This window comes from Thermobia domestica, chromosome 10, assembly GCF_964235325.1.
Source record: "Thermobia domestica chromosome 10, izTheDome1.hap1.1, whole genome shotgun sequence".
Classification (NCBI taxonomy): Eukaryota; Metazoa; Arthropoda; class Insecta; order Zygentoma; family Lepismatidae; genus Thermobia; species Thermobia domestica.
In genome coordinates this window covers 194,927,401-194,999,489 of record NC_137463.1, presented here as the reverse complement: position 1 = coordinate 194,999,489, position 72,089 = coordinate 194,927,401, and the positions used below count along the sequence as shown (strand labels likewise).

The 72,089-nt window shown below is 36.3% G+C and overlaps 1 protein-coding gene across 2 annotated transcripts; it reads right to left on the bottom strand.

Annotated features, from left to right (window-relative positions):
• Nucleotides 1–12,460: 12,460 nt before the first annotated feature.
• Nucleotides 12,461–54,824, bottom strand: LOC145662139 (uncharacterized). 2 transcript variants are annotated; one of them, XM_081727473.1, is made up of 3 exons: nt 54,612–54,824; nt 32,347–32,593; nt 12,461–12,719 (listed from the first exon to the last, which is right to left on the bottom strand). In XM_081727473.1, the coding sequence occupies exons 1-3, from the start codon at nt 54,621–54,623 to the stop codon at nt 12,643–12,645; spliced, it is 336 nt and encodes a 111-aa protein (XP_081583599.1). In that variant the 5' UTR covers nt 54,624–54,824; the 3' UTR covers nt 12,461–12,642. The 2 variants fall into 2 exon arrangements, with proteins under 2 accessions (XP_081583599.1, XP_081583598.1); XM_081727472.1 differs by having other exon boundaries at nt 12,461–12,722; nt 54,612–54,812.
• Nucleotides 54,825–72,089: the final 17,265 nt, after the last annotated feature.

Here is a 72,089-nt window from a genome sequence, read left to right as displayed (position 1 = left end):
AACCCAATTCTTGGCACATGTTAGTCAATATCCTTGCTTACTTGTTTATATTCATCATGGCTTTTGGTGGTGATAGTTCCTTTTTTATGGATGAGATACCACTTTTTAAGGAAAATGAAAATGTAGAACACGTAGAGCAAAGAAAGGTCGAATCAATATTTTTGAAAGAAATTGCTACAATGAATCCAATTGACCAAAGACAGGTCGTAGAAACGTTATCAGAAGGAGAAGCAAAATCACTACTCTATAGATTCCTTGCAAATAAAACAGCTGACCCACAGTCGTCTGTTGACCTTGATAAACAGGAGGTAGCTAACGTAGTACCTGTGAGTAATACAAGCACGGTGCCTGTTGTACCAAGTGTTCATTCACCTTTTGCTGGCTCGTTAGTTGATAAGAATGTGCAAGGTCAGCAATGTAATTTAACTTCTTCTTCGAATGCTTGTTTTTCAAAACTAGAACAGAATTCCGCAGCTTTGGTACTTCGATCTTTCTTTGATAATTTACCAAGTTGTGATGGATCTAACCCTATAGTGTTATATGAGTTTGTTAAACAAATAGATGAGTTTTATAATGTAGACCGTTTTCCCTTCCCGGCATTACTGTATTCCTTAAGAGGAAAAGTATCAGGTCCTTTAAAAAATGTATTACTGGAATTGCCTAGTCAGCTTCGTACCTGGGAGCTCACGCGAGATTATGATTTTCATAATTTATTATCGGAATGTGCTATACAATCCATAGTTGTTGAATATATGTATAAGCCCCAAGGCCAGGCAGAGAACTTGAAAGACTTTGTTAAACGTTTAGTCACAGTCGATCGCTTGCTTAAATTAAATTGTGGTGATGAGAGATTAATAAGTTTCATTACCAGTGGCGTTCTGCCTCGAATTAAAGGGAGGTTATTTTATAATCAGAAACCTAAAACTATGAGTGAATTACACCGACTGGTTAACGATTACACCTTTCATGAACTCTATTCTAAACAATTTGATTTTAAGGTGCGCTCTCAAGTAGGGTTGCCAGTTGTGAATAAAAACTTTACAAATAAACAAAAACAAAAAACTGTTGCGTGCTTTCTTTGTGGCGGTCCGCATTTAAAACGGAACTGTAGTTTAAATAAAAATTCGTCTTCATCTATGTCTTTTGTTGGAAATAATGAAAAGAAAGTGTGCTCTGTAGAAGATTGTGGGGGCGTTGCCTTGGTGAACCTGAAAGTTGGGGATTTTTCAGTCGTCTCTGCCTTAGATTGTGGGTGCACGGCTAATTTAATTAGTTTGGATCTTTTTAATAAAGTTAAGAACTTAGATGAAGTCCGTGTTAATTATAAAGACTGTTTTCGTGGAAAAACTATTAACAGAGAAGCATTAGTGTTACGTCCTTCAGTGTTGCTACCCTTGGTTATAGATGGATATAAGTTTCAGTGCAAGTTTTATGTGATGAAAAATCTTGAATATCCAATTCTTTTGGGACTCGATTGTTTTCGTCGAGAGGGATTATGTATTGACTTTGATAAAAACACGTTATATTGGACCAAGTCAAAAATAGAAGTTCCCTTAGTAAAATCTTCTCCCCCCTCCCCTCTTACTTATAACAAAAAGAAGTCTGTAGCTGGTTTTTATCCTTCCAGGGAGGGGAGTGTGAGCGAAGCTGCCGCCAAACTTTTCTTGGGAGATTTTTCGCCTCATTCCCGTAGGCCTTGGACTTGTAAGAGAAATTTTGACAACGGAAATAAACATCCTAGTAGGGAAGATTTGGATGCGACCAGGAAACCGCAAATAAGGAGCCGTAAACTTTCTAAGCCGACCAGGAGCGACACAGTGGGACTACATGGTTACAGGTACTCTTGCAGCGAAAATTTTTCTTCCAGGACATTTCATTTGCCTTCATCAAATTTAAAAAGAAAAACAAATGTTACTTCGGACTATAATTTTCAAAATAATATTTCAATGTTAGAAAATGAGCCCGTGCCTGGGCCTTCTTCGCGACCTGATACTTGTAATGTAGTAAGTGACGATAACGTCTGTGGGAAACGTGTGAATTTTGATGTCAATAATGTCGATTATAATAATGAAATAGGGGGCGATCCATTGTTATGTATGTTACAGTCAGGTGATGAGAGTAAGTGGGATATTACTGTAGAAGAGAGAAAGAAAATCATTGATGGTATAGATAAAAAGTTATTGGAACAAGACAAGAGTTTAGGGGCTTATGTAGATAGGTTATTAAGTAAATATGATAATGTGATCACTCATCGTATAGGCTGCATTAGTGATTTTGTATACCATATCCAAAGAAAATCAGATGAAGTGATACGTGAGAGACAGTACCCTTTTTCGAGAACTCAGCAGAAGGAATTATCCCATATTATTGAACAATTATTGGAAAATAATGTTATTCGTCCTTCACTCTCTGAGTTTAGATCTCCCTGTTTTCTTGTTAAGAATAGGGATTCATCTTCCAGGCTAGTAGTAAATTTCGCTCGGGTGAACAATATCATTTGTGGAGATGGGGTCCCGTGTCCGAACCTCGACGAGTGTATTAGTTCGCTTTCTGATGCAAAAATTATGTCAATATTCGATGCCCGTCGAGCTTTCTTCCAGGTCCAGCTGTCCCCTGAGAGTAGACAGCTCACCGCCTTCGCTGTACAAGACAAATTATATGAATACGGGCGTGTACCGATGGGAATCTGCATTGGGACACAGGCTTTAATGAGGGCTCTTAATGATATATTGGGAGACTTGAGGGGAAAGGGAGTTGAATTCTACGCGGACGACATTGTCGTATATGGACGTTCTATTGAGGAACACAATTCCATGCTGGAACAAGTTCTCTCTCGTTTTTCGAACAGAGGCCTCACTCTGTCCCCCGACAAATGTAAGATATTGAGGACAAAAATTGAATTTTTGGGCTTCTTGATCGAGGACGGTGAGATTAAGATGTTACCCGAAAGGCTACAGGCAATTAGGGATATTAAACCCCCTCAAAACCGACGTGGCCTTGTGAAGATTTTGAGCTTTTTAAATTTCTATTCTCGTTTCTGTAATGATTTCGCGGGCCTTATCGAAAATGCGTTCTCCACGTGAGAAATTTGTTTGGGGTCCCAGAGAGGACTCTTGTTTGGAGCAAATAAAGCGAGCTTTTGAAGAACAGATTATTTTGTCCATCCCCAATTTAAATAAAAGATTTTACTTGCATGTAGATTCGACGTTGAGATCTCAAGCCGCAATTTTGTCTCAGAAAACGGACGAGGGCTTGTTGAAACCAGTTTGGTTTTTCAGTAAGACTTTAAAACCCGCTGATTTCAATAGAACAATATATCAATTGGAATTACTTGCCATATATAATGCGGTGATGCGGTTTCGTTCATTCTTGAGTAACGAATTTACTATATTTACAGATACTAATGCTCTCGTACACATGTTACGTAATCCGAAGAGTTTAGGTCGTTATGGTAATATAGTACAGAATTTATTTGAATTTAAATTCAAAATTGTGCACATTTCGAGTGCGAAGAATTTTCAAGTGGATTTTTTGACGCGGATTTATGAAATTAATCCCACGGATGTAGATGTTGATCCTTGTTCCATTAATTCCGCGGAGAATTGTATGTTTAGTCTATGGAGTTTACCTCTGTCACATACCGATATTGTACAACATCAACGAACAGAAGCTGATACTAAAGATATCTATCGGGAGGTGGTTGAAAATGGTGGGGAATACCAAGATTATAAGATTGTGAAGGATATCTTGTATCAAAATACTAAGGCAAAATATTCACCTTATAAGGTTTTGGTTCCCCGTTTACTTGTCCCTATGTTATTAAGTTATTATCATTCGATGTTACCCAATGGGGCTCACCTTGGGATTTTGAAGAGTTACAAGAAAATTTCCAAGTATTTTACTTGGAAGAACATGTACGACGAAGTTCGAGAGTACGTGAGAGGGTGCCATGAGTGTCAACTCTCGAAGGCCCGAAATTATCTTCCTCAAGGGCAGTTGATCTCAGAATATTGTTCTGAGGTGAATGGCCATAACTACGTAGATCTGGCTGGGCCTCTCCCGTGTAGTTATGGATACCGGTACATTCTACTTTGTCTCGATAATGCGTCTCGATTCCTTCATTTAGTTCCTTTATGTAATGCAACGAGCAAGCTTGTTATCAAAGCCCTGAATGATATTTTTTGTCGTTTCGGATTTTGTCGTTCTCTTACGAGCGATAGGGGTCCGTGTTTTTCTTCCGTAGAATTCAAGAATTTCCTTTTTGGAAATGGAATAAAACATATTAGGAGCTCTCCTTACTTTCCTGGTGGAAATGCAGTTGAGAAATACGTGAGATTAGTAAAAACTAGCCTGAAATCCTATTTGAATGGAAAACAGGAGAAATGGGCATATTTTATAAACCAACTGCAGTTTTCTCTAAATACTGCTGAACATTCAGAGTTGAAATTTTCTCCATTTAGATTGTTTCTTGGGAGAGATCCTATTGATACCTTGATGGTTAAGTGGAAAATTTCCTCTGAAGATATTGATGGCTCTAATAATGCCACTATATGGGAGCAAGCTTTAGAAAACATGCACAAAGCTTGGGAAGAGAGACGAAGGATATATAATAAGCGTACTGTTCCTGTCACCTTTGCTGTCGGTGATCGTGTTTTGATCAAATCACAGCAAAAGTCATCCCTACAGGATAAGGTTACAAAATCATTAGCCTTTAATTGGTGGGGTCCTGTTACTGTGATTGCTAAACCTACGGCAAATACATTAAAATGCAAAACAAATGATAGTAAAATAGTTGTGACGCATACTACTTTAGCTAAGCTCTACAGAGAGCCCAGAAATGTGTGTGGTGGAACCATGTAAGGTAAATTGTTGTTTCTTGAATTGTATATTTATTGTTCATGTTCATCATCATTCATTCGCTACTAACCCTTTTCATCATCATTTCATCTCATGCTCATTACTATATTGTATTGTATATATGTGTTTTGGTTTAAAATGAAAAATATTCTGAAGAATTTTTTTTTTTTGGAGGGGGATGTTGTGCCGTAGTGATCTTTACATTGGTATTATAGAATAAAATGAATACAATAGGGATTTAATTTAAGATTAGAAACAGCGCTGTTTCCTTGTATACTGTTTCCTTCTATATTATTATTATTATTATTATTATTATTTTGGTAACCTATTCACCTTCCTTTTTCCTCCCTGTATTCCACTACAGTATATTTTTGCGATAGAGAGTTGGTGTTTTCTTAATTTAAATGATCTGGTATTATGGTTAGTCTTTTGTCAATGTCATGTGATTGCTATACTTAAATTTGATTGGTTGTTTATCCTTCCGATGAAGGAGCTTTGAAATTAAGTGATTGGGCCCGTCACTTGTTCTCTTCGCGAGGTATGTGTTACACCATATGTAATATTGTGTATAGTATATTTTATTTTGTGAATTTAAAATTATTCTGTTTTTTTCCGTGAGTATATATATATATATAAAAAAACATGTAGATAGAAAATTGATAAATATTCTAATTGAACCTTCAGTTCATATATTGGTATTGAATTTCTATAATATAAATATGTGTATTTCAAATATGGTTTATGCTGAATATGTCTTGTGATAAGGCAGGAGCCATCTTGGACTTTTACTTCATGCAACATGTGCCTGATAAATTTTTCAGTAATTATAAATTTCTTGTGGTTTTTGCATGAATCGAAATTGTTTAAATCTACTAGTAGTTGAAAATATTTTTCAAAATCGGACAAACTTTTACGAACTTTACAAATTCGTTGTTAGATTCAACATTACGTTTATTTAAAAAAAAAATAATAATAAAATTTGTTAGTTATCTGAATTTTTTTGTGTTGTTTATCAAGTAGAGTTATGTTCCTGCAACCTTTGAAGACTTATTATTATTTGTTGAACTTTAGCATACCATTCTCTTTCAGTAGCTTACATTTTTACGTGCGTTAAGCGGCGTTGTAAACCACATACCTGGCCCGGGAAACTCTTCTCGGAGGGGCTACTTGTTTGAGTAGAGGGAAGGGAACGTAAAACTTTCTTTCCTGATTTTCAAAGATTTAGTTTTTCTGGGAAGGGACGGTAATGGCAACATTACCCACCTTGGCTGTTACAATTGCAATTGACACGCTTCTGGCTGTGAATGTACTCATAAATGAAAAATTCACTCCCTCACTACTTGCTGCTCTAGAACTCACTACTTCGTATTTAACAATTAATTGTGTTAATAATCCCTTCTCTCTTTCACACACACACACACACATTAATAATCAGGAGAGAAGCGAAACAAATAATGTTGTGAGTGAGGTTACTGGATACGAACACAATGCGTTAAGGATGTTAGCACATGCCTCTATATTAAATGCTAGTTGTTAGAGAATACACTATGCAAATAGAAATAGATTATAATGAAGAGATAGATGGATCTGTTAGGACAAGATTATTAGGAAGATAAAGAATGATTAGAAACAAGCTTTATATTGTGATGAAAGTTAAGATTATGAGTATATGGAATAAGATTGATTTAATGAATTGAGATTATGTAGAGGCACAGATAGAGAATAAGATTAAGAATAAAGAGATCAACGATTGTGTGTATTTTAAGATTTCAATACATAACAAGAGCAAGATAAATGTAAAACTTTGTCATGAAATCAGTACGTATATACGTTATTATTCAATTTGGTCAATAGGAATGATACTTTGGATGAAACTCCTGGAATCGTTGAAAATGCAAGTATGTCGGATCAATGGTAACTCTGCGATACCTCTCACACCAAAAAAAGGCCACATATTAGTACATGGTGATTATTGTCATTCAGATTCTTCGGTGGCGACTGAATATCAAGGATTCTTCTTTCCATTTGTCAAGGAAGAAGAATAGGAGCTATTTCCAACGCTCCGCCCTTTTTTTCACATCTATCTTCGTAATTGGCAAACGAAATACACCAATTATAAACAAAGCATACCTCATATAGAACAAGATGCTACCTGTCATCCCGTATGAGCAACAATTGCAACACCTGTAGCTGGTACCAATTTCAGAAATCAAACATTAACTTATTATCTCGCTAGACAGTCTCAGTTTTCTACCCAACAAAAATGCACTCAACCTAAATCCAAAAAAATCCATGAGAGGTGATGGCTCCTGTAGAAGCCCGCTGTTGCAAAAGAGAAGTCTGTCATAATAAGGCCAATACACACACAACAATCCGGTAAAGAAAATATAACTACTAATCACATCGACGATCGATACTTAGTTCATCTTAAAATTGACTACTAACGCTGTTAGATCAAAGATAACATGGACCACAGCCTGCGACATCCTATAGCTAATTATTTAACCAGCAGTAACGCTGTACGTAGTTCTATATAAGGATACACAATTTACTACTGCGTACTGCTGCATTAATAACCGCAACATGTTTCAGGCTAGTCATTGCATGTAGACAAGAGGATGATAAAACAGTTTTTTTTTTTTTTTTTAATTTTAGTTCTTCCGCAATCTCAAGAAACTTTTATTTACCCTATGAAATACATAAAAAAATTATTTGCGAACTGCCATCTACACGCATATAATGCAAAATAAACCCACAGGTGTGAATCTACTTCAGTGTGATTTCTTTGGCGACAAAGTAAAGAAGTATTTACGTTAATTGTTGCTTCCAAAGCAGTTCGTTCCAAACCTCAGGACGTGAATAGCAAGCAAGGGGAGCGCAAGCTACTGAGAGAAATTCTGAATAAAGCTCTACATTTAAAGATCATTTTCAATTTAGCTTTAGCAGACTTAACAGATATTACGTGCTTGACATCTGAAATCGTAGATGTGTCAGACTAAAAGCACATATTACCAGCGAGTGTAAAGGATAGTGTTGGGCGTGAAGTAGGCAGGTTTTAAGAAGGAAAAGCCAAGTAAACAAGATTTGGAACTATTGTTCCAAACAATTCAGGGTTAAGCTACACAATTTTATACATATCACATAACATTAGTCGCAGTAGGGCCTAAACATTAGAAGAAGTCAACATACAGATTTTATTATCATACCAATGTAGGGACCTCATCCCGGAAGCGGGGTTCCCTGAAAAGAAATGCAATTAGTTCTTTTATATATATATAGTTTTGCATTACATGGTTATTCTCTTTAGTTTAAATGACAAGGTTGTGAGATTAGATTTTGTGTTCTCCCAGAGGAAATAGAACCCGAGACCACTGGACCAAAGGCATACGCGCTAGCCACTGAACTAGCGGAGAGGAATTGTGATGTCCTTTGTTCGATTCCAGGTCTTGTGCTATTGTAGTAAACAGCATCATGTGAGTGGGTTTTCCCCGCTTTCTCCCACATTCTAATCAGTTGTTCTTTCAGAAAAGCTGCTTCGGAGGCACTGCTGCTACTATTCTATTTATTATTATATTATAGACGTATTATTTTGGTCTCCTCCGGGGGCCACTGTCAGAACTCCAGGGGGGGCAATGCCCCCCAAAAAACATGTCTGGAAGAAACACTGATTCTAATGCCATGAACCGTAATGTTTCACTCCCATTATGCAACAGTCTCCTTTACCCTAAAAGGAATCCTGGCACTTTAATGTTTTATAGTTATTTCATTTCATTTTCAATGTTTCACTTCTTCTCCCTGCGTTACTCATATTTACCTCTTGTAAATGCGAGACTCAGATCGAATAATCTCCGATACTAAACAAAAATGTCGGGTTCAAAATAAATCTGTCAAACTACCGGACTAGAGTTCCTGAAAAAGTTATGCAAGTGAACAACATAAAAATATTTTTATATTAAGCTGCCCATATACGCCATTTTTTTGTGACTCTAATATCTACTAATCAAGAAGATAACAACTGTAATAACAGTTAAATTAGGAACTTATTTCCATCTCGTTGTTTCGTTTGTTTGTATTTTGTTGAAAAAATTGTTGAGAAGCGGTTTTTCAATATTTGGGATAACATGTTTCACGGTTGCTCTTTTTACAGTAGAAGTAAATAAACAAGGTGAATGTATTCTTTTTTGTATAGACAAAACTAACTTTACCCTACTACGAATCTTCCCATTCGCATAAACACTATACCGCAGACAGAGTTCATCCCATCGATTCAGAAACTGTAAGATGTCAATTTAGAAAGAAAGAAAAAAAATGGAGATAGAAGGGTTCTCTTTTGAAAGTCAGCTTCTCATTTATCATTTTTCCGAATACTTCAAGGCAAAATTCGTGGAAGTGATCGAGAATGCTCGTATATTTTCTTAGTCATAGTTTTGGCTTTACGTTGAGAACTTGGAAAGAAAGATGCGATCATGATGACAAGTGTTTATTATTATTATTATTATTATTATTATTATTATTATTATTATAATTATTATTATTATTATTATTATTATTATTATTATTATTATTATTATTATTATTATTATTATTTCTTTCTCCATCTCAGAAATCAAATTTCACTCTGCCTTATCCAAATTCTAGGTTCTATGGAAAACCTTTCTACAACAGAATTTGAAGTTCCCTGACTCAACAGATTAGAGTTTATCTATTCGTCACACATTTCATTTTCCCTTGTGTGTGTGTGTTAGCTATGTTCAAAATATTTATGACGTTAAAAAACAATACTGTGGAGGATCAGGGGAGCAGAGTTGTCTTCAACATTGGGAGGCGGGAAGTTTTGAGGGTTTTTCTGGGGAAACATCAATTTCTTCTCATTCTTCTTTGTAGCAATCGGACAAAAATCATCACATTTCTCACCAAAAAAACACATTTCAAATCGGATTATTGGAGGGGACAGTCCCCCAGTTCCAAGATTGGAGGGGACATGTCCCCCTCATCTCTCCAGGATTTGTGCAAGTGATCGTAATAGTTTAATTGAACTGAGCAGATCTGAAACAAACTTGGCATAATGGTGAGTAGATGCACTGTAAAAATTGATGGGGGATGCCAGGGATTTTTCCCCTTTCAAAAATGTATACACCTTCGAAAAGAAAAGTATCATCCCTGACAGGGATAATATTTTTTCCCTCTAGAACGTTTCCGAATGATCATGAAGATGAAAGAAGGGAGTTTTTTCTAGCCAAATTAAAAATGAAAAACATTTCTATTTGAGTTAAAACAGTTTATGAAGCACCTAACTTCTCAATAGTTTTCTACTAATTGGAATCATTCACTTTTGTTTCTTGAAATGTTTACTTAATCATACCGAAAAGATATTTTCTCTTGCTAGGACCAAGCTCGAAGGATGGAAAGGTCATCAAAAGTTTAGACCTACAATTTCTGGAAAAGCATCTTTACAATCCGTGTCAGTGTGAGAACATTCTCTCAAACAAGGGATAGTCAAGTTTCACCTGGAAGTAGGCACGTAGCCAGAATTTCGTAATAGAAGGGGTCCGTGACGAAATAGTATGGTTATCACACCACGGGATCAATCATTCTAGACTATTTTACTGGCAACATATATTGGTTCGTTTAGCCAGTATTTCGTAATGGAGGGGGGGGGGGAAGAGTCCGTGACGAAATACTGTGGTTATCACACAAGGGACTCGATCAATCTAAACTATTTTACTGGCAACATACCCATATTGGTTTCTTAAGACAATAAAATAAGGATATGCTAGTAAGTTTTTGATCACAAACTATGAAGAAATCTCAAGTAAAACAATATTTAAAAAGATATTGAAAAAGATATAGTCTTTCGAGATCATTTGAAGTCGGTTCTTCTTGTCTTCTTTCTTCTTCTTTTTCTTATCTTCGTTTAATGCCGTCAAGGATAGCAACGAGATCTCTTTCGGTAGTAAAGACATCCTATAAAATGGATTAGTGTTGCCGCGAAATTGAAAATTTCTTTAACAAATGTAACCGGAATCTATGTTGCCACACTCAAATTATTGGTGATTGTGGGCATTTCTTAAGTTATACCTGACAGTTTATCTGATCGAACCGGTTTATCGATCGCCATTTGTAGTTTTGTTTTTAAGGATTAGCATGAAGATAGATGGAATTCGGAATGTTCCGTTACATTAATATCCATTTTCAACTTGACCCCCCTCCCGTTTTCTCAACACAAAACTTCTCATAAGAGTAACCAAACGCTTGCTGTACCTTCATATTTTAAACGCAAATCTTTTTTTCTCGTTCCTTTTTGTTTCATCCTTACCTAATATTTTTCATTTCTGGTTCCGAAGGAGGACCCCGGACCCACCCCTTGACTATGTGCCTGCCTGGAATATGTTTGTGATACGAGGAAAATCAGTGACGTACGCGTACGTAGAATTTCGTTAAGGGATAGTTACAAACATTCAATCTCATATCCGTTTAGGGCATTTGTGTATACATATATTTATTTTTCCAAATTATCATGCTCAAATGGGGATAAAATCCCGAAAGCTCTCTTACATATACATATGAATTGAGAGAGAGAGAGAGAGAGAGAGAGAGAGAGATAGTTTGGGTACGTATATGAATGATATTTATCACCTTTGAAAACTATTGAAATTGTACATTAAGTTAATGTTAGCAAGTTATACAAGTTTGTGAAATTAAAGTGTGTAGACTTTGGTTATTAAGTTATAAGTAGAGCAACCCACATTATGCTTCAATTTTTGTTTAATTATGCTTTATTTTTTTTTCAAATTATGCTTTATTATTAATTTCAATCATTGTTTTAGATTAATCGTGTATAATGTATAATATTTAGATACTATGCATTAAATATTCTAAATATCTTGATCTATTTACTAATATTTTATGCAACCAGTTTCTTTCATATTTAATGAGCTTTCTACCTAATGCACTGTAAAGAGATGCTTTACTCGAGTCAGTTTTTTTTTTTTTTTTTTTTAATCACTTGTGTGCGCCTTAGAGGTGCATATATACAGAAAGGGAAAGTAAAAGATGCCACCAAACAGTACAGAAAGTGCTTAAGTTCAAGAGGTACACATAACAATATAGTGTGGAGTTCTTGTGTACTATTCATTGTTGGCGGAAGTTTTCTTCTTCTTCTCCTCCTTTTTTTCCTTTCTCCATGTCAAAAGATTAGACCTAAAAGTTTACAGAAATAAAAATAACCTTTTCATTGTTGCATTCTTATGTTCTCAATGATTTTGCAATGTAAATATTGGTTTTAAAAGACATTAATACAGTATGTTAAACTTGCAGTGAAACCGAATTTTCCAAGACATGCTATATACAATATATTAAATTATGCTTTATGCTTTATTTTCTAAAATTATGTTTTATTATGCTAGTAAAATTATTTTCTTCTGTACCCTTAGGCAACCACAACCATGTTCAAGGTACCAACCATATGTTTAAATTGCTATTATGCTTTTTATGCTTTTGGGTTGCTCTAGTTATAAGTAAAATAAATATAAAATAAACGTCGTCTTTTTATGACCATGCATAAATTAAACAATATATTTCAGGAATCAAAAATAAAATAAACTTGTACTTGAAGTAATCACGTTTTATTCAGCATTAATGAATTTTCGCCAGAAATGATTCAATAAATGCGTTTTTTTTTATGTAAAAGCAATGACAAAGCATTCCTTATGAGCAATTAGAAAGCAACTTCAAACTTTCAAAAGCACGGGTCGTCTTGAATATCATCCTTTGTAGTGAATGTATTTAGCCATAGTATCCATATGGACCACCATAACCTCCATAATTTCCATAACCTCCATAACCGCCACTGTATGGATAGCCTGCTAAGTAGAAAAAAAAAACAATTATTTATTACTTTATTTCCAATCATTTTAAACACAGGAACCACAGCAAATCTTCAAAACAAAAATGAAAAGAAATCTTCAAAATAGTAATAATGTGCTTCTCATAAAAAAAAATAATAATAGTTTTATAGTAATGTCGACAAAGTGTTCGGTCTAGAAAGTTAATGGTTGGTTTGGACTCTATGTCCTCCGATGAGGATAAGTGTCTTTCTGAACTTAGTCAACCTTTTAAGTGGGAAGAAGTGAAAACTTTTCTTAGAACTTATCTTTACTTAGGAACACATTGAAACCACTAATGTACTTATTTCAATCTTTTTTTCTTTATGAATTTTCACTGTACAAAATGGTCGTAAGTGTTACTGTGCACAATCTCTACCTCTTATATACACAACTAAAATAGTGAGTAGTTGCAAAGTATTGTGTTGAAATTGCAATTGTGGTGCTCTGGTGTGTACATTCCAAATACCTCAATGTTTGCATAATGTTTCTAAGAAAGCTGACACCGAGCATACCGTCGACACTATGCCAAAATCATAATTAAATTATGTACTGAGAACGCCTTTAGTTAGGTTCATATTCTGTAATCGAAAAAAGTTATTGAACCATACAAAATGTGCTTAAATGCTCTTAGAAATAAGCCTGAACAAGCATTTTATTACAAAACATGAACATCTGATTTTTCAAAATGCTGCAAAACTTTAAAACTTTTTTTTTTTTTTTTTTTGAATATGTATTTTACAGTGTGATCTCTGATATAGCACAAGCGGTACATTAAAACTGTCTCCACGTTATAAGCAAGGGAGAATTCAATGTCGTTACTTAAGCTAATAATAACTTAAATAATGGTAGGTCTATAACATGTAAGGCACTATGAGAAATATTCAATTGCAGTGTAGAAACCATTCGTCAACGCAATTAATATATATAAAGTGAAGCGACGGATTCCGTGCCCTTTGACTGTGGGTCAAAATGCGACAGAGACCTATCTATCTTCGTTCTCTTATCGTGAGAAGAATTCTTTTAGACGCAATGTTGATATATGATAAGAAACAGATTCTTTGCGATGCGCTAAGGGAACCACCATCAGAAATTCACACGCTACAAGAAACCTCTCTCTAACAACCAAAATCACCATTGTATCAAAATAAGGTTTGGCGGAATGCTCAAGGTATAGTGCGAGTGGTCTTGTTTTTTTTCTTTTTTTTTTCTGAATTGGAGAGGTGTTATTGTGCTTCAGAATATAGCAAAGCTTATGTTTGTAAAGTCATCCGTAATACCATTATCCATCTTTGTTGTGAAAAACGCAATGCATGCCCCGTATCATCTGGAGATCACGTCGTTGCAATGTAATTTAGTCCATGATTGGAGGACGAGTCTCAACCATCGATGAAATAAATGGATGAAATAACACATGCAATGGATTACTTCTTCAGTTATACGTTCGAGAAGTTCTACCACCGTGGAATCTACAGTGTAATAGCATTGAAGTAGGTTATTGATGGTAATGGGAACTACAGTATTTCCAATTTTCTAACGACATAACATTGTCTTATTGATTATACGGTCGTATTAGGGCAGAACTATTTTGAAAAAATCTTTAAGTTTTACTTTCCATGGTTATGCCGGCTAGGCTAAAGAACACAGTTATGATGAGAAATCAAAGAAATGGTGAAATGAAGAAAGTCGGAGAAAAGGGCAGAAACCCGGAGAATACCCACGCACACGGTGTTTGTCCACCACAAAGTTCCCTTGGCGCGAGTTTGGGATTCAGATCAATTTTGAGTGCCTAATACATGAAAGAAGGAAACAAAGGTGTAATGTAAATATTGAGATTGAAAAATAATTAAGTAAATATGATCAAGTGTTTAGATTAGTGATGGATGAGTTCGAACAGAGAATGAGGAAAGGCATTCATAATCATGTACTTAGACATACAAGTGAATTAATGAAGTATTTGGAGAGAAAGAAGAAGAAAGACATGTTTTGTATGCTGTGAAATAATAAAACCCATGAATAGACTGCGTGCTATACACAAGCTGTGATGAATATGTTGGGAAAAGTAAACTAAAATAGTTGAGAAAAATGGCGAATACTAAGTTTTTATCACGTATGACTTGAACAAGTTATATGCATTGCTTATTAACAAGTTTTAAAAAGTTCGGATTTAAGAAGAAAAGGAGCACAGAAGATGCTAATGACCTAAAAGAAGTAAACTGTGAAAGATTAGTGAAAACATTAAAATAAATATATTTAATTTATGTTGCTCAAAAAACAGCTGCGGTGCAACGAGATTTTGATTGAAATTCTGAAGGATTTTGAGGCGGAATGAAAGCATCGAAAACTCGTAAGAAACTTAAATACGAACAAACGAGTAAGAGAGGAAGATAATATGGGAATGTCAGTAAAAGTAGACATCCCTAGGAGGGTTACTTCTCGTTAACATTTGTCCTACCCCACTGCCCATAATGCCGGTCACGCAATCGCTGGTTCCGATGTCCAGGTCTGCAGCCCCGAAAACATCCTTACCGTTGACAGACGTGTGACATTACATCAGACTGGAGGTGGCAGTTGATGCGCAACGGTGTTTTTTTTCGTTCGACGCCCTCTGTCCGCAATTGTTAGAACCAGGAACATCAAACACGGCCCATAGATCGCCACCGGATTGTTCTCCGGAAAGAAGTTTAACTCTAGTCCGTCGGATAGTGAACGACTAAAGTATAAGTTTATAAAGAAAACATGTACGACTCATCAGAATTGAATAGAATATAACGTATCAAATTGAACAGAATTCAAATACAAGTTTTATTAGTACATGTCATGAATTATAAGTATTTAACATTTCAGATACCGTATATGATTTTGTAAGTTATTATTTCAACATGTGCTATGGACGTAGAAACAAAGTACAATCTACATGACACGGTAGTTGACACAAGTATTAGTGAACAGAAACATGGTACATAAATAAATTTGAAACATAAATATTGCTTTGGAGACAATAACGAATAAATACAGAAATACACATAAATAGGTTATACTGCGTCATGCTAATGTTAAAACAGATTTTATTTAGATTCCTATTTTCACAAGAAAACATGATTCGTATATGTATCAACTAAAGATGTTCCCATAGACGGGTGCATTATAAGATGTAATTTCAAACAGCTTGATAAGGTACAACCAATATACATTCGGTGTGCTAAACAAGAAATGATGGAGATATAAATGACATTTTCAGCATGGGAGGCAGGCATAACATTTATAGTTCTGTTTAATTACTTCCTTAATCTTCATCTTATTTAACCATAACTGTTTTATTTAAAATTATTTCATATAATCATCTTTACTCTTTCATTAGCACAAACATTAGGAACATTCATTAATGCGTAAACAGCTTCGACGACTCATTATAATTAGTTATGTAATAATTAAATCTTCTTTATATCAAATCATGTCACATACTTAATGACGTAACCTCCATGTTGATATATTTCGGTAATTTATTTATAAGTTTATTATCTCCACATCGTTTGTAGATATTAAAAGATGTTAAATATACATATACTAGCAGCGTTCACCCCGCTTCGCTGCGGTCACCCCGGCCCGCTTCGCTGCGGTCACCCCTGAACGCAATAAACTTTGTTACTTAGATAATTTTTACTTTTTCGCTTTCAAATTGCAAGCGCCTGTCATTTATGTTAACCCGCCGAGTCACGTGCTCATGCGGGTTGCATATACATACGTTTATTTTTACCTATGATGAACTATGGAGACTTGAATGGTCCATTATCTCAAGACACTGGTAATTAAAAATTAAAGTGATATGATAAAAACCATCTAGGGTCCAAATCCTAACAACCCCCCAAAAATGAAAGAAATCGGTTCAGCCGTATTAGCGTGATGAGTTCACAAAGGATTTGTACGTTCTCTTTTATATATATAGATAAAGATATATATGGCATTTCTTTACTTATCATAGCCGTGGAGAATCTTTAAGTAGGATATAAAAGTACGTATACTACAATTTCCAAACTGGTGATTTGAAAATAAATAGGCCTAAACTTGGAAAATATTGATGTTAATAGGACATAAAATTTAGAACGTTTCCATTTAATTTTAGGGGAAATTTGTATTCAGGAGGTTTCACCTCCTGAAAAAGATTTCAATAATTAGCTACACATGATTGTTTGGTTTCTTCTCTTTCCGAAATACCAAATTAAGTACATGAGCTGAAAATCAAAATATCGTTGTTAAGCTGCTTAGATTTATATTATTTTTACTTACGAAGCTCTTTAAAGAATATTTAAAGATTAGTATTTAGTTCTGGTCCCTTTTCCTTTGTAAAACGAAAAACACTAAAATACGGATTATACCGTATATTTAAACTTCATGAAATTATTACACTTTTCATTTCTTTAAAACATTTCGAGTATAAAAATTATATTATATATTTCTTTCTCTTCTTATTCAGGTGCAACGGTTATACACGAATCACCCAAATTGTCAAACAAGATTATTAACGAAAAAGCTAACTCCTTGGTATAAATTATAATAAAATTAAACAGTTAAAACATGAAAGTAAATTAAATAAACTAGAACACCAACATAAAATACTAAATGATACTGACAGAATATCACCATACAATACTAAATGATATTGACATAACAAGTGTACAGATTCACTTTAGTGGAGCAGTACACATTATTTAATAGTTTTTTTAGGTAAAATGTTTTTTAAGAGTGTCTTTATATATCACCAAGGTTATAAAGAATTTTAATTACTATTAAGGTGACTTGAATCCAGTGTTGTTGGCGGGTCCACATACCATCATACAAGATATAACCTAAAAATAGAAGTTGTTTCCCACCACATTATTTTGTCTCTAAGAAAAATGCTTTACAGGACCACGAAACCTGCTCTGGCTTAGAAAGGAAATATTTATGGGTAAAGAGGTACTAGAGTAGAACAAAGAGGCCGATAATTTGAAGTATCTGTTAAGTATTTTGACGAGAGATCCTTACAGCACCAAAGAAATTAGATCAAGAATTGCCATAGCCATGGAAGCATTCAACAAGAAAACATTACTCTTAACAAGGAGGCTTAATATTGGACTAAGGTAGAAGTTGGTCAAGAACTATGGAGTATTAGACTGTATAGTTGAGAGACTTGGACATTACGGAAGTTAGAGAAGAAACATTTAGAAAGCTTCGAAATGTGGTATTGGAGAAAGATGGAGAAGAGAAGAGGGCGCTTTTAGTCAGCATCCTTCGTAGGAAGGCCAATTTGATTGGACATATCTTGCAAAGAAATTGTCTCCTTTATACCTCCATAGAAGGGAAACGAGGAATAGGAAGAAGAACACAATTGATCGATGGTTTGAAAAATAAAAGAAAATATTGGAAGTTAAAAGAGGAAGCTGAAGACCGAGAAACGTGGAAGAAACATTTCCAAGCCCAAAATCTGAAAAGAAAAAATAACACTAAAAACCTTATTAGTTCCAGGACCTGACAATAATAATAATAATAATAATAATAATAATAATAATAATAATAATAATAATAATAATAATAATAATAATAATAATAATAATAATAATAATAATAATAATAATAAAGAGGTAGAAGAATTAATAGCACCTGCATTAGGTCTATATGGCTTTGTAGAGGAATCAAAGAAAAATGAGCAAAGTGTTGAAAAATTTGAGAGAAGAGTATGAAGAGTGTGATACAACGCAATGATGAATACTAAGAAAGTGAAAGCAATGAGAATTGGAGAGAACATATATGTCTCAACCATAGACGTAAGAGAGAAGAAAGTAGAAGAAGGAACTAGGTTTAGATATGTAGATAACCTAATTAATGAGACTAAAAATATGTAACATATAGTAAATTAAGGATTTCAAAAATTCAGAAAACAATCATTTAGGAACAAATGAAACGCATTTATTGGGTCATTCATTCAAGTCTTTCGAAAACTATTCTTCAAATGTTTCATGTTTGAGAACTCTAATGTATGAAACAAGAACATGGACACTATGGGACATTATCTCGAGAAAATTAGATGTAATTGGACAGAATGTCAATCAATATGCGTTAACAAGAGTTAATGACCAAAGAATGAAACTGTAAAAAATTACAAAAAGCAAAAGATGGTTAGAACATTAGTTGATAATTTTCTTAAAATTTGGTGATAAAATGTGAAAGCAGAATAGATTACTGTAGAACATTAAAATTACGAACAATGAGCAAAGGATGAGGGACTGAGGTAGATCCACGAAAAGTATGCCTGCAAAGGAATCGATAGGCTATTGATGCTCTTATTGGCCTGTAACAACTATTTTTTTTTTTTTTAACGTCAGGTTACCTGCCTATTCCTTCCACTCTCTGAGTGGCAAATTAGGAAACGGAGTAGAATATTGCAACGTCATAGATAAATTCAGTTGGAATCAGGGGCGGATTCAGGAAGGGGGGCGATCGCTCCCTTCCCCCAGAAGAGGAAGCTTTCTTATTTTGTATATAAATAAAACCCATCCCAGAGTTTGGAGCTCTTAAAAGTTACTCTAAGTAGCAGTACTCTAAGGAGGGGAGAGACATTTAAAAATGATCGAAAATGACCGATATTAGTATCGAATCTATAGTTTTTTCGGGGTCGCCGAGGTGAACAGTGACACTTTTGATGCCGTTTAAATTGAAATTCGGCCCCGCAGCTTGGGAGAGGGATGAATATATATATATATATATATATATATATATATATATATATATATATATATATATATATATATATATATATATATATATATATATATATATATATATACGAGGGCTATCCAGAAAGTAGATTACGTTTTGGAATAAAACATCAACAAAGTATAGGAAACAAATTTTATTATATACAGATGAAAGCCACACACAAATACTACTTTTCGACATAGTCACCATTCAAATTAAGGCATTTATCGTAGCGATGTACGAGCTTGGAAATTCCTTCGTCGAAAAATTCGGCCGCCTGCGACTTCAACCACTTCGTTACCTCTTCTTGCAGCTGTTCGTCGTCATCAAAACGCTGCATAGCCAGCCACTTCTTCATTGCTGGGAATAGGTGGAAGTCGCTCGGTGCCAGGTCGGGACTGTACGGCGGATGAGGAAACAACTCCCACTGAAAAGATTCAAGAACTTCACGCGTGACATTTGCCGTGTGGGGCCGGGCGTTGTCGTGAATCAACAAGATCTTAGAGCTCAACATTCCTCTGCGCTTGTTTTGAATTGCTCTTCTGAGGTTTTGCAGAGTTTGGCAATACCTTTGAGAGTTTATTGTAGTGCCTCTTTCCAGGAAGTCCACCAAAATCACACCTTTTCTGTCCCAAAAAACAGTCGCCATCATCTTCCTTGCCGACATTGTTTGCATGCATTTCTTGGGTTTTTGGGGAGAACCTGTGTGCCCCCACTGCATTGATTGCAATTTCGTTTCACAGTTCACGTGTTTCACCCATGTTTCGTCACCAGTAACGATGCGATCGAGTAAAGAGTCACCATCCTTATTGTAGGCGTCCAAAAAGTGCAACGCTGCAGCCATTCGCTGATTTTTGTGGTCCTCTGTCAAGATTTTTGGAATCCATTTTGCACAAAACTTGTGGTAACCAAGCTTTTCGCTGATGATTTCGTGCAACAAACTTCGCGAAATTTGTGGAAAACTCAAAGAAAGTTCCGTTATTGTGAACTTTCGATTTTCACGGACTTTAACATCGACTTTTTCGACAAGTTCGGCAGTCACTTTGCTGGGTCTCCCACTTCGATCTTCATCGTGAACATTGGTTCGGCCATTTTTAAATCTTACGACCCACTGTCGCACTCCACCTTCAGTGATAATGTTGTCCCCATACACTTCACACAGCTGCCGATAGATTTCTATCGGTTTACAGTTTTTTGCTGTCAGAAACCTTATTACTGCACGCACCTCGCAGCTCGCGGGATTTTCAATTAACGCAGACATTTCAAACCGTCACAGTATCTTAACGGAGCACAGCACGAACCTCTCACTAGCACGGCTAGATGCCGACTGTGCTGCGCAACGCTCTGACCCCAAGATGGCCGCGCTAGCCCCGCCCCTAGCGGACACAGACGAAAACGTAATCTACTTTCTGGATAGCCCTCGTATATAAGAGTGATCTAAAATGACCGATATTGCAGAATCCATAGTTTTCGGCGTCCCTGAGATGAACAGTGACACTTCCAATGCCGTGCCCTCCAACATGACGAAGGGATGCGGAGATATACAAAAATGAACGATATCAGAGATCGCTTTAGTAATAGTAAAAAGTGACTGACTAACGAAACATATTTTTTCTTAATTTAACCCAGCGGAGCGGGTAATTGATGTTAGTAATTTGTATTAATAATTTCGCACTTTATTTTAATTTATATTATCTATAAGGAAAGCAATCTTCTACAGTTTCAGTAACACAAGTTCGTATAGTAATTCGTTGGTGATTATGTTCATGTTTGAGTACAAATAGAATATTATTAGATATCCCGTCCCTATATACAACGGGTTCTGGAGCATTTTGATAATTTCCGTTGAAAACAAATATCTATCCATTACATATTACATCTATTTTGTCTGTTAACTTCGGACGTTATTGACTTAATTTGTACACATTATTGGTTAACTTACAAAAAAAGAAAAAAAAGTTGAACGGTCTCATACGCTGTTGTTTTAAAGTTGAAGTTTCAATGTTACGAATATTTTCTTTTCCCTACTTTCTCCTAGTTGCTCATTCACTGTGAAAGGTAACTCAAGATAGATATTAGCTACATTTCCGTTGGTTTGTTAATAGGATTGGGTGTTTAGTGTCCCTTTCAGTAGCACTGCTATATGAGACATGGACCTGCAGCTTATGGGATCCGAATCGCATAAGCCCACTCACACTGGGAATCGGATCCGGGTCACGCACACCGAAAACATATACGCTAACCATGATCCATGAAACAAACTGACTGCAATTTAATGTAGGAATATACATGAGTAAGTTTATACTTTTGTTGGAACTGCACTATTGCTTGTATAAGTGCATACGTGTTCTAATGCTAGTAAATCAATATAAATAGACATGATTACGTAGAGTTTCGACACTTCATAGTAAACAAATCATTTCCTCAAAGAAACCGTATTAAGATTCACAACTTTCAGAATTTACTGAGAACGGAACATGTGTGCTGGGTAAGCTCGCCAATTTTTTGCCGTTTTCAGTAGATTTTATGTACGATGTACTAACAATTAAATAGCTAGCAACTTACATAGTACAAGGATACCCTTGGATAGTCTCGGGAAATCGAAATTGCCACTAGCACGTCCCATTCTTACCTGTGGATTTCCTGATGTCCCCTTATGTTCTGGAAACGGGACTTCCTGCTGGATTCAAGTGGGACACTTCAGGGCTCTTTGGGGGATAATCCCAGGACAACTTTTGGACACCCAAATATTGTCCCGTGACAAATACATCCCACTGAAATCCAAGTAAAATTCCAGGATATTTCCATTACCCTGAAAGATCCTTACTGCAAGCCTAGATGTCCCGGTACAGACATTAAACATTTAAAACATCCAAAGAAGTTCTGTGAACATGTTCTGCTCTGTTGGCATGTGCCTACCACTTGAATTAAACCCGGTCACCCATGCTAAAAATATGAACAAGCAAGTTTTTTTTTTTCATTTTTTGTCATGTGTGACTTGTCCAACACGAAAGTTCTATTACTATAGTGAGATCCAAACCACTATCACTTACTAGGGATCAACCTAAGAACCACACTCATAGCAAGAATGAATAGTGCATAAGCCACTTAGCCACAAAGAGGAAAATTGGATTTTCTTTAATTTATTTAATAGATATAGATAAGAACTTCAATGTCTTAAATTATCGATTGAAACAAATTTGAATTTCATTTTACTTTATTAGAGAGTTCTGTTTACCAAACTACTAAATATATTTACCTCATCTGCCCCGTGTATCCATCCAGAAGACAAAAAGTGCCAAGATCAATTTGCTAAATCACCATGAATTTTTAGATAGAACGTAGAGGTCCAAAAGTTAGGAATCAAGTTCGTACATGAGAATGATCTATCCACCCAAAAGTGTAGGGGGGGGGGGGGCTGTAGAAGTTAGGGGGGCCCGATCCAATCATATTATAGTTCATCACCATATTATAGTTCATTTGCAAACCTACTGTGAAAATTTTAGGGGGCAGCAAAAATTTATGGAGGTCCTGACTCCCTAGACCACCCTTGGATATGGGCCTGACCGGAAGTGGAAAAAATCAACCATTTCCGGTTTTAACTATAGAACACTATAGAGCAAACATGATCATGTATAGTGAGGTGCGGCTCTCTGCAGTCGATTAAGCCCTCCAAGAACATATTTAATTTCCGTCCTTAACTCTGTACTGAAACCAGAAGTAATAAAAATCTATAAAACCTCCGTACTACATTGATCTACATTGTAGATCAAATACGATAAAAAGACAGCGAGAAGCATCTTTTTTTCATCAATTTAGGGTTCTAAGAATAAGTACCATCTTTTCTCTTAACGTTCTATTCAAACCGGAAGTGGTAGAAATCAACCACTTCCGGTTTTTAACGTTGAGCACTGTAGAGTAAAAACGGGAATAAATATCAAGAAATGATTTTCTGCAATTAATTAATTGTTTCAAGACCATACTTGATCTCCATTCTAATAATTGTACTACATCGGAACTGGTGAAAACCTACTACCATTTCCTGTCTAATATCAGACCGTATAAATCAAACTTTTTTATATGATGTACATTCGACACTGTTACTTGTTTCTCAATATGGATACAGGGTATTACAAAAATTTATCACAATATTTTGGGAATAAATTTCTCACATCGAAATAAGAAAATGGTTCTTATGGACCTGTGGTTGAAAGTGCAGTTTCGTAGTTATAGGATGCAGAAAACGTGAAAAAATTAACTTAAAGGTCCATAATTCCACTACTATAGGATCAGTCGTAGTCGGGACAAGACATCACTGAGCAACTAGTAAGTGAACTATCCAAATATCCATCTTTCAGAACCTTCGGTACTTGCACAATCATTTTTATAGGCTGTTTGGGAGCACTTGATCACTCTCCACCTATCTCTCTAAAAATACGTGTGCAAGTACTGGAGCATTCTTAAACATGGATATTTGGTTAGTTCACACATCGGCGTCTCTGGCGGGGGGGGGAACGAGGGGGTCGCGTCCCCCCAATATTTTGAAGTACAATATGTTCAATATTTCATTCTAATTTAATTTATTTACTAACGACAGAATAACAAATAAATAAATAATAATAATATTCATCATCATATTTATTTGGAATATATTATTCAGGCTGTGGAACGATTATAGAAATATCAGAGTTCTTGATATACCTTAGGGGATCCGTGAAGGTAAGCAGAAAGGTAACAAATGGAATCGAAGATAATAAATAGGTTGGGCTAGGTAGCACCATTTTAATCACTTTCTTCGATGTTCCCCCCAAATTTTACATGCCAGAGACGCCAGTGAGTTCACATACCAGTTCCTCAGTGATGTCTTGACATGACTATGATAGGTCCTATACTAGTGAAGCTATGAACTTTTAAAGTTCACTTCTTTCAAATTTTCGGCGCCCTGTAATTCTGAAACTATCTACTTTCGAACACAGGTCCCCATGAACTTTTTTTTTCTGATTTTGATGTGAGAAACCTGTTCCCAAAATATTGTAAAACATTTTTGGAACACCCTGTGTTAGAAATGTAAAATTGTAATGTGTTTGTCAAATTACTTTTGGCGTTTTTTTTTCTGTCTTTTCTTTAAAGTTTACTTTAAACAAAAGAAAAATTGTTTTATTGCTTAAAGCATTGTCACGTAATACAAAATACATTGTGCGTTTGTGAGCCTTCGCTAAATTCAGAAAGTGAAAAGGAAAGCGGAAATACCACATTGAGAATAATAACTTGTGCGTGCACGCAAAAAATATTTTACGTATTTGTCTCCTGTGCGTACACATATAAACGTGGGTTAGGCTTTGAAAAGAAAAAAGGAAGTGCTTTTTTTTTTTCTTTGATGTTTCTCGCGAGGAAACACCAATTAGATGAAAGTTGCGAAGGAATTTTTTCAAGAACAAAAACATTAACAGTTAAAAAAAAAAGAAAAAAGAAAGAACGTAATTGTTTTTGTCTTCACTTGTATTATGCTATTTAGGTATTATGACTTATTATCATCATCACAATCGACCTTACTCTTGTCTCCACGTGGTATAACAGACGAAGCTCTATGACTTTTTTTTTTCTTTTTTTTTTTTGTCTAAGTTCCAACGTGTGTGCGTTTGGAGTTGATGGAAGTATTATTAGCTGTGTGATCTTGAACGCAACGTTGACCTTTTCCGCTAGCAACCGACCTTCAAACAAAACTTTATTCTTCTAATAAGAAGACTTTTACTTTAACAAGTGCAATTTGAAGGTACAAATGGGCGATTCAACTTTATTGCTTGCGTTTATCTCCCAGAGTAGAGTTTAAAATCAACGTATACACTATAGGAAGAGTCTTTAAGCTTTTACGTCTAACGATTATACCGGCTAGGCAAACGGAACCGTGATGATAAATGAAGGAAATGGTGAATGAAGAAAGTGGGAGAAAACGGGAGAATCCCAAGGGAAACCCACGCACATGGTGTTTGACCACCGCAAAGTTCACTTGGTGCGAGCTGAGGTCGAACCAAGGAAACCATGCACCAGAGGTGAACTCTCTACCGCTGAGTACCCGCCACCCCCAGGAAGAGCATTCATATCTGAAAGAAATCGTTGAAGAAGTTCTTAGGAAAGCAACAATTTAATTTTTTCCCTTTCACCAAATTACTCTTACGGGAAAACATTCAACACACAACAAAACGTCACTTTTACGAATAGACTATGCAAACTCTATCTAAAATGATAAAAGTATATTTTTATTCAATACAAGAACTAAAATTATTGAATTACGTAATACAGAATTAGCTAATAGCGTAGTTGTCATTTTGACACTATGAAAAAAAAAACGTTGTTATTTTCTTGTTGTTGTATTGAGTGACTAATTATAAGATGAAAATAATGTGAAAATTAGACAAAATCGGTTGTGGTTGGAATGAAGTGGTGTGTACCAAATATACAGGGGTGTTTCAAAATAACACCGACAACGTTTGGGAGGTGATTCCTGACACCAAGATAAGACAAAAAGTATAGACCAATCTGTGTGCCCAAATGCTTCCTTTCGGAGTTATAGGCTGCCGAAAACATGAAATATTCAACTTCAAAGGTTCATAGCTCCAAAACTATGGGACCTACCGTAGTCGGGTCAAGACTTCACTTAGGAACTAATATGTGCACTATCTAAAAATACATGAAGGTACTCACGTAGCAATTTTTGCAGAGGGAGTTTAGTTACGGGCGTATAACTTGAAGTGATCAGCAACTACCTCTATAAAAATTGTTGCGGAAGTACCTAAGGATTCTGAAACTTGGATATTTGGATAGGGCACATATTAGTTCCTAAGTGAAGTCTTGACCCGACTACGGTGTGATCCATAGTATTGTAGCTATAGATCCTTAAAGCTCAGTTTTTCATGTTTTCGTCAGCGTCTAACTCCGAAAGGAAGCTTTTGTGCACCTAAGTTGGTCTATACTTTTTGTCTTATCTTGGTGTCAGGATCACCTCCCAAACGTTGTCGGTATTGTTTTAAAACACCCTGTAGATGTAGGAGGTGACTTCGTGAATGAAGAATTAAGAAAACGACTCAAAAAATGTTTTGTGCTGAGTACTGTACTTTACAGAGCAGGAACATGCACATTACCAAATAAAGCAATGAAAAAGAACTGTTTTTCTTTTGAAATGCGAGTGTGAAGAAGAGTGAAGAGAATTAGCTGGTTTGAATGGAAAAGTATTACGAAGATAGAAATAATGCGAAAGGAAAGAACAAATTTCAAAGTAACTGAAAAAAGGAAGTAAAACTGGTAGGGATATTGAGTCAGAGGAAACTGTGTCATGAAGACATGCTAGGAGATACGGTAGGTAATAGGGATGCGCACGAGACGAGTCGAGACAGAATTTTCCTGAGAAAATTCGAGTCGAGACACAGCTCTTCTAATAGAAAAAATATACATTTTTCGAGTCGAGACATCACTTTTACAGCACATTTTCGAGACGAGACAGCCTCAAATCTTGTCTTGTGCGCATCCCTAGTGGGTAAAATGGAAGAGAAAAAAATGGCTATAGTTCATCTACGGCATTACAGCTGAAAATATCTAGGGAGGATAAATACGGTACTTGAATACCGTGGAAATAATAATGACTGAATGTTGTACCTATCATGATGAATAGCAGGTGTTCTAGTGTGCTACTGTCACTCTCAAAATGTTTGGTTCAGGTCTCCGGGTTGTGGCGTGGAATCATAAGGAACAGATACACATCGACATTGAAGTTGTGGACGTATTGTATGTACAATTAGAGAGAGAGAGAGAGATTCAGGAACTATCTTAAGCTGTTGAAATTTCAAATTTGATTGCCTTCGTAATATATATAGGGTGTTTCAAAAATGTGTCATAAAAATTGGGGAACAGATTTTTCACATCAAAATAGGGGGGAAAAAGCCCATATGGACCTGTGCTCAAAAGTGGATAGTTTCGGAGTTATAGGGTGCCGAAAATGTAAAACAAGTGAACTTCAAAATTCACAGCTTCACAACTATGGGAATTATCGTAGCCGGGTCAAGATATCACTGAGGAACTGGTATGTGAACTATCCAAATATCCATGTTTAAGAATGCTCCAACACTTGCACACCAATTTTTATAGTAGTAGATGGAGAGTGAAGTATTCAAGTATTCCCAGACAGCCTACCTAAAAATGATTGTTCAAATACCGGAGGATATGAAAGATGGATATTTGGACAGTTCACATACTTGTTCCTGAGTGATGTCTTGACCCGACTACGATCGGTCCTATAGTAGTGGAACTATGGACTTTTAAAGTTCATTTTTTCATGTTTTCGGCACCCTATAACTACAAAAGTATGCAATTCAGAGAACAAGTCTATATAAACTTTTATCTTATTTTGATGTAAGGAATCCATTTCTAAAATATTTTGGCAAATTTTTGTAACACCTTGTAAAAATGTTTATCCTCGCTGTAAAATAAAATGTATTTAACGACAAAATAAACTTCAACGAGATCAAATTCGCTAACACCGAGAATAAATTTCACATAGTACCGTGTAAATGTTAGCAAATTCTTTTTTTTTTTTTTTTTTTTTAATCTTAGAAAAAATATTGCCTAAACGGAAGTCCTATTCAAGGTCTCAGATGACAGGTATGAAAAAGTAAAAGAGAAATGAAGACTGTACTGTCTTGAGTATGCGTATAAGACTAAAAGTTGCTATTTAATACCAACTCAAAATATATTATATTTTAATGAACATAAGACGCAAAATGAAGATGAATTCGTAAGTAAATATTTGAAGCATTCGTCACTAGATCGTCTATAGAAGGTAAATTTATTTAGTAAAATCTTAACGGCTATGATGTCACATCAAATTCTTCCATATTTGTTAGCCCAGCTAACATCAAGAGCCATGTTAGGTAACATTTTCGTTGTTGAACACTAACTAACTAAACATGCCTGCTGGTCTTTTGTTACTTAACTGTAAAATGCGTATTTCATAGTGTAAATAATTTGTAAGCTCAACCTTTCTTTTTTCTTCTGTGTGCAAAAGCACACTTTGAGCTCATGTAATTGTTAGTCAATTAATATGCACTGTGCGTAATCGGGAGTTGATTCCACATCAGACAGCCATAATACATAATGCAAGATTTGCAGAAGAAATTTCATGATTTTATGAATAGATAAATTCAAAGATGTACTTGAAATGATATATATGTTTTTCCTTACAAAAGGTAACAAGTAGCAGTGTCTCGTGCACACCAGTAAATAAGTTGGATTTGTATGGAGTGATATTTTCTCAATTACTATTGAAACCGGAAGTGGTAGTACATTTCAACCTCTTCCGGTTTTAGTACAGACATTAAAGTGGAAATAGAAAATGAAAGGAAATACTTCAATTTAACAGTCTTACACTTATGTACTTTAGGCTAAGGGAATGTTGATGGAAGAATTGATGGAATGAGAATGAAGGAGGAAAGTGGAGTAACCTGAGACAACCGACGGACACTATGTTTTCCACTACAAACTAACTTGGCCGGAGATCGAACCAGGGACCCCACGGACCAGAGGTAGCAGCTCTTTAATTGGAGAAAATACCCCATCAGGATTCTGCCGCCTATAGTCGGACAATTTGTCCATGCCGACCAGATGCCGCGGTCGGATTGCCGGCGCCGGACGCCGGCATCTTTCAGCGCGATTTTCGACCGCGACGAATAGTTGCCTTGGCGAGCGGTCGGCAAACAGCCGGAAATTAGCATTAAATGCGCCGGCACCGCCGTCGGAAAGTTGTCTTGCCGAGCAGTCGGCAAACAACCGTAGAGGCGCAGTAAATGCGCCGGCGCCGCCGTCGAAAAGAGGTCGGCATAAGGAGTCGGCAGAGGGTCGGAAAGAGGCCTTTCCGATTGTTTTGCCGGCTCGGACGGTCGGCAACAGTCGGCAAAGAGTCGGCAAAGGGAATTTTACTTGACGATTTTCGACCGCTTGCCGCCTCGGCAAAAGGTCGGCAACTTTGAACAAGTAGATCGTCGTGCCGCCGCGGACGGGTGCCGGCTGCCTCCGGCGGCCCGCCACCGTCGACGGCGGCAATCCCTCTTTCCGACCGCGACGTCCTGATGGGGTACATTTTCGCTTTGTATTATCGGTGTATTCTATGGTGATCAAAGTCAAAACCGGAAGTGTTTAATTTCTGTCCCTTCCGGTTTAACTAGAGGATTATGAGTAAGATTGTATCTACTCTTAGAAGGCTAAATCGGTTTTAAAAACCCGCTTGTTGCTATGTCTTATCGTTCTCCCTGCGTAGGTCAATATTAAAACCGGAAGTTATAGCTGTTTCTACTATTTCCGGCTTTAGTAGAGAGTTAGTAAATAGAGAGAAAATATAGTCATGGTACGCTTAATCGATTACAAGAAACAGCTTCCCACTATCCACTATTGCTTTTGCCATATAGTGATTAACATGAAACTCGGAGATGGTTTACTTCTGTTTATATATGGGAAATTGCGTAACTTGAACTATTTAAAAGAGACCTCGCTGAGTATTAGAGTTGGTAATAACATGGCGGCCATTTTGATATCACCACGCAAAGGGTACTACAGTACATTATTTTATTCTGATGAGATTTGTGCTCGTGATTAGCTGTGCCATCTTTCTTTCGCAGTACAGTGGAGTCTCGTTAATTCGAACTTGGATATTTCGAAATATTGGATAATTCGAACAGAAGCCCATTCCCCTTGAAAACTGTATTGAAAACAATAGTAAAAAATCGTGGATAAATCGAACTTTTGAACCTAAGGTTTGAATAATTCGAAGTAAATACAGTTGAAAATTTTTATTGTTGGACAGATGTAAACAGAGAAATACAGTTTTAACGTGTTTTCAGCTATCTAGATGCAGCCATAGGGAAGAGTAATACAAAAGATAAATAGAAAATCTATGTAATGATACAGATGAAGGTGAGTTGGGGAAGAAGTAAAGATAGAGAACGTGTGCCAATCTCCTCTTGTTTCAGAATTGGTTGAAAATTTAAGATGAATTATTAATAAAGTCAACCAAATGTTATTAATATCGTATTCCACGCAATACATGAAATTCAAGATTTATGGATCGTACAAAAACAATCAAATTTAAGCAAATGAGGTTTACGACTTCTTAAAAGTGAGAACAAAATATTCAAATTGTTACTGGTGTTTAATTGTTTGGGCTATTCAATGTATGTTGTAGTGTTGTACGTAAATATATTTTCCATTGTACATGTAGTTTGAATTATGTGGAGTCAATGTCGTTTCTTAGTTTGCGGTATTCAATCACGCAAATAATAAGCTGCTTTAAAGGTATAGTCTACACCATATGAATATGTTTTTGATGCACAGTACTTTGGTTTGTTTGTTGTTATGTATGTGAAAATGAATATTGTTGGATAATTCGAATTTTGGATAATTCGAAGTTTTTTCGTGTCCCCTTGGACTTCGAATTAAAAAGATTCCACTGTATATGAGTCTGTAAGAGGAAATTTTCTTCTTTTTCCTTCAAAATGAATATAGTTTCACTAATTTCTTCTTTAAATTTCTTTAAATGTTTCTTCCTTTAATTGCTTGTTATTCCACGTTAATCAGTAGGTCCACGTCTCATATAGCCTCGCTGCTAAACGGGACGTTAAACTCAACTCAACAACTTTTAAAGATACAAGGGATACTTCCCAACTGTAAAACTGATTTTAAAATTCTAACAAGTGGATTTTGTTCATCTGACAAAGATATGACTATAAGCAACAATATAGGTGCTAATAGATATAAATAACAGGGTTAAATGTGCAATAGACTTTTGCGGGCTGTGAATTCAGATAATGGTAATTTATTTTAGCTAAACCCAAATATCTTAAAATAGATTAAGGAATCGATAAGAATCCCTGGTGATATATTAATAAATCTTGTGTTAGTACAAAATTGGTTTCAAATAGCACTGCCTTGGCAAGAAATACTTAAATGTTGGTGACAGTTTTATGGCGTTAGATGCAGCCAATAGTCAGTGCTAACAGATTATTATTATTATTGTTATTATTATTATTATTATTATTATTATTATTATTATTATTATTATTATTATTATTATTATTATTATTATTATTATTATTATTATACAGATTAGAGATGATTTCCTACTCAGGTATAACTTTTAAAACATTATAAGCTGAGCCAACAAGCGTTCTATTGTGCTTTGTAATAATATAGTTTCACTTTTCTTTTATGAAATCAAATACATATAGCTATTATATGTAAAGATTTTAATATTTGCCTCTATTGTTTGGAACATTTTATCCAATGAGTGCCACATATTAAAGATTTATAACTCATTGTATGTATAATGTATAATGTGACACAATGTATTATTTCACTACATGCAGCATATAAGAAGAAAACACACTGATCATACATTTGTAAGAAAATGATTGAAATAAACTTTAAAAAATTCAAATCTGGAAGAAATGAAGGAAATAGATTTGTAAATATTTGCCTTAATTTGTGTTTCTACTGAACTTTCTTATCACCCCAACACATCTTTCCTACTTCTGAGGAGAAGATGTTTCAATCCTTATCACATTGAGTATGGATTGAAACCAAAATTGATGCATGTTAATAAGTTCGGTATTGCGAGAATTCGAAGCGCGATCTCCCGCTTTAAAATTCAATACTGTAACCATTTTCCTACACTAATCACTGTTTTGAGCGTGCAGAAAAACTGTTAGCTAGATAAACTCCAGTTAGCTAGTACCATAACACAGAGAAGTAGATTAGTGAACATGTCTCCAAAAAGTTTCTGCATATTTCATTCTTGAAACACACTACAGATGTTTGTAGACTACCAACTTACCTCCATGATAATTGTAAGGATATCCCTGGTAACCTTGATATCCATAATAACCCTGATATCTATTATAGCCAGGATAGTACCCGTCATACCCGTATCCAGGATAGCCATGACCATAACCATAACCATGACCATAACCTCTGTTATAATAGGGGTTAGCGTATCCGAGCCCATTCACAGCAGCCGTCTGCAACGACTCACCCTTCTGTGCGTACACAGCGCTGACGGCCACCAGAAGAACAATAAATAGCTGAAATAACAAGAAACACGTATCATTAGTGTAAGTCTTATAAATATTGTGAGTGAACATTTTACTCATACGTGTCCGACCTTTTTAGTAGTGATCGTTTTACTATTTCAAACAAATTTACTAATTTTAGATCTCAAAGCTTCCTATTCATTAGTATGACAAATCTTATAGAATGAGTCTTTCTCTCCGTTTGTTTGCCTGTAGACATGACAAATATTATAGGACGACAATGTCCGTCCTTTCCTCCGTCTATTTGTTTGTTACTTGACAAATCCTATAGAACGACTATGTCTGTCCTTCGCCCCGTCTGTTTGTCGACATGACAAATATTATAGGACGACTATGTCCGTCTTTCCCTCCGTCTATTTGTCTGTCGACATGATAAATCTTATAGAACGACTATGTCCGTCTTTTCCTCCGTTTGTTTGTCTGTCGACAGGTATCAGAGTAAAAATGGCAAGAGATGTCAAGAAACGGTTATTAGGAATGTATTCAGCATCCCAAGAATAGATTCCATCTCTTCTGTTAAAGCTATATTAAAACTGGTCGTGGTAAAAACTAACCATTTTCGGTTTCAACGGGGATGAGTATAAATCAATAATGGCCAAAGATGGCCATAGAGCAATGACCAGTTTTCCGGTACGGATTCCGGATCATAAAAATAGACTCATTTCCGACTTAATATTCCTCTCTTGCAACCAAGAGCGGCAGAAATCTACTACCATTTCCGGTCTAACAATTGATTTCTATAGAACATAAATAGTATGCGAAAGTGAGAATTGCTTTCTTGATACGAATTCCGCATCCAAGGTATAATTTAAATCTCGATCATTATTCCTCTATTGAAACTTGGAAATAGTAAAAACAAGTTCAACTTCTGGTTTATGTATGAATTCCTACATAGTCACATATTTATAAGAGATAGTGAGATTTTGTTTTAGATATTTAATAGGTTCAGTGTCAGAACGACTAGCTCTGTTACTGATCTTATTATGTTATTACAACTAGAAACTATAGGTTGAGATCAGCAATATATCTATTTGTATCCACAGTCGCATCCACAGCTAATTAAATAATACCTCTAGAATTTATTTCATCTATGACAATCACGATTTCAAAATAGTTCCCACTAAAATAGTTGTAAATACTTTTTTTTTTTATAATTTCGTCAATCCTGTGTTATATTATCAATAAAATTCAGTAGTATCTGTTCTTATACCCTAAATAAAAAGCAACAAAATTCATGCAAACAGAAATAAAAAAATAATAATGGAAAATATACCTACTTTCTTAAGAACTCTCAAATTTAAATTTCTGGCAAGAAAATAAAAATTCCGATATCATATCTGATAATACCATACGTCTATCAATTAATTTTGGATTGGGTATAGCCCGCTCCCCCCAGTGATTTTTAACGAATCATAGTGATTCTAACGATTCATATTAGTTCATAAAGAATCGGAATTGCATGTTATAAAGATTTAAGATGTAAATCTTGTTTTGAGGATGCTTCAGTATAAGTAGTAGTAGTAGTAGTAGTAGCTGTAGTAGTAGTGGTAGTTAGTAGCAATAGTGATAGTATTAGTAGTAGTAGTAGGAACGGGTTAGAAGCCCCGCAAGGGTTGGTTGGGTTCTGTTCTCGATATTAGTAGTAGTAGTAGTAGTAGTAGTGACGACTCTTTCAATTCCAGTGACAAAAAACTGGGGGGAGCGGGCTATACACAAGCCAATTATTTTTCTTTGGGTTTCTTAACGCATAAGACATAAGTGTCTTTACTCAGAGCGAAAAAGGTAAAATGGAGGTGCCTAAATAAACTGTAGAAAGAAGAATAGGCCATCTCATACAAGCTGCCATAAAATCAGATTAACATGTCATATTTATTGTCGGGCTTAATGGAGTTTTTAGAAACTAATTAATTTTGTTCTAGGGATTGTTCCGAAATGGTTAAAACACACTTTATTAGAAAATGTAAGTAATTAATAGTGTTTAGGAAAAACAAAATTTTCTCTTTCTATAGATCTCATCTCACATGTATGAAGTATATCCGCAGAAGTTATAATGATGTGGATATTTGAATCTGCGCAAGCTTCTAAATATAGACCCACTTCTTTCAGTTTGCACTATTCAACTCACATAATTTGGAAGTCAATCATAGTTTCAAAATGTGAATCGAAATTCACCTACACATTTTATTTTTAAAAAACTTAGAATAAAGAAGCTCACTTGCATTGTAGCTTTATGGCGGCCAGACCGCCCTCTAGGTTTTCTTTAGCTCCTCTATCTCTACAGGAAAATATTTTCTTTTTCAATTTTTTTTGCTACGAAAGGAATTAATTACTAATAGATTGAACATGTTTCTTCTTCAGGTGTATTCAGATGTCCCATACTTTCTAAAAGTTAAATTTTGTAAAAATATACAGTAATATTAATATTTATTTAAATTTAATTTAATTTGAATCATATCAAATTTATATGCAACATTTTTCAATAAAATTGAGCGATGAGAAATCATTCCATAGGAGTTAACACTCCATCGACGATTTAAATTATACTGAAATACTTTCAAGCACATCCTCGAGTTTTGTTTGGAGACCTTCGTAGTAGTTCTTCCGCCAGGTGGCAGAATGCCAATGGCTGCGTGAGATGCAGATAAAGCAGTTTTGTCCTACAATTTCACGTTAGTCGGTCTATTGTGAGTGTTCAATGTGAGTTTTGTACTAAATTTTGTAAATAACCATCATCAAGGAAATCCATGCTCAAATAATATCAAGAACTCAAGACATCAGGATGCATTTACAAGAGAAAATCGTTTGGTAGGCCTTCCACGTCTATACGACAATTTATACGGTAGAGCCGCCTATCTCAGGTGTTCCCTCGGAAACTATGTGAACTATATTTCGGCCCCACTCCCCGCCGCCCTATGACCAGTGATGCTAGGTCCTCAAGATAAAATTTCCCTCAGGAATGCTCAAAAATTCCCTTTTTAGGATAAAATTTCCCTCATTTTAGTTCACCATAATATATATAATATTTCAAAGAGAGCATTATTGCGTATCTATGGATTCTTATACTGTGCTTATATCTCCAAAACATACTTTTGTACTTTTGATCTGTTATTACTTCAATGTTATCTTCTATAATGACATCCCCAAGCCAGACCGCCGAAGGCTTGTGGGAAAATAAAGTGTGTGGGATTCTGGAAATAATGCCACCGTCTTTCGTCATACTGCCGCAGTGCTTAGTAACATAACATTTGTCGAAAGGCCAAATTTCCTTACATTTTATCTCATATTCGTAAAATCTCCCTTTTTCTCTCCATAAAAATTTCTGAGTCGAGTCGAGTCGAGATTTAAGCCTGTCTCGACTCGTCTCGAGAAAATGTTGTCTCGACTCGTGTCTCGACTCGAAAATATGTTTCTGTCTCGACTCGTGTCTCGACTCGACAGTCTCTGTCTCGACTCGACAGTCTCTGTCTCGACTCGACTCGAAATCGAGTCGAGACGTCTCGAAATTCGAGTCGAGACACAATGTACGAGTTAAAATATACGTACACATCAGCCAGACCATCATGACTACCTACCTAATTGTCAGTATGTCGACTTTTGGCATGGATAAAAACGGCGACACGTCTTGGCATACACGCAATGATCCTTGATAGGTCGCTGGAGAGAGCTGGCACACATGTGCTCACTCAGGTCACCTAATTCCCGTAAATTCCGGGAAGGAGGGCGATGTGTTCTGACGTGACGTTCAATCATATCCCACAAGGGACATCACTCAAATGTCCGGCTCCAATTTCAGTGAAACTTTTTTTTGCTGATAGAAGGCATGTATGCATCATTACTTGTGATGACAAATTTTTGCCATGGTGCATGTTTTCTATTTTTTTTAATAACTTTTAAGAATTGTGGTGTGGTTATTAGAGATTACTACAGAAGTCCCTTACTACCCTTTGTAAACGGAGCGTTAATGAAGAAAAGTGAAGAAAAACCATGTGGATACATATAAGTCCTGGGGGGAAGTTGTATGGTAGATATGACCTTGATGGCAGCCATCTTGAAATCCGCCAATTTGAATTAAGGTCAAGTTTTCAAAATGGGAATAGGGTAATATGATACATAATTTCGGGCTAGAATTTAATTAGAAAAATAATGGTGAGGTTAGTTTTAAGATAACCATTTGGGGGAAAGTTACAGACATATTAATTGTTTTTATTTACTGTGTGCGTAAGTCCTTCTTACTTTCGTCTCAAGACCTGTAAATCGATCGCAACGGCAGAGCCCGGTTTCGCACTAGTGTTTAGAAATCTTTAAACTCACTTGAGGCAATATTTGGGTATTTTGCCTTTAATTAAATTTGAACCCACTTCATGATCTTGTGTAAAGTATCACTAAAAGAGAATTTCTGTTTTTATGGAGAACGTAAGCATGGCAATTATAAAAGGTGAGTAAGGTGCGTATGTATTTATAAGAAAGTTTATTTTACGAGTCTTTTGTGGTTCCGCCAACCTATTCTTTAGTTGTTGTTTTTTTTAAAATACTCATATCTCATAAATAAAAGAGCTATTATAAAATCTCTTACCACTATTCTTTAATACTTATAAAATTTTATTTATTGTAAAAGCACTGGCGAGATATTTCTTATCGCCCACTAAAATTATGGTGGAGCTCCTTCGTGGCTAACGGTTAGCATACTTGCCTTTGGCATGGGAAACCTGGGCTTGATTCCCGGTGGGAGTTCATGTGGTTCGGATTCCACGTTAATCAGTAGGTCCACGTCTCACATAGCCTCGCTGCTGAACGGGACGTTAAACTCAGAATCAATTCAACTCAAAATTATGGTTTTGACTTGATTATGATGTCATTAGTTTAAACGCCCAACTGCCCAGTAATTATAAACATTGACTACATTATAAAATTGTAATTTGTGACGACTAAAATATCAGAAATTAAAGATTCTTTGGGTTTTGGAACATTTTGAAAAACGTGAAAAACTGGTACTGCACCGATACAACACACCTTTTGGATTTGTCATAACATGTCTTACACAGCTTTGGTTCGATTCTCAACACGGACTGCAAGTACCCGTTAAATTGTGCATCCGAAAGGCACTCTTTGTTAAACCTCGCTTATCACCGCTCATCTTAATAATATATATAACTTCACCGCGAAGCAAATGTTGCATTTCTCTCTTTCATCCTAACACAAAACAAAACTAACCACAGCTGTGACACGAAGGAGCTATTTCGAAAAGAAACAAGCTGTGCTTCATAGAGATGTGTACCAAATGATAGAAGTATAAAGTATTGTTTTATTTCCTGTTTATTGATATCAGTTGGTGTTCTTAATGAGTTTACTCATTAGTTTAGAAAGAGTATATATGGAATTTGGACATATGTTGTACGTATTCTCCTGAGAAATTGATGAGACCAGAAAAGTTATAAGGACAGATGGAATAGGTTTAAGCGCGTCTACGTGAGTTTATCAAATATTTATTCTCCATAATGGTACCACGCGGAAAACTTGGTATAGGCCTACTTTTATCTTTGCCTCCCTCTGTTAGCTGTTTCGTATCTTATATATCGGATGGTTTTGATATTTCTTCTGATCATTAAAAAAACAATGGTACCTGTGTGCGTGCAGAAATGCAAAAGCACAAGGTAACTTCGTATTTGTTTTGGAAACAACAAACCCATTTCACGTGTGCCGGAGAAATTGAGCACAGCGAGATCGGGTGTTTACTCACGGTCAGTTCGCAGCAGGAGTCCATGGTAAAAGATTTGGCTATCTCGAAAACACTCGCAAAACCTTACAAATACAAAAGACTGCGCTTCAAAGAAAGTTTAGACACAGATGTTTCAATTTTCTTTTAGAATCTTTCTTCAGCAAAAGAGTCGGTTCATTGTATTCGAAAAAGGGAAGGAAGAAAGGGTGAATTTATATTTTATGTGGGGGGTAATGTTGTAAGTAGTATAAACAATACATACCGCTTCCGACTCTGTACTGAAGCACTTCCTTTAGCGGTATATCACTAGATCTATCCTGACCCTTATCCCACCTCAAGTTGTAAAGTAGAAAGGGACAGAAGTATTCAACATGACTGCGCACTTGAGTTTCAGTTCACAATACGAAAACCAGTGAGCAAGTAAACAGTCTTTTGTAGGATCGTGTTTTACTTCTTGAATTTATTTTTGAACATTTCTGTGAATTCAACAACAGAACGCAGTAGAAATACGGACTAGTTTTTACTCCAACCATTACTTTCGCTCCAACCCAGGGATGCTACATTTATGATTTCGTACTAGATTTAGTGATTTTACTATTGAACTAGTGATCTAGTACGTACTTTGGGTAAATAGGCACATTCTAGTGATTTTTTTGCATTTTTTTTTCAGATGGAGACAAATGAGAAGGAAATGGTTCTTAAAATAAAAGGAAGAAGTATATTGCAGTTCAAAACAAATGTAGAAACCTTAAATTATTTTTTCTTTTCCCTCTGACTGAATGAAACCATTGCTGTGTAACGACCTTAGGTAAACAACGGCTATCTTTGGTCCGCTACCTCCTTTTGTTAGCCGACATGAGATGGGTTACTTTTTTTTCTGGAAGAAAGTGAAGAAATAATTATCCAGTACATTTACGTTTTGTCAGGCACACAGGCGCAGTCTGTACTTGTTTCCTAACGAATTTTAGCAACATAACATAAATGAAACATATGTACCAGAAAATAGAGGCAGTACAAACGGAAATTTTCATCTGTGACACATTTGATGAGAAATATAGTTAGATGTCACGTGCAAGCACTCTAAACATGTCCTATCCTGTAATTCTAGTCGTATGTTTATGTAGGTGAGACTGAGAAATCAAGAAACAATAATAACTGGTTTTCTTCCAGGGGAAAAATCTGAATGTGAAGGGGTGTTACACTGGGACTTTAATTGCGTCCTTTGTACAAGATTAACAAGTAATAGCAATTTTTAAATTTATTTTAGTTCTTGGGGAGAGGAAGATGGAAGCGAACCCTCGTAAGGACCTCTGCAAGGAAACATGAATACTATCCGCCACTGTTTGTTACATTACACAAAATAGTTATATATATATATATTGAGTTTTAGTCAGGGTTTTCATTCTGCAGGAGAGGAGGGGATAGTAATACCTGACGAACATTTTCTATTCTCAGAGTGTTGCAATGATAGCATTTCCTCCATTATAACTTGGCCAAGCTAGTTGCATTATATGTAAGGATTAAGTTAGCCTAAAAAGCTTAAATTTCTATGGCTGTTTTACTCTGTACCCATGTTTCTCATTTTCGGTCTACGGGACTCTGTGTCCGGAAATTTTCGATGGCTTCCAAGTCGGAAAATAAGTGTATCAAAGGCATATATATTATATCTATGGTTATATGAGGCATGGATCTACAGTCTAAAGTGGGATACCGGTAACAACTTCATGAGCTTCCACCGTAAATCGAACCAGAGTCTCCCGCGATCAAGGCGTATGTGTTAACCATACAGCCACGAGGAAATTCACATAAGCACACACACATATATATATTGTTGAGTTGATTTTGACTTTACCGTCTCTTTCAGCAGCGAGGATATATGAAATGTAGACCTACTGATTAACGTGGAATCCGAACTACATGAGCTCGCGCCGGGAATTGAACCCGAGTCTTCCACGGCAAAGACGCGTACACTAGCCGCGGAGTTCACACACACACACAGAATCAGAGTCCTCACACACCAAGGGTGAGAGCTGTGCCACTGAGTCACAGCGGCCACGGGGCTAGGTCGAGTCCACTTTACGTTCATAGTTTCTTAGTACATAAATGTTACGATTATAAAATAGATTTTCCTTAAGGAGCTGCATAAAAACAAAAGCTTTCGAAATGCATTAAACAATTAGCTCGATTTGAGTGTGAACTTAAAGTTATATCAGAGTGTAAATACGGATACGCACCAAAGCTCGAAAACTTAATACACTATTTCTCCTATATAGTCTGCATGTATCAAGCAATCGTTCAGCTTTCATTTGAGAGGATGGAAATCGAAGGCCCCTGAACAACTATGTTACTAATGTGCGGAATGTATTTATCTTACAGTGAACTGCTTTGATGCCAAGTGGCCTAACTCCAAAACTGAAATTTTCCAGGAGTGAAAGTTGAAGTTCAATATCTCATGAACAATCCATATTTCTTTTATGTTGGGAACCAAAACCATAACTACTGTATGTAGTTCATTGTTTTATAACTTAGTGTTTACAAAAATCCTTTTAAAAAATACCTATTCATAGAAGTGAATGGTACTTATCTGTACTAGTTCTTGGCATCCAAGCAGTCCATTTATTGTAATACTAGCTTAATATACCCATTCTTCGCATGGGGGCTGTATTTGGAAGTCAACACCTGTGGAAGTATCACCATTCATTTCAGTGACCGCGAAAACTATGGATTTGACACTAGTATCAATCAATATGGGCTATTTATACATGTCTCGGTATTCCTCACCCGCTGACACCCGGCCCGCATACAGTAGTAGCTGAATTTGCAAGTCATCGCTGATGGAAGTGTCACCATTGATCTCAGCGACCGTGAAAACTATGGATTTGAAACTAATGTCCATCAATTTGGATTACTTTTACTACATGTCTCGCTAAACGCCCCCCTGATACCCCCTGGTTCCAATTTTGACAAAAACGCTTCGCCTTAGACTGGGACCTGGACCAAGGTATCCGTGACCAAAATTTGGTAACTCTCGGTCAACTTGTCTGGTCCCCAGGTCGGTCCCAGTAAACGTCCCCCCCGAGACCCCCTGGCTCGAAATTAAAAAAAAACGCTTTGTCTTGACCTGGGGCCTGGACTAAGGTACCCGTGACCAAATTTTGGGAACTCTCGGTCCACTCGTCTGGTCCCCAGGTCGCACACAGACAGACAGACAAACACACAAACAAACTCTTTATTTTATTTATATTAGATAAGATATACTATGTAAAATAGTCTCGTATCATAATATGTGATTTACAACAAATGTTACATTATATACTATCCGTAGCTCGTGATATGCTGCAACATATTAAAGCCTCAGAATAGTTGGGCAAGCGAATAATCCAGAAGTTACGTAACCCCATTGCGTTCATGAGAACGAAAACACAATAATTATAACTATGCTAAATTACTATAGACTACCAACTGCTCATTCAGAGAATTTATGAAGTTCACTTTATCGCAATAGTTTTATAAAAACTAGATTTAGACTACGGATAATAGTTTTATACAAACTAGATAATCAATTATTATTATTATTATCATTATATTTGCAGTACAACCAAATACAACGACATTAACTATTAGTTCTAATTAACTGAATTGAGCTGAAAATTAAATCTTAAAAGATTAACTATTAATTTTATGCGTTCTGTACCTTTCTGAAGGAATAAAAGCTGGAATTGGTTTCAAGGCTGTTTCTGAGTGAATACTTTATTCAAAATAACATTAAAAATTATAGAAAGATTTTCGAGACATTCGAGTCGAGTCGAGATTTTTAAGAGCCGTCTCGACTCGACTCGTGTCTCGACTCGGAAATTCGAGTCGAGAAATACGTTTGTCTCGACTCGTCTCGAATTTTACAAAGTGTCTCGACTCGAATCTCAACTCGAATTCGAGTCGAGTCGAGTCGAGATTCGAGACATGTCTCGACTCGAGCGCATCCCTAATGGCTGCGTGAGATGCAGATAAAGCAGTTTTGTCCTACAATTTCACGTTAGTCAGTCTATTGTGAGTGTTCAATGTGAGTTTTGTACTAAATTTTGTAAATAACCATCATCAAGGAAATCCATGCTCAAATAATATCAAGAACTCAAGACATCAGGATGCATTTACAAGAGAAAATCGTTTGGTAGGCCTTCCACGTCTATACGACAATTTATACGGTAGAGCCGCCTATCTCAGGTGTTCCCTCGGAAACTATGTGAACTATATTTCGGCCCCACTCCCCGCCGCCCTATGACCAGTGATGCTAGGTCCTCAAGATAAAATTTCCCTCAGGAATGCTCAAAAATTCCCTTTTTAGGATAAAATTTCCCTCATTTTAGTTCACCATAATATATATAATATTTCAAAGAGAGCATTATTGCGTATCTATGGATTCTTATACTGTGCTTATATCTCCAAAACATACTTTTGTACTTTTGATCTGTTATTACTTCAATGTTATCTTCTATAATGACATCCCCAAGCCAGACCGCCGAAGGCTTGTGGGAAAATAAAGTGTGTGGGATTCTGGAAATAATGCCACCGTCTTTCGTCACACTGCCGCAGTGCTTAGTAACATAACATTTGTTGAAAGGCCAAATTTCCCTACATTTTATCTCATATTCGTAAAATCTCCCTTTTTCTCTCCATAAAAATTTCTTTGCTAAATCTCCCTAGGCCGCCGGAAATTTCCCTCAATCTAACATCACTGCCTATGACTGAGGAAACTCCCCCTTTGTTTATGGAAAAGAAATTAATGACCTCAACCGTGTTGCCAATTTGTCATTCAGTCGTTTGGTCTTGGCGAGTGAAGATCGTAGGCTACTTAGAAATGGCTAACAAGACAGAGAACAGCGAAGTCCGTGAAATAATTCATTGTGGCAACGCTTCTGCATCCAACAAATGAAAGATCTCGGCCGCAGCAACTTGTCCCTCTTCTTTCGAGGGAAGTACAGGAACACACAAATTGACAGTAGCGCCAGAAGGGGCACAGTTAAAATAGAAAGGATCTACCTATAAAGTTACACGACACTATATTGTAATTTATACGAAAGAAACTTGATTTTATGTAGCACTCCTGGAAAGAAAAAGGAGACAAACAAAGGTTGAGATGTCAATTTCCGTTTTAAAAGTGGCTGATGTTATGCCAGTCAAGAACGGTTACTTCCTCACATTGCAGAGAATGAATACACAAGATCATATGCCACAAAACGATGTTTCAAATAACTTCGTTGACATTACTAGTAAATATATTTCTGAACAGAAAGTGAAACGTCTCTAAAATATCACCAAAGTATACGTTTGTATCACTTCGGATCCAAATATAATCAAAATAAAAAATTTGGTTCAAATAGGCTTATACGTACATTTACACTATCTACCAAAAAGTCACCGGTCAGTCTGCTAGGACATCGCCGTATGGAACCCAGAGCAATCTGCACGACACTAGTCATTTGTTTCGGTGCAGAAGGCATTATTAGTGATCGTGCGTCAGGCGAGGAGTCAGTTTGACTGAAAATGGCACACAGACAAGAACTTAGTGAGGTCGATAAGGGAGTCATCATCGGCTGTCGTATTCCTGGTTTGTCGAATCGTACCATCAGTGCTCAAGATCAACGGTGGGTGATGTAATCCTGAAACGGAAACGTCACGGTGTCACTAGAGTTCCTAAGCGGCCCGGACGACCCAAGAAATTGACGGAGAGGGACCAGAGAATGCTGAAACGAGTGGTATCCATCAATTGCCATCAAACTGCATCTGCCATCCAGCAAGAGTTCCACATTGTATCGGGCACTTCAGTGTCACTGAACAGTGTCAGAGGGGCCACGGTGGCTCAGTGGTAAAGCGTTCACCTCTGGTGATCGTGTTCCGGGTTCAAACCCTGCTCCCACCAAGTGAGCTTTCTGGTGGACAAACACCGTGTGCGTGGGTTTCCTCGGGGTTCACCCGTGTCCTCACACTTTCTTCATTCCACCATTTCATTCATTTCTCATTATCACCGTCTCCTTTAGCCTAGCGACATAACCGTGGGACGTAAAACTCAAAGATTTCATTTCATTTTTGAACACTATCAGAACAGAACTGTATGCACTTGGTTTCCATGGTAGAGCAGCTGCCCACAAGCCACGCATCAGTTCAACGAACAAAGCCAGGAGATTAGCATGGTGTAATGCTAATCGAAATTGAACACTAGACCAGTGGAAACATGTGTTATGGAGTCATGAATCATGCTACACGTGTTTCATGTTCAATAGTTGGGTGTGGATTTAGCGACAACTCGAGGAACGGTTCTTACCAGACTACATTATGCCAACAGTGAAATTTGGTGGTGGAGGTGTAATGGTGTGGGGTGTCTTTTGTTGGTTAGGCCTAGGCCCGTTTTCTATTGTGCCTGGTAACATGACAAGTGCAAATTATCTGGACATTTTGAAGAATTCAGTGCTTCCCACATTGTGGAAATTCTTTGGAATGGACCCATGTTGCTATAAGGATGATAATGCCCCATGCCATAAAGCTGCTAATGTTATGTTGGTATGACGAGAATAATGTGCAACGACTCCAGTGGCTTGCTCAATCGCCTGATTTGAACCCCGTAGAACATCTGTGCGATGAATTGGAGCGGTGTTTAAGGTCCAGACCAACTCATCCAAATTCACCTGCTGCACTTGGAACCATCTTGCAAGAGGGGTCGGCTGCCATTCCACCTGATACCTATCAGCAATTTTTGGAAAGCCTTCCCCGGAAGCTGCATGCTGTGATCCAGTTCAAAGGGGACACTACCCAATATTAGGTACGTCATGGTTTGCTTCATTCCGAAAGTTGTGGGGTGACTGGTGACTTTTTGATAGGTAGTGTATATGACCAACAGAAATCTATTTTTGTGCTCACAAGAGTTAGCTCAAAAGTATGTTTATATTTAATTAGATATCTCGTAAAATGCCTGGATAAAAATACGACATGTCTTAAGAATCTGAGCCTTATCTACTGATGATTTTGTGTTTCTAGTAGAAAAAGAATCCGTCACCTTTATCTTTAGGCTATAGCAAGAGCTTAATTTATTTTTGCAAGATACATATATCGGCGTTATATGCCCGAATAGATTATTGTTTATCTAGATTTATTATACTGGAGACTTGAGTGCGAGTTCCAATCACAGGCTAGTCTTTAATAGGCTATAGAACATAACAACAAGACGTAAAACGACTTGAACAAGTTTACATACAGCATAGTGAAGAGCATCCCTCCCATACTGCACTTTATGCATGAAATCCAAATAAAAAAACCCGCAAATATCTGAGTCTGTCTGTCACGCTATTCCTAATAATAAATAGTAAAGCTGATAGGTGTCGCCACCTGCGTTATCGCTTGTCTCCTTTCAAAACAGGCCCAAGAGCCGTTACTATTCTTAGTTGGGGTTGAATATGTGTGTAACCGCATGTTTAGTCACTTCACTTAATTGCATGCATTTGGAGTTACTACAACCACTCCCATTTTGATCATGGACACAGGACAAAAATATTATGTTTATTCTTTGGAGTTGTACAATCTGTCAAGAAAACAATGCACTCCTAATTACTATAAATCAATTGGGTTAGGTTCAGTACTTTTGCTGGTTTCACAAAACCTTGGGCAGATGCAACCTAATTTACACGTAGCATTTCAAGACGGTGACGACAGTTGGTAAACCTATGAAGCTCTGAAGCAGGCTTTTGCTGTCTACTTGATGCACAAAAAAGAAAATTCTCATTTTAAGATTTATCTTTGTTTCTGGAGCGTTTTGTCCAATGAGTGCTACATATTACAACCTGTTTGAGTATAATGTATTATTTCACTACATCTAACATATTTTGTATAAAGTGGCTCTCTATTCCACAATGAGTTTTAGGCAGGGGCGGATCCAGGACGGGTTTCCGGGGGGGTTGTAATAATGCTACTGCTACTTAGAGCTACTTTTAAGAGCTACCAACTCTGGAGTGGGTTGTATTTATATATACTAAAATAAGAAAGTTTCCTCTTCTGGGGGATCGATCGCCCCGATCCCCCCGATCGCCCCTAGATCCTCCACTGATTGTAGGGGGTACAGTGGCTCAGTGGTAGAGCATTCACCCCTAGTGCTGCAATTCCTGGTTCGATCCCAGCTCGCATCAAGTGGGCTTTGTGATGGACAAACACCAGGTTCGGAGGTTTTCTCGAGGTTGTTCCGCTTCCTCCCACTTTCTTCATTCCACCATTACATTAATTTCTCATCATCACCGTCTTCTTTAACCTAACCGTCATATCCATGTGACGTAAAACTTAAAGATTTCATTTCATTTTTTCACAATAGGTTTTGTTTACAGTCAGATAGACTGAGTTTGTGGCAAATAGTTCGAAGTTATATCTCTTGCAATGAATTTTTCGCATAAGTCACATTTTGTTTGACGGCACAATAACTGAAACAGGCTTAATCTGCGAAATTATGGGCGCTGCAGTGATCGTTAATAATAATAAAGCTACAACAATTACCTAAACAATAAAATTAATTAATTTAACTAACGATCGTCTGTTCATAGGGCCTTAGGGGATGGTGGAGACTTACATGAAAGGATTTTGGTTGGCTAACATTTTTTGTACAGCCTTAAAGCACTAATTAGTGTAGGTGAGTGCTTACTATGTTGCATTTTGAAGTGGAAGATAGAGATTCGAATCCACGCAAGACGACAACATGCTTAAATTTCAATTTCACTCAATATTCAATGTGATAAGCAAGATCTTCTCCAGTGGAGAAGTAAGACATGTTAGAATGAAGGGAACTGCAGCAAAACTATCAATGGAGGCAAAAACATACAAACTTATTTCTTTCAGTTGTTCCAGATTTGATATTTTCAGTTCATCTCAACCGTCTTCCAATTCATGTATGATTAGTAGTATTTCTTTGTTGACATGTGCAGAGATGGAGTGGGTCAGTGTAAACTTGACCCATAGCCCACTGACCTACCACCCATCGTGACACACCTTCCACCATGACCTATTGTGACTCACTCCGACCCACTACCCACCAAGATCCACGGATCTACCACCCAACATGACCCACTGACTCACCAAAACCCATAAGCTTTGACCCACAATCCACGTCCTCCTCTCCACTGACTAAAGAATTTACACAATTGTAATAAAACAAGGCTGTGAATTTTTTTTTCATCACTAATCGTAGTTTGAATTTATTGGGTCAATCGCTCAAGAACCGGTCTGTTAAAATACCGGTGAATCTAACCTTTACGATATAAAATGGTAAAGTGCTTGTCATGGGCCATATTACGATAAATTTTTAATTTAATTATCATATATAATTAATTCCTGGTTGAATTACGTATACTTTTCAGTGGAAGATAGGATGAAATTCTCAAATCAACTTAAAGGAAGCCAACGGAAAGAAAGCTTAAAATTCGACTGTCTCGAAAGCCAAGTAGTAATTCCTATCGCTATTATTTCAATTACAAATATCAATATCCAAAAGTGCCTGAAGTTCTTTTTTCACCTAGATATACTCATCTCAAGCATACAAATAGAAAGAAATGAAAAAGAAAGAAAAATGGAGGCCTTGAAAGTAAAACGTAGAAAAATTCACCACTGTTTAGAAGATGCTGTCTAGAATTCACCACTGTTTAGAAGATGCTGTCTAGAATTCACCACTGTTTAGAAGATGCTGTCTGAGCCGAGTGGGTTGGTGGGTCATAGTAGATCATGGTGAATCGGTGGGTCACGGTAGATGGTAGGTCAAAGTGAATCGCGTCCTGTTGACTCGCGACCCATTGATCCACTCTCATATCCTAACTCACTTGACCAACGACCCACTGACTCACTCCATCTCTGCTCATATGTAGTATTTAGTGAAAAATATATTATAGATACAACTGATTATAATATCTGTAATATGAGGCACTCCTATAGAGATAATAATAATAATAATAATAATAATAATAATAATTATTATTATTATTATTATTATTATTATTATTATTATTATTATTATTATTATTATTATTATTATTATTATTATTATTATTATTATTATTATCGTGCATCAACTGCACAACAAAAGCCTGTTGGAATGTTCTACAAACTTACTAACTGCCGTAGCCGGCTTCAAATGTCACTTCTCAATTGAGTTGAATTTGTTCAAGGGTTTGAGAAATCAGCATAAGTACCTAATTGAGTTATAGCTCTCAGGGGTATAATTATTTGTGTGGCTGACTGTACCATCTATTTTGATGTAACATAATTTGATGATACAGGATTCGAATGGAACATCTAGTAAATGATTTAATATACGTGTCCAAAGTATTCGTTCAATCTATATATATAAAAGAGAACGTACAAATCCTTTGTCCGCTCATCACGCTAATACGGCTGAACCAATTTCTTTTATTTTTGGGGGGTTATTAGGATTTGGACCCTAGATGGTTTTTATCATATCACTTTAATTTTCAATTACCAGTGTCTTGAGATAATTGACCATTCAGGTGTCCATTACGTACAAATCCTTTGTTAGTTCATCATAGGTATAAAAATAAACGTATGTATATGCAACCCGCATGACCGTGTCACTCGGCGGGTTAACATAAATGACAGACGTTATAATGGTTTTTATCATATCACTTGAAAGCGAAAAAGTAAAAATTATCTAAGTAACAAAGTTTATTGCGTTCGGGGGTGACCGCAGCGAAGCGGGGCGGGTTAACATAAATGACAGGCGATATAATGTTAACATTTACTGCAATCTTCTATGGTTTTTATCATATCACTTGAAAGCGAAAAAGTAAAAATTATCTAAGTAACAAAGTTTATTGCGTTCCGGGGTGACCGCAGCGAAGCGGGGTGAACGCTGCTAGTTATCCCTAAAATTTAGCTCTAGTTTATGGGCTACGCAATCAATAATCTTAGTAAGTCTGTTTAGCTGTTACTAATTTAAAGGTAGTTTTAGAGTAATGTGGAAAGATATTTAAAATACTGAACATAGATGAATGTTAAAATTCTTTCTTGACCATGAGTATAGTTCAAACCTCGAGTCCAAGATGGCTATCTTGACGAAGCAAAGACTGAGAGAGTACTCTTCAATAAGTGTCCTAATAGTCTTGGCATTCTTCGGAAAGTACATTATATGTATCATTGTTATTTCCAGTGTAACATAGTCTCTCACATGTACATAAATTAAAGTTATAAATAAATAGATAAAATAAAATCTGTTGGTTCTACGTCCCATGTTTGTATCATACAGGTTAAAAGAAACGGAGTTTTAATAAAAATTACGGTAGTGATTACGGAAGAATTAGTGCAATTAGAATGTGAAAGAACCCTGAAAATCCCTCTGACACGACATTACTAACAAGATCATATGGCCTTGGTGTGATGAATCTCCAAAGGTGTGCGCTCTAATATATATATATATATATATATATATATATATATATATATATATCGGGTGTTGCAAAATAAGTGTTACAACTTTTGGGAGGTGACTCCTGCCACTGAGACAAGAAAAAAAGTTCTCTTGAACTTTCTGCTATCGGACATAGTTTCAGATCTACAAGGTGCCGAAAGCGTGGGAAAATGACTTTCGGACGCCAATAGTTCGGAAACTATCCAACATAAAGAGGGCGGGTAAAAAATTCACTGAAGAAGTCATACCTGCTCTATTGAATTTTGCATGTTTCACAATCCCACCATGCATGCGCAAGGGATTCCCCAAAGGAACGTAGGGAGTCCCGGATAATCTACCAAATGAAACTTGGTCTAAATGGATGTGAATTGATAGGCTTTCTACCAGGTAACAATAATTCGTTTGTATTAAGTCGATATCTGGTAGAAATACAAAATGGCGGACACCTTCATGCAAGTTGTGTGTGGTTGCATAATCGCCAGGTACGAATGCTGGCCAACAGTGAAGTTCTGAGTATTAAATGTAGCGAATTTGTACTCAAATGCTCTAGAAAGACATTTGGAGTGTCGGTAGAGCATAACAGATGAAGCAGGGTGATTCACATGTGTGGTAAGACTTAACGAAAAATGCCCAGAAATGCACTCATACTCAGTAAACGTGAGTTCAAGGCGTCGGAAATGTAAGGATTAGCATTTAAGAACATGAAAGCCATTGCCAATTCACCAATAATATTCCTTCAAACCGATGCAATATGATGTGCACGGTTGTATACGAATAAGGATGCAACAACTGAGGCCAAGTTGAAATTGTGCAATTGGACTCACTACGAAACTGGGTAAAGTAAAGGAATGTCACTAGTGGGATCGCATGATCGATATTGAAATGTGGCCAATGTGTGTGTTGATATCAACATGTAGCTAATGGACAAACTTCAACATGTCCCAATACTGCTGGGACACCGTCCCACGTGCGAAAAATAGGAAAATAACTACTCGGGTATTGAATCTGAGGCGGTGGGTTCCCAGTAGGATTGGGAACTGCGACCACGCGAGCAAAAGCGAGTGCTCTAGCCGTGAGGTTCGAAGGAGCCTCACTTTCTCTGTATTCATTTCTTTGAGGAGTACCCACTTTGTTTGGCAAGCGCCCTTGTACAGCCTCCCGACATGCTTGTGTGTTTCATTTTGTTACTCCTACTGCACAGTTGTAAATAATCAGAGCTTTAAGACGTTTCTTCCTATTTCTCATGTCGTTTTATTTTCCATATGTATGGTATTCCAGCTGTAGTGTTAAATGTGCCAAAAGGGTTCAGTTTCGTCTTTGTCTTGGCATGTGCACTGTGTGTAAGATACGAATTTCTGGAGGAATTTTCCTATATTTCGAGTACGTCATATGTCCCAGAAGACGTGGGACATGATACAAGTTTATTAAGAGATTTCAAGCCATGCATTAAGAGATTTCTTTTCATATGTGTCGACTGTGGGACAATGTCCCAAACAAAGAGGGACATTGATACAATCGTGTTCTATTTACGTTCTACCAAAAGGTGCACCAGATGTAATAGCAGAGTGTACAACGTTATTTCCCTAGTTTTCGCATGTGAGACGGTGTCCCAGCAGTAGTGCATGTTGACATTTGTCCATTAGCTACATGTTGATATCAACACACACATTGGCCACATTTCAATATCGATCATGCGATCCCACTAGTGACATTCCTTTAGTTTACCCAGTTTCTTTGTGAGTCCCCTTGCACAATTTCAACTTGGCCTCAGTTGTTGCATCCTTATTGGTATGCAACCGTGCACATCATATTGCATCGGTTTGAAGGAATATTATTGGTGAATTATCAATGGCTTTCATGTTCTTGACGCTAATCCTTGCATTTCCGACGCTTTGAACTCACGTTTACTGAGTATGAGTGCATTTCTGGGCATTTTTCGTTAAGTCTTAACACACATGTGAATCACCCTGCTTCATCTGTTATGCTCTACCGACACTCCAAATGTCTTTGTAGAGCATTTGAGTACAAATTCGCTACATTTAATACTCAGAACTTCACTGTTGGCCAGCATTCGTACCTGGCGATTATGCAACCACACACAACTTGCATGAAGGTGTCCGCCATTTTGTATTTGTTCCAGATATCGACTTAATGCAAACGAATTATTGTTACCTGGTAGAAAGCCTATCAATTCATATCCATTTAGACCAAGTTTCATTTGGTAGATTATCCGGGACTCCCTACGTTCCTTTGGGGAATCCCTTGCGCCTGCATGGTAGGATTGTGAAACATGCAAAATTCAATAGAGCAGGTATGACTTCTTCAGTGAATTTTTTACCCGCCCTCTTTATGTTGGATAGTTTCCGAACTATTGGCGTCCGAAAGTCACTTTCCCACGCTTTCGGCACCTTGTAGATCTGAAACTATGTCCGATAGCAGAAAGTTCAAGAGAACTTTTTTTCTTGTCTCAGTGGCAGGAGTCACCTCCCAAGAGTTGTAACACTTATTTTGCAACACCCGATATAAGCTATAAGCTAAAAGACTTGAACCTTTTAATAACACCATTAAAACGTGATTAGAAGGGTAATTTCGAAACAACTAATCATTAAAATTGACCATCCTCTTAAAGTTTAATGTGTATTTAATCAGGCATAACTACAGTATTATGTTTCGACTTTACTTCTGAATCACTAAATAAATGTTTTAAAACTAACACTATAATGCATAATTACAATGATTTTCGCACAAATGTGACTAAGAAGTATGTAATGTTCTTGTTTTCCCTATGCTGAGCATCACTTGTTTGGATTTGTGTGAATAAGATAAGACAATTAAATGCATTAAAGTTCTGAATATGAGCCAGTTAGTATTTCAAAATACAATTAACTGTTTGATCAAAATATGTGTAAATGCTCAATTTACGCTTGTGAGTCTATCTTATTTGATAGAATTCCAGATACATAATTTACGATGGCATAATTGTCGAACATTCATTTGATTGTTTAGATAGAATCAGTGACGCCAGAGAGGGCAGACGCCACTTGGAAGTTAACCCTGCCCTCAGACATGATGTATTTTGATGTAAGTCCAGTCATATGAAACTACTATATCCTTATCGATTTACACACACACACACACACAAAAAAAAAAAAAAGTTCGCCAGAAATGTGTCTGGCCCTCCGCTTGGCCCCAAAATGTAGCGCTGGCATCATCACTACTTGGAACAGCATTTAACGTTTCTTTCAGCAGCGAAGCTATATGAGACATGAACATACAGATTAACGTAGGGTACGAACCACATGATCTCTCACCACATGAATCGAACCCTAATCTCTTGTAGTCTTTTTTATTTACAAAGTAGTAATAAGTTTCCCTACTTCGGACGAAAAAAAAAACTTTTTTGGGTTCTCCTCCCTTCAACCGTGGCTCGTAGTAGCGTAGTCGCTACCGCTATCACTTTTGGTCCGGTGTTTGATTCCTGGCGAGGATACTCGGTCGAAGATGTGTAGAAGCTTTTACAGGCCAGCCATCTTGCGTAATGTTTTCTTGGGTTTTCCTCATTCACAACAGGCAAATGCTGAGATGGTACCTAGCATACAGGTCCAAGGCTGATTTCTTCCTTTCCCAATCCTTTCTTCCTTCCCTTTCCTCGGATAGTGTGCTCCCCGAGGGACGTCATCCCTCAAACGTGACGGGCTAAAATGGCCATAGATGCCGAAAGCTCAGAAATCTAAATTCCAACCCTCCCTTTAACTCATCTAACTCTAGAATTATCATCAAGCGAATTATAGGAAAAGGCATTTAATTTATTAGACCATTGTGGATCATGTCCGTTGAAATTTCAGGTTGTTCTTGCAGTTCCAAGTTATTAATATTTCCAGTGTAAAATGACGTTGCATTTGTGTGAAATGAATATAGTAAGTTACAAAGAAATATTAATACGTTATCGAGTTACATCTTGCCATGTTAATTTATTTTTAAATATATACATATAGGGCTATAGTGTTTTTCAAACAAGGTATTATGTTTGAAAAACTAGCGTTCAGCACTGGATTTCCTGTACAAAGCGGGAAGTATTGTTAAATCCTCGCCTGTAAGCTTAAAGTGAGTTTAACGGAGTTCTAATGAAAAACTAAAATTTATTTATTTATTTATTTATTCATCATCATCATCATAGGAGTTCTGCCCTTACTGGCAGGTCACTTGCCGCAACTGAGAAGCTTCCATGCTCCTCGGTCCTCCGCTAACCTCTTCGTCTTCACGTATGATCTTTGTGTTTTCATATCATCCATTAATTGTAGTCTCCTTCGCCCCCTCAAACTTTTCAAACTCATTTCGAAGGCCTCGCCTACTTCATTTTCTACGGTCTATCCCTACTCTCGTATAAGTCATCAACTATTTTAACATCCTAGTTCATCGCTAGTTTAACATCCCAAGGTCAAGCCTTGTAGTTTAAATGGGGCGAATAATTAATGGAAGTAAATACTTGTCAATGAATTGGTGGAATGGCTCTGTGGGAGGAAACGTGAAAACTACAAGAAAATCCATCGAAACAATGTTGTCCACCACAGATGTACGTAACCTAGATTGAATCGGGGGTCTCTAATAGCAGAGATAAGCGTTAAATCACTAAGCCACCTGTGTTCCCTATATCTCATGTCACGGTATATATACTTCTATAGAAAATCACTTGACACATTGAGTTATAAAAACTCAAAATATATCCTTAAAATAATATAAAATTCAGAACTACTTTTTTTTTTTTTTTTTTTTTGCCTTAGTTCAAATATTGAGTATAAGCATTAATTGAGCATTATAACATGGAAAACAATACAATAGGAATAACTTACCTTGAGAGACATTTTGCTGTTTTGGTTAATCCAAACTTTTTCGAAGTGTTTCCAAACAATGCAAAGAGGCGACTACTAATGCTCTCCGTTTGTCTGTTGCTTTATATATATATTTATCTATAACAATGTGGTATCCATTAAAATGAACGACTACACCAAAGAAGTGAATGGAACCAGATGATGGATGTTGATCCGGAGGGGGCGAAGAAGGGTGGGTAAATGATTTCATGAACTCTGTTGATTCCAAGGACCTTTTGAAGACAAATTCTAACCCGAAAGCAGGTTTTTCTCTGCAGAATAAAATTTAACTATCGTCTTTTGGCCGGATGCACTCTTCAAACACACATGCTATTAAGCTTAAACGTTTTATGACAGTGTATGAGTAAGATTTATTTTTTTCTTGTTTTATTTCACTCAGTTTATATGAAATATCTTTGTTTATCGCTGATTACTCACGATTTCTCATACTAATGCATCACGCTTAAATATGTTGTAATTTTTTATTTCTTTTATTCCTTCCATATCGCCACAATATATTTCAACACAAAATACAAAACAATAATTTTAAAGGAAACGAAATAAAACGCTGACTAACTAGCTACTGACTACTATAAGGACTTGCTAGTAATAATTATGAAGTGAATTGTACTATTTGTAATAATATGTAATTCTTATGCACGTGCACTGTAGCCGGTCGGTGACACACAGATTATGAGAAAATATCCGTGTTACCTCTGTCATTACTATGTACAGTTGTATTTGTGGGTGATACTTTTGTTTTTTGAAATACTCCTTCTCTTAATAATTTTCCTTGTTAGGAAATCGCTAAAAGAGAAACAAAACAAAATTTTTTCACCTGTTATTAGTAATGGATGTTCCCTAAGAGAGAACTCAATAACCATAAAATTAATAGATCTTACCGCTAGGGTTAGCAACGGTCCCGACTTATGTCTCGAGACAATCCTGCTTTGGGAAGAAAATTTCCACACAGTCTTGATATGACTCTCGAGACTTCGAAATGTTTTGACTTTCGTCTTTATTAATAAAGTTGTGACTATTATTATTATTATTATTATTATTATTATTATTGGAATTTTGTTTCCACATAGCTATACAGATCCTTCAAAATAAGGGAAAAAATCAGAACAGCAGTCGGCAGGCAGGTAGTATGTAATATATAGACTCAGGCGCGCACCCACATTTTTTTTGGGGGGGAGGGATCCAAACTTTGGGGCTGATCCAATACTAGAAGTCACTACGCCTATGTAGTATTGAACGAGTGTTATTCTGTATCCGAAGAGACGGTAAGTAATTGTAAAATACATCCACTTATATTTTCAGGAAAAAAATAATAATACAGTGAAACCTCTACTAACGGACACCTCTATAAAGCGGACACCTCCCATAACGGACATATTTTGTAATTCCCAGACACTGTAATAGGAAAAAACATATTGGCAAACCTCTCTAAAGCGGACACTCTCTAGTACGGACACGGACAGTCTTTCTTGTCTTTTATAAGTATTATTTACCTCCGTATTACGGACACTTTCTCTAGAAACAAGTTGAAAATTATAGTAAAAATACACTTTTAGTAATTCATACGTATGTCACCAAGGAAGAACATGAAGGTGTGACAACATTTTACCTCCTGAACTGTCTGTTCAGCAACCCAGAGGAAGGTACCCTGTTTCACAACACCCTTATGTCCTCTGCTTGCATTCCACTCCCACCCAACCTGCTTCAGAAACAAAAGTGATTGACAGTTGCCCACTGTTTGGGATGACACATCATTCTACTGTCCCGCTGGAATCTCTAACGAAGCAGAAGACAAGTTTGGTATTTTTGACCACGGGTACGCATACTGTCTTTAAAAAATAATGGACTGCAATTAACTCACAAATTAAAGCAACATACCAAAAACGTAGTAAGTAGCGATAAGTGTAAAGTGCAGAGAACTATTAACATCTTATTCCCATGTTGTGCTTCGAACATAGGGAATTGGATGATGCAAAATAATGCAGGAACAGTAACATTTTGGTAATATTCATAAATACGTGATTCATGCAAAAATATTTTTTCTAATTGCATATTACCCTGTTTATTAATTTACATAAGAAAATATTGAAGCCTCTCTAAGGCGGACACTGTATAATTAACGTCCAGAAGATATAACGTCGTTAGCTTCCCGCGCTTGAACCTGCTTGTCACTGGGGGTGTGGTAAGAGGATAGCCAATAACCACCGGCCAATCACCGCGATCAGCAAACCAGGAGTAACTAAGCGGGTAACTCCCCATAAACGTCACTACAACTTTTCGCGGGAAGCCAACGACGTTATACCTTGCGTATTATAGATTGTTTTTATAAGAGAAATCGTACAGATGAAGTGTAAGATCAAATTTTCATGTTACATCTATCATTTCCTCTGTTAAACAAGTATGTTGAGAAAGTGTACAAATGTATGTTGAGTTAGAAAGTTTTGGGGAGAAAGGGTCCGGACCCGTTTGATCCCCCAGTAGGTGTCCTCCGTATATAGTATATCTATACGTAGACTACGGTACATAATATTTAAATTGGCCTTATATTTGATTATATATTATAGGTGTATAATACATGTCACATGATTTAAATTGTCTCACTTGTTTTCTATCAATTACATCAGTGGTTTCCAACCTTAGTCAATTGACATTTCCCTCGTAAACCCTTGCACAATTCACGACTCCTCCATCCCATATCAAAGGCAAGATGTTAAAACTTACAACGTCTGTGAAGTTGTTGAAACAAAAATGTAAATGATCATTACAAGCGATGGTATATCCAAAATTTTACAGCTTATTCCTGTCAGTAGTTAGCACCACTTTGCTCTCTCTTCATCCCCCCCCCAACCCTTATTTTCGGAACCACTGAATTAGATACATATAATTCTTTCTTCACTAGAAATAATTACATTATAGAAAATGAACTGTTGGTATATTCTGTCTCCCCCGTATCCCATTAGTAAAGAAGTATCCCTAAAATTTTGTTTTGGAAAGGTGGCAACCTTACTTACCACCTCTATAATTAGAATCATTCTGGTGTCGTTGTACACAATCTGTAAATGTACAAGGCTGTTACAACAAAGAAAAAAGTAAATTGTGTTGTAAACAATTTGTAACAGGTTTCTTTTTAAGTAGACGTAGTCGTTCTGAATAAAGGTATTGTAAATATATATCTGCTGTACGAATATTGTTTTAGAAAATTAAGTTCTAAAAGTACATAGTAAATGTTGAAATTTCTAGACATTAACGCTAATAATAATAATAATAATAATAATAATAATAATAATAATAATAATAATAATAATAATAATAATAATGTTGGTTTATGTAGTATTTGAAAGGTAGGACAATAAGAAAATGAATTCAAATATGTAAATGAGATTATGTCATTCTAAGCTCGTTGTCGTAAGTTTTTGAACCCAGCAAATGATTAAGTGAAAGAACGTGTGAAACATTAAACAGCTAAAAGATGGAGTAATAATATTTTCTAAAGAACTATAAAATAAAATGAATGATTTTTTTTTTTTTTGACATGTAGTGCTAAACGATCTTTTTTTCACTGACAACTATGAAAGAGAAAGGAATTTCTTGAAAGTTTAATGGTTAAAACTTTCATTTCTAATGTATCTTTCAGACAATGACAAATCATAACTAACTCTTCACATATTGCTTTCGTCAAATTTTGGAAATGTTTTGAATAAATCACCGTAAGATACAGGACGCCTTCCAAAATCTTGAACGAAACAACGTATAGTAATGGATTACTTAGCTATGCCGTGGATTGTGGAATCGAATGAACTTTCCTCACACAAGTTTCATCCCCAAGCTTTACAAGTATCTAATCTACTACAAATCACAAATTACGTTTCATTTAAAACAAAACGAAGTAATTTTACGGAACTTTCACGAAACATATTTTAACTAAAATCAGAGGAATTGACTTGATCATCAAGGCCCATTTCAACTCCGTGAGAATCTTCAAGAAAAATTTAAAGCACATTTTAAAAAATTTAAAAAAAATAAAAATGCGGGCGCGGGAGGGGAGATATGAGTTCTCCTTTTTGATTGATTTCAACCCAAAGAAGCGGGGATTCTATGATATCCTCAATAAACATACATGCACATCATATTGTTTTTAAATGGAATAATTATTACTTAAGTTAGTAAGTAACATATTTCTTAAGGCGGGGAGAGAGGATAATTTCACTTTTTTTTTATTCTCCACTGATTTTAAATCCAAATAATGAAGATGATTGTGAAGCCTCTTAAAATATGCTAACTACAAAGGTCTTCAATAACTTTGACACAGATGAGTATAATATTTTTATTATTTGCAGTATCATAATGAAATGTTAAGCGAATATACTTTGATCCCTTGGCTACAATGCCATGTTATTCAATGTAACCTCCATTTGCTGCTACGAATATCGTGCAATGTTCTTTCCATGCCTTGAATGCATTTTGGTAAAATTCAGGTGGCTGACTTTTACATCATTATTTCACACAAGAAGTGAGGGCCTTGTTACTGTCGAGTGCTTTTACTCACAGGTGGGCCTTTACACGATCAAAAAAAAAAAAAATCTGAAGGAGCCAAGTCCGGACTATAGGGAGGCATGGGACGACTTCCAATTCTATTTTCATCATTGTCTGCCATGTCATCATAGTTGTGTAAGGTCTAGTATTGTCATGATTGAGTTTGATTACCATATCTTGCAGCTCTGGCCACTTGCTCTGGAGATCATGTCGTACCTTATCCACTGACAAACAATAACGTTTCTTGTTAATTGTGAAACCATGTTCCAAAATCTCTGAAAATCACACCACATTGATCCCAGAAATAAAGAGGCCATAATTTTCTGACCAGATCTCAGGGCTGGATTAACCCATTTGGGGGCTCGGGGCTAGAAAAGATGTATGGCCCTTGCTGACTTCACGTAATACATTTCTGTAAAAGTACAAGTAGGAAACTTAAGGGAATATGTTTAATATATTTGGTCATATTTTATTTATGATGATGATATTATTTTCAGGATTCTTTTTTAGATAGCCAGTTGAGGTTTTGATCATAGTGGAGACCACTGTCTACCTGGACGCCCTGGGTTATAGCCCCCCCTAAGCCCTCCCTTAATCCGGCCCTGGCTGAATTGGAAAGTCTAGGTCTTGTAAACCGCCACAACCATAATTGAATATTGGCGCATTCTAATACGTGATCCCCATAAACCGGAAGCAGCTTCCTATCAATTGGTGTGGCTGATTCATCACTGGTTTTGAACAGAAATTCCATTACAGACTGTTATCGGATCCTGATGTGTCCTTCAGTGTCCATTGTGATTAACATGTGAAAAATATACGAAACAACAATTACCATTTTGAAGCTAAAAGATTCAAGTATCTTCAACTAGAATTTTATCGTCATACTGCAACTAATAAAAATTTCATACTCATATATGCAAATCTTATTGAACGGCCTTTGTACATTGCATCAAAAAATTTTTTTCACGTAAATTTAGGAGTAACATTTTTAAATCAGCAAATCCATTTTACGGAGCCGAATTCAACTGCACAATCTTGAGAGATTTTAATGCCAAACTTTCAGAATTTTTTAAAACGAAAGTTATCGTAAATACACTTCATTGTTCTTCACTGATTTTAACTCGATGTCGAGAGCGTCCAATATTGTTTCTTAGAATTTTTTTCTCATAAATAATCATAGAATTTTTTTTTCTAAATTAGAAAATGATGAGTTCATCCTTTTGTTCTTGGAAGACTTTAACTGCAAGCTGTGCAGATAGTCGGGATAAGGAAACCATACATTGATGTAGGCGATATGTTTTGCCATATAAACAAATAATTCGTTACGAAGTTTATTCTGCAAAATTAATTTGTGTATTTCCTTTCAAACTTGGAAACATTGGATGGATTTGACGCTCTTTCACCCCTTTATTCTCAATGAATTGCCTCTTTTATCTCTAAACAACATACTTATTTCGTAAAGTTAGAGGAGGAGTTTCATTAAAATCAGATGTTTTACCGTAGAATACCAGAGATTTAACGTAGAATAAACAGACGGATTGATAGTGTTGCCACGAGACGAGACATTTCTCGTGTCTCGTCTCGTCTCGTCTCGTAAACGAGACACGAGATGGGACAGAACCCTCTTAGACGAGACACGAGACGAGACAGACTACTTGTCCCGTCTCGAAAACGAGACGAGACACGAGACGAGACGGGACGTCTCGTGAATTGTCTCGTCTCGTCTCGTGTCTCGAAAATAAAAACGCTGGCGGGAATGGCCAAGATTGAAATTGCCAGTGGTCATAGAGATTACAAAAGGAAAATCCCCTTTGTGAGAAAACATGTTGAAAAGCCTTCATAGAAAAGTGTCCTCTGTCTATTGAATGAAACAATCGTGATACATGAGCTTCCAGGAATATCATCCTTAATGTCTTGTCCCCAATTCCCCTTGATGTAAACTGAGAAATTCTATTTTTTTTTATCTCTGGCTGGAATGATGACAAACAAAATCAAAGACAGGGAAGATTTTTACAAGGTCAAGAAACCGAACTACCACCACCATCTATTCAATTTGAAAACTGGGTAAGGTTTACACTTGTCTTTATTCTCTGGTGGTGGTATTCTTTTTGCTATATGAACCGAAAACGGCAATTGAAGTATGTCATCTTGCAACTAAAATTTTGTCTTCTATCTCTCTCTCTCCCTCCCTCCCTCTCTCTCTCTCTCTCACACACACACATACACACACACATAAAAACACACTTTTACCATTTTACCAATCGCTCGCTTATTATACAACAGTCATGTTGTAAAATTCACCTCTTCGTTTGGAAGGCGGGCGGACGACAAAACAAGCAAAGATATTATCGACGAACCCTTCAAATTGTTTGCTTTCAGCAAATTTATGATACTAACAATAACACTTTAGGTGAAGAGGTTTTACAGGGGGACCTTCGTTTTGTTACGCGGAAATGTTTGATCTGACCAGAGTGCGAAATTGCCCTCTGCTTCGAGAGGAGGGGAATACTTCCCTTTCCTAGTGAATAATATTCATTAGGACCTGAACTATCTTCAGAAATTATTTCTTACAGGCACACTAAACCTCTCGAACTTGATAAGTGTAAAGAACATTTGGTATAATATTCATGGAACTCCGTTGAAAGCAGAAAATATCATGAGAATGATCAAAATTCGAACATTGAAGAATATAATTAACAGAAAAGAAATAGGATACCCAAACCATGTTTTTAAACTTGCTATAAAATGTATATCCTATATTTTTACTAATTCCTTACTCCCATGAAAGTATCCTGGGGAGGATATTCTCTCCATTTTTTTCAGACTGAAATCCTTTTATCCCGTACGATTCCCCCCCCCCTGACAGTATGAAAAAACAAATGTTAAAATCCATACACATGACCCTTCCGGGACTCAACCCGGGACCTTCAAGCCGATGGTCTATCGCCGCAGACCGCTCGGCTTGGTATGAAGATGTACGTTGTATGATTGCGAATAGATCCCGACAACTAACAGCAGAGATATATTATCTTGTAAACTATTTGTCCTTGCCTTGTGAGCTTATTTGAATTTATTTTTAAGACCTTTAAGCAACTTTGGCCGAATGGATGATGATGGGAAAATTAGTGGAATGAAGAAAGTGGTAGGATACTAGACAACTTCGAGAAAACACACACATTCGAAAAATGAAATGAAATGAAATGAAATCTTTGAGTTTTACGTCCCACGGTTATGCCGGTTAGGCTAAAGGAGACAGTGATGATGAGTAATGAATGAAATGGTGGAATGAAGAAAGTGGGAGGAAACAGGAGAACCCCGAGAAAACCCACGCACACGGTGTTTGTCCACCACAAAGTTCACTTGGCGGGGCTGGGATCGAACCCGAGACCCCAAGCACCAGAGGTGAACGCTCTACCACTGAGCCACCGCGGTCCCCACACACATTCAATGTTTGTCCACCACAAAGCTCACATGGCACTAACCGAGATCGAACCGACTACCACATACACCAGAGGTGAAGGCTTCACGGTGTAGCTACCGTGACATTTCTTGTGTGGTGTGTTCTGGGTAATACTTGTAACTTACAAGGGAAGAGAGGGAGATTATATATCAAAGTGGAAGATGGTTTATATACCAATCGAAAGCACTAATGAAGCCTATTACAAAACTGTAATAAAACTTTTCCGAATGCATATACTATGCGAGTTATATGGATATATAGAGTGTCCAGATAATCCGTTACCACCCCTTGAAATCGCAAACGATAAGACAGATGCCAAAACTCGAAAACATGTGTTTGATCATTTTAAAAGTACAACGTATCAAAGCAAAAATTCTTGTCACAAGGCCACCCGCGGTGTACTGGGTGGGGTCCAACTCAAAAATTACAAAAGGTAAGGGGGTCAAGTAGCATATCGTTCGAAACTTCTTGGGAAATGAAAGAAGACGGAACAAGTCTCAATACTCTAAAATTACCTTGGCAAAATGGCGGCCGGTCAAACTGTCAGCAAAAACGCCATTGTAAAGTCGATGGCCACCCCCAAAAAAATCCTGAAACGGTGAGGCAGATGTCAAAACAGGAAAACATGAGTGTCATCATTTCAAAAGTACAATGATTGGAAGTAAAAATATTTGTCTCAGGGTCCTCCACAATGTCCCAGGCGGGGTCATGTTCAAATTGTTCAAATGGCAAGGGAGGTCAAGTAGGCCAGCACATCGTTTAAAGCTGTTACTAAATGAAAGCAGAAAGAACAAGTATTTACGCTCTACGATAATACTGTGCAAACATCTTGCATTTTAGTTGTTCTTTCTGTAACCGGGTTTTAGTTTATTTTCACTTTAATTCTTGTACTCAACGGAAAGAAAGGAAATGCCCCTACTGTGAGATTCTGCTCTTTGAGCCCAATAATATCTAATTAAGAAAAAAAATAATAAAATAAAAGCAAATTAAGACATAAAGAAAAGAAACGACAACATTTGACATCTTTGAGCATAGAACTGACTAGTTAACATATAATGTACTTCGACGAACATAAATAAGTAGAGGTTGGAGCCATCAGAAGTAAAGACTCTTACCTCTACTTATTTATGTTTATGACTGCACAACAGTGGTACTTATGCTCGTTATCTGGTTTATCAATTATAAAATGATTCAAACGAAAGAATTCCTTGCACCAGGAAGAGTAAATACGTACAAATGTCTCAGAATGAAAACAAGTGCCGATTGCAAAATGGAAAGTGAACGTGCTCAGAAAATCAAAATGAAGATGTACATTTTGACCGGCCGCCATTTTACACAGGGTAATTTTAGAGGATCGAGACTTGTTCCGTGTTCTTTTATTTCTCAACAGCTTTATTTGACCATATTTGCCATTTGAAAATTTTGAGTAGGACCCCGTCTGGAACCTTGTGGAGGACCCTGGGACAAACATTTTTACTTTCAATCATTGTACTTTTGAAAAGATGACACACATCTTTTTCTTTTTTGACATCTGTCTTACCGTTTCAGTTTTTTTTCTTTCTTTGGAGGGTGGCCATAGACTCTACAATGACGTTTTTGCTGACAGTTTGACCGGCCGCCATATTGCACAGGGTAATTTTAGAGAGTTGGGACTTGTTTGTCTTCTTTCATTTCCCAAGAAGTTTCGAACGATATACTACTTGACCCCCTTACCTTTTGTAATTTTTGAGTTGGATCCCGCTTGGGACTCTGCGGGTGGCCCTGGGACAACAATGTTTGCTTTGATACATTGTAGCCTACTTTTATAATGATCAAAAACGTGTTTTCCAGTTTTGGCATCTGTCTCATCGTTTGCGATTTCAAGGGGTGGAATGGATTTTCTGGACACCCTGTATATTCATATAACTCGCATAGTATATGCATTCGGAAAATTTTTATTAGTTTTGTAATAGGCTTCATTAGTGCTTTCGATTGGTATATAAACCATCTTCCACTTCGATATATAATCTCCCTCTCTTCCCTTGTTAGTTGTATCTTGATTAGCATGGTGCAGCCTGCTACATTTTACTTTCGTTCCCATGGTATGCTGCTATATTTTTAGGAGACAAGACGAGACAAAACGAGACAAACGAGACGAGACGAGACGAGACGGGACAGAACCACTCGAGACGAGACACGAGACGGGACGAGCACATTTTTTCGAGACAAGACACGAGACGAGACATGCTTTGCACGAGACGAGACGAGACAGCCTGAAGTCTCGTCTCGTCTCGTCTCGTGGCAACACTACGGATTGACACATCAATGAAGATGAAGTCAAACTGGTAGAATCTTGAACAGTTGCTCTTTCACGTTACCATTCTCAGCAAAGAAACATTATGACTCTTAAACAATTACCATTGTATGGCTTTTAATAATCTCTTTTACTGAAACTCAGTGAAGACAAAGTAAAAAGGAGACTTTCCTTTAGATCGCATCTCAGCATCCATCAAATTTAATTTTAATAGATGAAATAAATTGTAGAAATAGAATTTTAAAGTCTTGTTTTACAAACGAGATATGAAAGATTCAGAGTTACAGCAAAATAAAGTCGAATATGACTAAGAAGATATCCAAGCAGTTAAGTGAATTATTTATTCTTTAAGAAATCGAGCTGTAATTTCTACGATGTGTGGTATTGAAAGATGTTTTAATATAGTAATATAAGTTTGGTGCAAACCCAAAAAGCCTCACAAGCAATATTTATCCGCCGAATTTTAAAGAAAACTTGGGTAACGTAACTGAAAACAATACTTGCATGTTGCTAACTATTTCAAACCGTTGTGGTAACTGGTCTCGTTCATTTGCAACTCAATGGAGAGTGATAGAATAGTTAATTAATGTAACAGAAAATTATGCCGTGATAATTTTAATTCATGTTTTTTTTTTAGCTGCAATTCGCATCTTAATGTACTCAAAGAACTTATAGGTGAAATGGAATATGCTATAGTTTGAGCACATGTAAGATTTATAAAATTCACGGTCCTCTGATTCCAGACCGTCTAGAGTTCTAGGTCATATAAACTCATGCCGGTGGAACTTGACATAGGTGGTATTGAACTTAATATTAATTATTGATTGTAAAGCAACTTGCAGTACAATATTGAAGTAACACCATTGATTACAGTCATCACGTTATATACATATTCTATGGAATTATGGAGTTATCTAAAAGCATTGCAATGACAAAATTAGCTATAATTATGGAGTTATCTAACAGCAATGAAAAGATATAGATTAATATCAATAATTCTATCAATTTATGTAACAACGAAATGGCAGAACTTATCAGAATTATAGAACTATCTAACCATAAGGAAATGACAGTAGATAGAATTATTGATATATCTAAAGTACTACTTACAGCACCTGACCTCAATTTTGTGGCCCCCTGGAGTGTGTCGCCCCTCTGCGATCACGTGACCTCTATTAGCCAATCAGAGTCGAGAAAATTTTGCTGACCCGGCGCGCCATACGGGGGTCCGTACTACTTCTAACAACAACGAATGACAGAACTCGCTTGAATTATGGAATTGTCTAACAACAATAGTGCGACAGAACTCAATGGAATTATGAAAGTAAATCATGAAGTTATATAATAAACATTGGAATTACAGCAATTAATTGAATTATGTACCTGTTTAATAGAAATGAAATGATAACATACAGAGTTATCTAACAGAATTGTAATAACAGCATTTGATAGAATAATTTAAGAACAACGTAGAGAGAGCTCGTTTCCTAGAATTTACTTGTAAATTTAGTAAACAAATTTGCAGATGATATCTTCCTGTGTTTGTAAAGCGTAACTAAACGTAACGAGCCAGAAGCGAAACAAAAACAAAAACAAAAAAAAGAAAAGAAAAGAAAGAAAGAAATTGTTGTAACGAGAACCATCTAGAAACTCTACCATTCTAATTGGAATAAGTTAACAAATGCATTAGAACTGTCATGTGGAGGATTTTTGTTCACTTTCTTGGAAAGGTCGGGACACCGGAATAGGTTTTCACTTTCTTTCGTCAATATTAACAACTACGTGTGAAGGCTTATTATACTGTTTAACAAGAGTGACTTCTCATTAGTGTGGGAAACGATTTTTAATTTTAGTCCTTGCCTAGTTCATCCTTTTCACACACCAAAGATATCGAGTTGTTAGATTCTTACGACTGCATACCGATTACAAAGTAAGAACTTGTCTTTATTGGTGCATAAATAAAGATATTAGAAGCTTAGGTGTGTTTACTGGTTTGTTCAAAGGTGCAATACTTATTTGACTTTAGCTGTAGATCACTCAAAAATAAAGTTGTTTGAGGTTGGTGGGGCACGTTGCTCACATGAGAAGAGGCATGGGGTAATATTTTTAAAGCAGAGATGTGCGTCTACGCGTAAAAAACGATAGTTTACGTTTACGTGTCAACTATGCGTAGACAATGTAAACAACGTAGACTATGTAGAATATGTCAACAACACGTAATTTAATATGGCGTCGTGGACAATAAAGAAGCTTTCTTTTGTCGTTACCTTGCGAAATTGTTTACAAAATAAAATGCCTAGACCATTGGCGTCTCTGTCATGTAAAATTTGGGGAGGATATTAAAGGAAATGATCTAACTGCTAGTATCTCAGCGGAATATTAGATTATTTCACTTCAAAATATTGGGGGGACGCGTCCCCCCCCCCCGCCAGAGATGCCTATGGCCTAGACCAGCGAATAGTAACTTTCGAATACTTAGTTTCGTCTTGATGAAGGAAAATGAAAAATATTATTCATTTTGTAAAATATGCAAGAAAAAATTGGCAATTACAGCAGATTCAAGACTGAAAGCCCACAGGTGAGAATTAGTTTTGTAAATTTCATTATAAAAGCAGTGCTCGAAGTGGAAAATCTAAGGAAGTGGTATGTGCAGAGCAGAGTAAACATACAGATTAGATAATTCCCTCTACTTTTTATATGTTAGTCGTTTCCCTAATCTTTCGCTGCACCGAAGCAAAACAATTGAATGAGGAAATATGAACAAACGAGCAACGAAATTCTTTCTTACTATTTGATAGTGGTTGTCTACATAGTCTACACGGGAAAAGGTGTAATGTAGATTACGTATAGATTACAGTAGACAATCGCGTAGACGTAAAATTATAGTTTACGGCACATCACTGTTTTAAAGTCTTCCAGAAATAAATCTTCGGATAGGTCAGGAAGAGGGTGAAGGACCACACAGAAAGGCCTTAGGGTAATAAGCATTGTTAGATAGCAAATGTAATGAACCATTAGAAGAAAACGACAACTTAAATTCTTTGTAGAATTGAGAAGAAATAATAGGTTTTGTGTTTCTTTCAATAGTTGTTCGTATGTAATTTGTGAATCAATTGAGTAAATGAGTAGGCGAATAACAAGATCCATTAAATCCACATTTTAAAATGTGTGGCAAATCGAGAAAAACATTTTAATAAACACGTGATAATTGTAAAATAACATTAGAAACTCTTTTTTTAAAAAAAAAGAAGAAGAAGAAGAAGAATGTAAACGTTGGTTTGTCGAAAGCTGTATAATCACACTAGTCTGTGAATTCAGTTATAGGCAAGGGAATCAGAGTCAGAAATCAGTATTATGCCTACTAAAATATTAAACAAAAAATGCATTATCAATTATACATTGTAGAGATTGCCACAAATAAATATTGATACATAAATGCTACATTAATTTTGTTCTGAATTGAAAACAACTTATCCAAATGAGCAAAAATTTGAGTTATATATGTTCCTCTCCATCATCTTCTACTAAATGGAAATCCATATCGTCATCGTTCTCTGGTGCAGCATTAGGGATGCCCTCGAGTCGAGTTAAGACAGAATTTTCCTCCCAAAATTCAAGTCGAGACACCGCTCTTCCAATATAGCTATACTTTTCGAATCGAGACATCACTTTTACAGCACATTTTCAAGACGAGACAGTCTCAAATCTTGTCTCGTGCGCATCCCTATGCAGTATCATTCCCTTTGTTTCGTATTTCTGCAAAAACATCCTGTAAAACTAAGCTTTGAGTTGCTTTCAAAGGTCACACCTTTCGTAACTACAACCCGGAGTTAAATACATCCATCCATACACATTTCTAAACTGAATGAGTATATTTTGAAAGAGTTCGTGAACTTTTATGGGCTAACTAAGGGTGGATATCAATTTACCAATTATCCCAATATATGAATTTGAAATATAGCAAAACAAATTGTGAAAATCTTTATTTTGAGCAAAACAATGGCAGAAAGAGAATCAGAAACAGTAAATCCATCGCAAAATCTTTGAACGTGTTGTACCAGGACGCATGTTATCATTTCGAACATTAATTGACAAGAGCCTTTTTAAGAAAGGGGTTCTGCTCAAGGTGAAGAGACTGTTTTGAGAAGAACCTCACCCAACAATGTTCTGCTCAAAGTAAAGAGGTTTCCTAAAAAATAACACAAAGGACTTCAAACCATAGAATAGTCCACTTACTTTATCTTTTTAGCTATTTTTCGTTTTCAGTTTTCCAGGCGTGGTGCACGTTTCCTAGATATCTTTGGTGTTGTCTGAAAAACAAAATTATGTTCATCGCTGCCTACAGTATTGTTTTCTTTCGATTTTGCGTTTATTTGTCTAGTAGAAACATGTCACGAACAGTTAGGTTAACACGTTTAGTGTCTTAATTCTCAATCCAGAAACAAAAACAAAAACAAAAAAATAATAATAACGAAAGCAGAGACTACAAATTTTGCCAAATAAAATTTCGAATGATTTACCAAAAGTTGCAATAAATATTCAGACTACTAAACTAATCCTATACGATACGAAACCTTAAATTGTTTGAAATATGTAATTAACCGGGTTTGATTCTATTTTTCTCATGACGCTATTTGTAGGTTTGGGATTTAACGAGTTTATGAAACTGAATACGAAAGATGAATTCAATTAGTTTTGCTTCTGTAGGCACGAAGGATTTCACAAGTTTTGGAAATTGACACATATTTCAATGTCAATTTTCAACTACTTAAAATGGTCTTTTCTACTGAATACAATTTGGAAATAAAAGCTTTCAAACTAAGGTTTCCAGAGAAACAACTGTCATTAAAAAAAAAAGGAAAAAAATGGATTTAACGGGTTTTGCCATTGGTCTACTGAAATATAAAATTTCGAAATATTGTATGTTATTAATTAGTCTGATTCTGTTATAAGGATTGTTGCATATTGCAGAGATCATAGGTTTAAATAGAGTCATACTTAATCAAACTCGTTATGACTCGTAACAAAGAATTAGTTCTTGGTTAGTTTTCATTATTTAACGTCCCATGATTACATATTGAGGCTCAGGAAAACGGGGGATGGTGAGATAGATGATAATGATGGAATATCGAAAGTGAGAGGAAAATGCAGAACTTCGATAAAACTAATGTTCATAGTGTTTGTCCACCACAAGACCCGTTTGGCAGAAATTGTTTCAAATCTGGGACCCAATAGGACAAGAGATAAGCACTCTACCACTGAACCATTGCGGTCTCACATAAAACAAAGAAATTGATGTGCTTGGTGTGGCATGATACAATGTCGAATATTTGTTATTTTGACTATGAACTTTCAGGTTTATTAAGACACACTGTAGCCTAAAGTATTCTAATCTTTTCTTCAATATTATTATCTGCTTATACTGGATAATGTAGTGAAATATTTTCGTAACATAGGAAACAACTATATTAACGTACTATAATCACACTACTAGAGTAAATGTGGTATCTATGGGAACTGTTTATAACATATTTGAGGTTGGAAAAGCCAGAAGGAAAACGACTGCCTATCAATATAGTAATCGGAAAAATTACTTTGTACACGCTTTAGCAAAATCTTGGTAAGTATGAATGGTTTAATGACATATACGAGTATTCCTGCAGGATATCCTATCACAATACAATATGTCGAGCTTTTACAATAGAAAGTAGTAAAAATTTAGATACATTTTACTGATAAATTTCACAATATCTATTTGCAAATACTACTCCATAATGAAGGTGAAAACAATTAAAGTTTGAACCCTTCTGCTCGCTGAATGGGTGAAAAATTTCGCTAAATCGGTTGTCGAAAGTATGAGAACTAACAGTGGAACTTCGTTTAACGGACACGTCTCAATAATGGACAAATTCATGATACAGACAAACATTTTCTCCCGTCAAAATATGTATTTTGCTATGTGAGAGAATCCTCCTTTTTACGAACTATCTCAGATACGAAAACAGGCAGATTTATTTTACTCCTAACGTCTTTGTAATCTCTTCACAACGGGTAGGAGTTGTTCTCCGCTCACAAATTATGTATTTAGCACAAAAAATACTTTCTGTAGTTTGAAAGTAAATGTTCAATTGGTCAGAAGTTACAAGCAAATTTCCATGAGAAACTAGTGTCCGCAGGAATAGACGGTAGACAACTATTTAAGACTTTCGCCAAGAAATTCATAAACCACGTAAATGGTTAGTTTTACCTATAGTTTCAGTATTTAATAATGATGTTCCATGTTCTTACTGAGCTGCTTTTAGTTTTACTAGTCAGCAACTGAATTAAGGGACTTGCTCTTCAGATGAAAATGATCACACAATGATTATATGTTTGCAGTATATGCCAAGATATATACGTACATCACCAGCTAGCTATACTTCTGTTCCTTTATAGGAGAGATTTTTCTGTAATTTCTTCAACAACAATCTTTATTCGCTTTTATTACTGATATGTTTATCAGATATTGCATACAATTAATCACATGAGCTGTGAGCATATAAATTTGTTTGACCATTCTGTAACGACTTCTCTTATTTATTGATAAAACAATCAAGTCCCATTGATGTCCGTTACTGAGATTTTTTGGAGGGAGGCTATGCTATGAATAAGCACTTATATTTTTCTTTTAACCTTTAAAACCCAAACACACAAGGACGTCACTGATGAAGCAGGGAGGGGGGCAATTGTCCAATTGAGTTTGAGAATTAAATATATTTTAATGTATTGTCTACTAATATACTAGGAAAAAAATGTGGAACTCGTATGTCAGTGGAGGATCTTGTCTCCCCCTCATCCCAAGCAAATCTGGAATGACACTCATGTAAGCACATGTTGAATATTTGTAATCTCATTTCAACTTAACTGATTTCAATTTAGTAATATATATATATATATATATATATATATATATATATATATATATATAAATCAGTATACAGAAGTATTATCTGTGTACGTTTTTACTTTAAAGTCAAGGTTCAGGTTGAGCTGAAGCTGAAATTATAACGACTCACCAAGGGTAGTCGTTAACCTGGTTCGATCGATGATATATGAATCTCGAGTGGTAGTAATAGTTTGCATGTAAAAATATCTTTAATAATTATACATATTA

What these genes read in the sequence shown, in the direction of transcription:
- LOC145662139 (XM_081727472.1), bottom strand. An exon ending in TCCTTACAATTATCATGGAG is followed by an intron (nt 12,723 to 32,346) that starts GTAAGTTGGTAG and finishes TTTTCTACTTAG; the next exon opens with CAGGCTATCCATACAGTGGC.